The following is a 68,406-nucleotide window of genomic DNA, read 5'->3' on the forward strand; positions in this document are numbered from 1 at the left end:
TTTGTTACAGTACATATACTCGAAAGTAAGAAACTGTTTTCCTATTTTATAATTTAATATAGTTTTGACATCATTTGTTTCTATCTTTGGTAGTCTGTAAATCAGGCGGCCAAGCATTTGGGGTCAGAACTACCTTTCAAATTCTCTTTATATTTGAACGCTATTAAGTTACAGTATGGTACCTCTATAATATGATTTGCAGAGAAGAGAAGCCATGTAAATTATATTCTTAATTGTTAATATACCTGGTGTTGGCATTAGAAAGCACTCTAAATTTCGTAAACTCTCCCTGTTGACTTTGCTATCACCCTCAGTCTTTGCGGGAGCTAGTTCCTGAATATCAGCTTCTGAATCAGGACCTTTAAAAAAAGTTATCAATTTGAGCTGTAAACAAGGAATATAAATAAGTAAATGATAATCTCCATTCCTTCAGTTATATGCAATAAAAGCCTGTAGTACTCTGTGATAATAAGTGTGATGGAAAGATGTACTTGATATCTTTGTTTTTCTGTAGTACGAAACATTTTTCAAACGACAGTATGAAGATAAAGCACATGACGTCTACATTTCCTTTATATTACCATAGTGTACTAAGAGTAGAGAGCACCAGCTTGATCTAGGAAACCTGAGGTCTACATCATTGATAGTCTCATAATTTCAATTAAAATGCAGCTTACTGCAGGATTAACTGAAGACATTTGTGGGCCTATGACAAATCTTACAGCAGTGACATCAATCCCTTATAGCAATAACCCGGAACTTACTATGTTTAAATAAGTATGTATATTTAGGTGCAAAAGCCTTACATGTAAGTTTCCATAAATGACTCCCATTCAGACGAAAGTAGCAAAAGGAACAGCAACTTATCAGTGATAAACAGCAAAATTTCTGTCTTGGAATGAGACTGAAGGAAGCAGGATGTAAAGAAATAAACAGACTGTGTTGTCAGTCATATTGCGTAAATCTCTTAATGGTGAATTGTTAAAATAATCTGTTCTATGAATTTTGCAAGTATTTCACTACCAGTGTTTGATGAAAGCACTATAGAGTTAGAAGAAATAATTTCTATTTCACAATAGTTTTAAGGTATTTTTGCATTTTCTAATGTTAAAAATATTTAAACTTCTTTTAAAATTACTTAAAATTGCATTCCTATAATTACCTAATACGCCAGTATTCTAAATTATCCAGCTTTTACCTAACTTACCGTAACAAAAATATCTATCAGGGGAAATAGTGCCCATCATTCCTGTAGCTCATTTCAGGAGTCTCTATGCTGCTCCACTGAACTGCATCTATTTGTTGGCCAGTACTGAGCTACCTTACCATACAGAGACATTTGAGAATTTAGCATTTCATACAAAACCATTCACTATTTCATACACCAACATAGATGGTAGAAAGAAAACAAACCTTGGACTGAAGTATAAATTATGTGTCAGTGAGTCAAGTGTTTACATAGCCTCAGTTTTCTCATTTGTAAAATGAGGCTCCCATCCCAATGCAAATAGGCTTTATTTCAGGTGTTATAGGATATGCTGACTTGGCACTCTTCACATGCTCTTAAAATTTGCTGACACTTTTGATGCAATGACTGAAATGACCCTGAACCACATTCTAAGAACAAATTAAACAAGTAAACTAATGTACATTTTTGTAGTTGAAACTATACAGTTTCCTATGATTTAGACAGGCTGTCTTTTCAAGCACACAAAATAAATCTTGCAGAAAAGACAAAAGTCATTATAGTGAAAGAGTGCAAGAAGCTGGAAACTATACTCTGTTCACATTTTCAGCCCATGTGCACGAAATGTTTGAGATGCCTTTCAATGTTTTCTATCCACAGTTCTGGTATGTCACAATACAGGAGGCACACTGATGCCCCTGCCCCCCACAGGCATTCTTCCTCCCTTTCCCTGTACCTTGAACCTCAGGTGCTCCTTCATCTTCATTGTTTTGATCAGGTGCAATATCCTGATTCTCAGTTGTTGGCTTCTCTTCTTGAGGTTGTTCATTACTGGGTTGTTGGGCCTAGGGGTATGCAAAGGAAAAGTTTTCCTGTCAATGCATGACAAAGATATAAATACACAGAATATTCTGATATATATGTATATATATATATATATACGTATATATATATACACGTATATACATGCCAGGGGTGTCAAAAATATGTACACAAGTGGACACTTTGGTCAACATTGCTCGAGCAATAGTTTGCCATAATCAGAAGTGTCTGGACACTGATGGTAACCACTTTGCGCACCTCTTGCTATTGTAGAAGTCAGACATGACTTGTAGTCATCTTTTGCTACTAGTATATATTGAGTATTACAATTTTAATACAGTTTTCCTTTCTTAAAATGTGTATACAGTTTTTGGCACCATATATATATACATATATATAATCATAAATAAGTATAAAGGTATGTAGAAAACATGAGTCTACATACTCATTCTTAATGAATTCACTCTTCCAAGAGGGTGGCTACCCCAAGTGGAGCTTCCCACAAAGACCTCAGAAGCTATTTTAAACTCCGCTGCAATGGATATGCACAGTCTGTTGTTAATAAACATGTAAACGAAGTCATGGTGTGTATTTCCACTGGCAACAACACAATGTAATCCTCTTGGATCAATGTTTTCTCCTCTTTATCAACATGGAAACATTTTTCACCTTACATAGTCATTCTACAGAATTTTCAGAAGAATAAATATGTGGTAATAGAAAGCATGAAATATTAAAGAACTCACAACCACAGGTCCAACTGGATTGAAAGACTCTTGATCATCTAGTAGTACTTCCCATATGGATCTTGATCTTACATGCTCACTCATACTTCACACTGAAAGAAGAAAACTGTGATGTTGAAAATTTAGTTAAGAGGATAGCTATACCACTTCCATGGTTATGTTTTCTTTATTTCTTTTTAACTTTGGAAATACTTTCAAAGTAAGTCCCAAGGTAAGTGTAACTGTACATGCTTTCCTGTCACAACAAATACAAGGGTTTGCAAAACCATTTATATCATTGCCAAGTTGACAGTGTCATCACGGTAAGCACATGACAAAAGACCTTGTTACATTCCAGAACCGGATTCCCCATCGTGAAGACCTTGAAGAAAACCCTGCTCGACCCTTGATCCTCCCGCGACCACTGCTTTGGGCCCACGGCCACCGACAAGGCCCATTTTCCCGCTTCAATAAAGTTGGGCTGGAACACACAGGAAGGCTCAAGTCTGGCCAGGCCGCCTGTGCGGTTTTCTGACCACAAGGCCCAGGCGACGGGCTGCCACCCAGCCCCACGGGCCCGCTTCTCCCGCGGCACCCGCCTGGTACACGGCACGTCTCGGGGACCCAGTGGCAGTCCTACCGCGGGCCCATTTCTAGGCCCTGCCTCACAGCCCGCCCAGCCCCGGCCCGGGCCCCACGGAGGGCTCCGCATTCGGGCTCCCGGGGCTGGTCCAGGGGCCGCCAGCCCCCCCCACACTGAAATCACGGCCCTGCACTGCCCGTCCTCATCTCACCCCTCCCCTCCTCGGCCCACCAGCCACTACCCCCTCGGCCCGCTCCCACCGGGACCACAGGGGCCATGGCGGCCACGACGCGTGCGAGGGGAGAGACGACGACCTCGAGGACCTTCCCCCTCGGAGCCACAGGAAGCAGCCCTGTCTCCACGGAAGCCCGTGGCTGTCCCCCCACTCCCTCGTCCTTCCACACCTGGGAGCACTCATCTAGGGACCTACCCGTTCAGTCCCAAGCGGCCACAGAGAATCTAGAAGGAAGGAACACGACGGCCTCCGGAAACCCTCTATTGGCAGGAAATGGACAGAAATGCGCATGCGCAGCAACTGACACCCTGTTCAAAGTGAGTGTGCAGCAATGAGCATGCGCACTTACTTGGTGCCTAAGTTGCTGAGGTTTTCACGCCAAGGAAACAGAGCTTTGAAACCACTGGGCGTACCATAGACTTAAAAAGGCGTTTTTTGTCTATTCTTTTCTCTCCCCCCACCAGCAATATTTCTCATGCTTCCAAAAAAGTTGTGGACAAACTGGCCCAGTTTGTCCCTTAGAGGAGAATGTGTCTCAAAAATATAGGCATGACCAGATGGTAAGAGGGAAGAGGGGAGGTAGATGAGGATAAGTGGGATCAAATATATGGTGATGGAAGGCGAACTGACTCTGGATGGTGAACACAGAATGGGATTTATAGATGATGTAATACAGAATTGTACACCTGAAATCTATGTAATTTTACTAACAATTGTCACCCAATAAACTATAATTTAAAAAATATATAGGCATGAAAGAAATAGATATTAAGGTTTTTGATACCCATTTTTACACATGCATTGATTAATCACTTCCTTCTCTGCTTCAGGCATTTGTTTCATGCGTACAAGGAATTTGCTCACTTCCCTAGAGTAAATAGGTTCATCCAACTTTTCTTTACTTTTCTGCTGCCTTACAGCACATTTAAATCCCTGGACTGGTAACTAACTTCTCAGAATTACCAGTGGTCATTCATTCAGTTCAGAAAAACACTTAGATAATGGTCCTTGGATTTAGGCTCAGTCCAGTGTCACATGGTGTACAGCAGTGGTGACCAGTCTCATCATACAGTGTACTTCCCAAATACCTTCCTAAAAACTTGATAAGCAAAAATGACTTATTGCTTAACTGTCAGGTAGAACACTACCTTGATAGAGACTTAGGACAGTTTTGGAAGTGTCAGGGCAGGAGATATATTTATTCAGATTTTGAAACATGGTGTAAAGCAAGTCTTTCAATGTTGGGGGAGAGAGTGATTAGGATTCAGTAAGAACTGTGATATAATGGTTTAGGGTTTGTGGACATTGCAAGGTAAAGTTTTTAAGACAAATTGTTCAAAGGGGGTTGTGGTTGAAAAATGTCATTTGGCATTTCTTAATGAAGAGTTGATGTATTGTTTAGGTAGTTGCTGTAATGAAGAATGAAACTATTTTTTAAAATTTATTGGGGTGAACAACTGTTAGTAAAATTACATAGATTTTAGGTGTAAAATTCTCCATTACACCATCTATAGATCCCATTGTGTGTTCACCACCCAGAGTCAGTTCTCCTGCCATCACCATATATATTATCCTCCTTACCCTCATCTCCCTCCCCTCACCCCCCTTACCTTCTGGTAACCACTAAACTATTGTCTGTGACTATGAGTTTTTGTTTCTCATTTGTTTGTCTTGTTGTTTTCGGTTTATACACCACAAATCAGTGAAATCATATGGTTCTCTGCTTTTTCTGTCTGACTTATTTCACTTAGCATTATACTCTCAAGATCCATCCATGTTGTCACAAATGTTCCTATATCATCTTTTCTTACTGCCGAATAGTATTCCATTGTGTATATATACCACCACTTTTTTATCCATTCATCTATCGAAGGACATTTTGGTTGTTTCCATGTCTTGGCCACCGTAAACAAAGCTGCAATGAACGTTGGAGCACACGTGTCTTTATGGATTAATGTTTTCAGATTTTTTTGGGTAGATACCCAGGAGAGGGATTGCTGGGTCATATGGTAATTCTATTTGTAATTTTTTGAGGAACCTCCACACTGCCTTCCATAGCTGCTGTACCAGTCTGCATTCCCACCAACAGTGTATGAGGGTTCCTTTTTCTCCACAGCCTCTCCAACACTTGTTACTATTTGTCTTGTTGATGATAGGCAATCTTTTTTTTAATTAAATTTATTGGGGTGACAATTGTTAGTAAATTTACATAGATTTCAGGTGTACAATTCTGTATTACATCATCTATAAATCCCATTGTTTGTTCACCACCCAGAGTCAGTTCTCCTTCCATCATCATATATTTGATCCCTCTTACCCTCATCACCCTCCCCCACCCCCTTACCCTCTGGTAACCACTAAATTATTGTCTGTGTCTATGAGTTTTTCTTTCTCATTTGTTTGTCTTGTTCTTTTGTTGTTTTTGGTTTATATACCACATATCAGTGAAATCATAGGGTTCTCTGCTTTTTCTGTCTGACTTATTTCACTTAGCATTATACTCTCAAGATCCATGCATGTTGTCACAAATGCTCCTATATCATCTTTCCTTAACGCCAAATTGTATTCCATTGTGTATATATACCACAACTTCTTTATCCATGCATCTATCGAAGGACATTTTGGTTGTTTCCATGTCTTGGTCACCGTAAACAAAGCTGCAAGGAACATTGGAGTACACGTGACTTTATAGAGAAATGTTTTCAGATTTTTTGGGTAGATACCCAGGAGAGCGATTGCTGGGTCATACGGTAATTCTATTCGTAATTTCTTGAGAAAAAGGAACCCTCATACACTGTTGGTGGGAATGCAGACTGGTGCAGCCGCTGTGGAAGGCAGTGTGGAGGTTCCGCAAAAAATTACGAATAGAATTACCATATGACCCAGCAATCCCTCTTCTGGGTATCTTCCCCCAAAATGTGAAAACACTTATCCATAAAGATATTTGTATTCCAATGTTCAGTGCAGCATTATTTATGTTGACCAAGAAACAACCAAAGTGTCCTTCCACAGATGATTGGATAAGAAGATGTGGTATATATACACCATAGTATACTATTCTGCCATAAGAAAAGATGAAATAGTTCCATTTGTGACAACGTGGATGGATGTTGATATCATTATGCTAAGTGAAATAAGGCAGAAAAAGTTGAGAACCATATGACTTCCCTCATATGTGATATATAAAACTGAAGGAACATAGGAACAAGACAAGCAAATATGGAAACAAAAATTCATAGACACAGACAATAGTTTATGGGTTACCAGAGGGTAAGGGGGAAGGGGAAAATGGTAGAAGAGGTTAAAAGGGGTCAAATATACGGTGATGGAAGGAGAACTGACTCTAGGTGGTGAACACATAATGCAATGTATGGATGATGAATTATAGAATTGTACACTTGAAACCTATGTAGTTTTGTTGACTATTGTCATCCCTATAAATTTTAATAAAGAAAGAAAACCTTTGGTCATCCAGACAATGGAACATTACTCGGTGCTTAAATAAGTGAGGTTTCAAGCCATGAAAGACATGGATAAAACTCAAATGATCTGAAAAGGCTATACATTCTATGATTCCAACTGGAAAATATTCCGGCAAAGGCAATACTATGCAGAAAAGAAAAGAATCAATAGTTAGCAGGGATTAGGAATGAGGGAGGGAAGAATAAGCAGAGCACAGAAATTTTTAGAACAATGAAACTACTCTGTATGATACTACCATGATGGATACACGTCATTATACACTTGCCAAAACCCATAGAATGCACAATACCAAGAATGAGCCTAATATGTCACTGTACTTACACTGAGTATAACATATGTACTCCTTTGATGTAGGATGTTGATAATGTGGGAGGATAGGCATGTGTAGAAGCAGGGGGTGTGTTGGAAATCCCTGTACTTTCCACTCAATTTCGCTATGAAACTAAAACTTCTCTAAAATATAATGTCTATTTTTTAAACGCTCACATGTCAAGGAGTTTTAACTTTTGATGTAGTTGGTGGTTCCAATAATTTTGGCAGGAATGTTTTAGGAAATTCATAATAGAAGCACTATAAGGAACAGACAAGACAGGTGGAGGTCTCCTTTTCAGTAATGAATAGTATAAACTGTTGCATTTGTCATTGTTAAAATGTGTATCCTGAGAATTCTTTAAATAGCTTATGATGAAGTATCCATGCCCCTTTCTGAGACACTGGGATATTACCTAATCCTCTCTCTAAGCAAAATTACTCATGCTGGTATATTTAGTATGTTAAATAAAAATAAATTTACTAAGTAAGGAACTTACATTCAGAAGCCATGAATAAGTTAGTTTCCTGGCACAAATAAACATTGTCAACTATGACCATTAAACATCAGACGAGTGTTAATAAATAAGTTGCAAATTTTAAAAATTTTCTCGTTATATTTTGATTTATAATTCACTGTGATCCACTATTGTTCACGTTGTGTGTTACTGAGTCTTTTAGCCAAGATATTCAGTATTCAGATGAACTGAAATAAGAGTCTCTTCCATCCTAACACCACTATCTTAACTTTGCCACGACAATTCTCATTCCCCTTTCCTGAAAGTGTATTATGGAGTACATCATGTATGACCATTTTTCACTATGATTCAATTTGAGTGATAGCACCAAGTGAAATGTGATCTCAGGAGTGGATTTATTTTGAGATGGCAGAGGAATGTGGGCATGACCAGAGCCTATGGGAACAGAGAATTGATTTTCCAGTGTTGGAGAAACTGTTGTGGAACAGGCAATTTAGATGGATTATAGAGACTATGGAGAAGTCTCCACCTGCTTATGTGGAAGCATATTTGGCAACTGGTCACCAAACAGAAATTTATCTCACCCCATTTTAACTATGGTTATATTAATAGTTGATATGAGCCTGTAAGTGTGAGATTATTGTGCAAGGGAAAATATATATTGGAAACTGGTAGTAATGCTGTATGACAAAATTTAAAATACATGACTTCGTGAAAACTGAAAGGCATTTCTCAATATGTCTTATCTATTTTAAAATGTGAGGCAATTATACAATGTGAAGTGCATAAAAATAAAATTATATGCAAGAAAAGACAATAATTAGTTGGGTGTGTGGGAATAGTTACTGAACATGAACTGAAGTGTCCAATTTTAACTTTAATTGAGGCAACTGAGAAACAGCAGAAAACAGTAAGTTGGACTGGGAATATTTCCCAGTTTGAGCAATCTAAATGTTAAGGTCAAATTACTAAGAGATAAAATGATATCCAAATGAGACAATCCTCTTACTATGAGAACAGATTAAAAACCAGAATTCAGGAGACCTTGACCAGTCCTTCTATCAACCAATTCTCACATCCAGGATATCAGTGGACCTATTTTTGCATTACCATGAGTCCTAGGAAGGCACAAGAGCTCTGGTGACATCCTGATATGAACTCAAAGTTGAGAACAGGTGCCCAAAAGGCCAAGTAGGATAAAATTCCCTAAAGAATGCATGGGGGAGAAGCAGAAAGGAGAACAGCGAGGGATGATGACATTGCAAATTATTAAAACAACTAAGAACTGCAGAAATGTACCTTGTCTTTTCATGGTTACTGAGTCCAATAACCATGCCTGCAAATAGCAAAGTGCTGACCTCTGGATGAGAACATGGCAATACCTGATGACATGTCTATTTGAATGGGTACATATGACATTTCAAGGTGGGTTATGACATTTGGGTACATGTGTTCACCATCTGCAGTTGAGTGAGAGACATATGAAGCTGTGGAGATCCTAGTGAGAATCTGACAGTACGGGACTAGCATTTTTTCACAGGACACAACAATGCCATCCCCTTACCCTACATTGCCACTCTGCCCTCTCCCAGAGCTTTCCCTAAAGGGGTCATACACACAAGTATGCAGAATATAATTAACTGCGTCACTTTATGGTACCCCTTAGTGTAGAGTCTTCTCGTTGAGTTGGGTAAAACACAGGCATGGGTTCAAGAATGAAGTCGGATCTATTTGACTCTAATTATGCATCTTACAACCAATTGACTCCTAATGTTCAAAGATGGCAGAACCTAAAATCTACAGTGAGAAGATTGGAAGAGAGAGTAATATGGTAGCTCCCAGCCTTCACAGGTAGGCACCACCTCAGCTTACTGCTTAGTATCGTAAAAGAGAGAAGAGCATAGACATGAAATACATACATGGGTGTCACCTCACAGTGCACAGTGGTACAGCTCACAGTGCTCTGAAAACTGGCCCATAACAACAGTCTTTCTTCTAAGAAAAGAGTGAGGAAAGGCTTTTGGAGAAGGAGGCTTTCCCTGGAGAGAGGTGTAATAGAAAGAAACATACCCCTAGTAACCAAGAACCATGGATATAAACTGATTTGATCATAGAAAAAGTAGCTCATGTGTAAAATTTTATTTTTCTGTTAAAATCTCAAATGCACCATTTATTTTTTTAATTAAAGTTTATTGGGATGCAATTGAAAAATGGACAGAGGACCTGAAGAGACATTTCTCCAAAGAGGATATACAAATGGCAAATAGACATATGAAAAAATGCTCAACATCACTAATCATCAGAGAAATGCAAATGAAAACCACAATGAGATATCACCTCACCCCAGTCAGAATGGCTTTCATCAACAAAACAAATAGTAACAAGTGTTGGAGAGGCTGTGGAGAAAAAGGAACTCTCATACACTGTTGGTGGGAATGCAGACTGGTGCAGCCGCTATGGAAGGCAGTGTGGAGGTTCCTCAAGAAATTACGAATAGAATTACCATATGACCCAGCCATCGCTCTCCTGGGTATCTACCCCAAAAATATAAAAGCATTTCTCTATAGAGACACGTGTACGCCAATGTTCATTGCAGCTTTGTTTACGGTGGCCAAGACATGGAAACAACCAAAATGTCCTTCGATAGATGAATGGATAAAGAAGTTGTGGTACATATACACAATGGAATACTATTCGGCGTTAAGGCAAGATGATATAGGAGCATTTGTGACAACATGGATGGATCTCGAGAGAATAATGCTAAGTGAAATAAGTCAGACAGAAAAAGCAGAGAACCCTATGATTTCACTGATATGTGGTATATAAACCAAAAACAACAAGACAAACAAATGAGAAACAAAAACTCATAGACACAGACAATAATTTAGTGGTTACCAGAGGGTAAGGGGGTGGGGGGTGGGTGATGAGGGTAAAGGGGATCAAATATATGGTGATGGAAGGAGAACTGACTCTGGGTGGTGAACACACAATGGGATTTATAGACGATGTAATACAGAACTGTACACCTGAAATCTATGTAAATTTACTAACAATTGTCACCCCAATAAAATTAATTAAAAAAAAAGTTTATTGGGATGACAATTGTTAGTAAAGTTACACAGATTTCAGGTGTACAATTCTGTAATACATTATCTATAAATCCGATTGTGTGTTCACCACCCAGAATCAGTTCTCCTTCCATCACCGTATATTTGATCCCCCTTACCCTCGTCTCCCACCAACCACCCCCTTAACCTCTGATAACCACTAAACTATTGTCTGTGTCTATGAGTTTTTGTTTTTCATTTATCTTGTTCTTTTGTTGTTTTTGGTTTATATACTACATATAAGTGAAATCGTATGGTTCTTTGCTTTTTCTGTCTGACTTATTTCGCTTAGCATCATAGTCTCAAGATCCATCCATGTTGTCACAAATGTTCCTATATCTTCTTTTCTTCCCGCCGAATAGTATTCCATTGCATAGATATACCACAACTTCTTTATCTATTCATCTATAGAAGGACATTTTGGTTGTTTCCATGTCTTGGCCACTGTAAATAAAGTTGCAATGAACAATGGAGCACACGTGTCTTTATGGATAACTGTTTTCAGATTTTTTTGGTAGATACCCAGGAGAGGGATTGCTGGGTAATATGGTAATTCTATTCGTAATTTTTTGAGGAACCTCCACACTGCCTTCCATAATGGCTGCACCAGTCTGCATTCCGACAAACAGTGGATGAGGGTTCCTTTTTCTCCACAGCCTCTTCAACACTTGTTACTATAGGTCATGGTGACAATAGCCCTTCTAAATTGTGTGAGGTGATATCTCATTGTGGTTTTTATTTGCATTTCTCTGATGACTAGTGATGTTGAGCATTTTTTCACATGTCTATTTACCATTTGTATGTCCTCTTTGGAGAAATGTCTCTAAAGGTCCTCTGCCCATTTTTCAATAGGGTTGTTTGTGGGTTTCTTTTTTTGTTTTGTTTTGTTTTTTGAGTTGCATGAGTTCCTTTTATATTTTGGATATTAGCCCCTTATCGGAGGTACTATTTGTAAAAATCTTCACCCATTCAGTTCGTTGCCTTTTTACTTGGTTGATGGTTTCTTTTGCTGTGCAGAAGCTTTTAAGTTTGATTTAGTCCCATTCATTTATTTTAGCTTTTACTTCCTTTCCCTTTGGTGTCAAATTCATAAAACGGTCTTTGAACCCAAGGTCCATAAGTTTAGTACTTATGTTTTCTTCTATGCAGTTTATTGTTTAAGATCTTATGCTTAAGTCTTTGATCCATTTTGAATTAATTTAGGTACATGGTGACAGATAGCAGTCCAGCTTCATTCTTTTGCACATGGCTTTCCAATTCTCCCAGCACCATTTATTAAAGAGGCTATCTTTTATCCATTTTACGTTTTTTCCTTCTTTCTCAGAAATTGTCTCTCCATATTTATGTGGTTTTATTTCCGGGTTGTCAATTCTATTCCATTGGTCTACATATGTGTTTTCTGCCAATACCATGCTGTTTTGATTATTGTTGCCCTGTAGTATAAGCTAAAGTCGGGGAGTGTGATATCTTCAGCATTGTTCTTTTTTCTTAAGATTGCTTTGGTTATTCAGAATCTTTTGTGGTTCCAAACAAATCCGATGATTTTTTTGTTTTATTTCTTTATAAAATGCCATAGGGATTTTGATGGGGATTGCACTAAATCTATATATTGCTTTGGGTAATATGGCCATTTTAACTATGTTGATTCTTCCAATCCATGAGCATGGAATGTCTTTCCATATCTTTGTCTTCTTCAATTTCTTTTAAAAATGTCTTATAGTTCTCAGCATATAGGTCTTTAACATTTTTGGTTAAGTTTATTCCTAGGTATTTTTTTTTCTTTTTTTGCTGCAATGGCAAAAGGAATTGTTTTTTTTATTTCTTTTTCTGAGATTTCATTATTAGTATATAGGAATGCAATGGACTTTTGCACATTGATTTTGTATCCGGCCACATTATTGGATTCGTTGATTGTTTCTAATAGCTTTTTGGTGGAGTCTTTAGGGTTTTCTATATATAGCATCATGTCATTTGCAAAGAGTGACAATTTAAATTCTTCATTCCCAATTTGGATGCCTTTTATTTATTTCTTTTGCCTGATTGCTCTGGCGAGGACTTCCAACACTATGTTGAAAAGCAGAGGTGATAGGGGACAGGCCTGTCATGTTCCTGAACCTAGAGCAAAGGGCTTCAGTTATTCACCATTAATTATGAGATTAGCTGAGGGCTTGTCATATATGGCCTTTATTATGTTAAGGTATTTTCTTTCTATACCTATTTTATTAAGTGTTTTAATCATAAATGAGTGTTGTATCTTGTCAAATGCTTTCTCTGCATCAATTGATATAATCATATGATTTTTGTGCTTTATTTTGTTTATGTGATGTAACACATTGATGGATTTGCGAATGTTGAACCATCCTTGTGCCTCTGGATTGAAACACACTTGGTCGTGATGAATAATCTTTTTAATGTATTATTGCATTCAATTTGCTAGAATTTTGTTTAGGATTTTTGCATCTGTATTCGTCAGAGATATTGGTCTGTAGTTTTATTTTTGTGTGTTGTCCATACCAGGTTTTGGTATCAGGGTAATGTTGACCTCTCAAAATGACTTAGGTTGTACTGTCTCTTCTTCAGTTTTTTGGAAGAGTTTGAGAAGGATTGGTATTAGATCCTCTTTGAAGGTTTGATAGAATTCACTACTGAAGCCATCTGGTCCCGGACTTTTGCGTTTTGGAAGGTTTTGAATGACTGATTCAATTTTGTTACTGGTGATCTGTCTGTTTAGATTTTCCAGTTCTTCATGGTTCAGCCTAGGAAGGTTATATGTTTCTAAGAACTTGTCCATTTCTTCTAGTTTATTGAATTTGGTGGCATATGGTTTTTTGTAGTATTCTTGGATGATCTTTTGTATTTCTCTGGTGTCCATGATAACTTCCCCTTTTTCATTTCTGATTTTATTTATTAGTGTTTTCTCTCTTTTTGTCTTAGTGAGCCTAGCCAAGGGATTGTCAATTTTGTTAATCTTTTCAAAGAAACAACTCTTTGTCACATTAATTTTTTCTATTCTCTTTCTTTTCTCTGTTTCATTTAGTTCCACTCTGATATTTGTTATTTCCTTTCTTCGGGTGACCTTGGGTTTCATTTGTTCTTTTTTTTCTAGTTCTTTAAGGTGTAATGTGAGATTATTTATTTGGGATTTTTCTGGTTTCTTGGGATAGGCCTGTAATGATATAAATTTTTCTCTTAAAACTGCTTTCGCTGCATCCCCAAAATTTTGGTAGGATGTATTTTAATTGTCATTTGTTTCTATGTATCTTTTGATCTCTCCTCTAATTTCTTCTTTGACCCAGTCTTTTTTTAAAAGTATGTTGTTTAATCTCCGTCTATTTGTGTTTTTTCCTGCTTTCTTTTTGCAGTTGATATGCAGTTTCAAAGAATTGTGATTAGAGAATGTGCTTGGTATGATTTCAATATTTTTAAATTTGTGAAGGTTAGTTGTATGTCCCAATATATGGTCTATCCTTCAGAATATCCCATGTACACTAGAAAAAAATGTATAGTCTGATGCTTTAGGATGAAGTGCTCTATATATGTCAATTATGTCCATTTCATCTAATGTGTCATTTATGGCTGCTGTTTCAAATTTTATTTTATTTTGGGATGACCTATCCAAAGTTATCAATGACGTATTTAGGTCCCCTAGTATATTTGTGTTTTGGTCAATTTCTCCCTTTAGTTCTGTTAGTAGTTGCTTGGTATATTTTGGTGCTCCCTGATTGGGGGCATAAATATTGATGACTGTTATGTCTTCTTGTTGTATAGTCTCTTTTACTATTATGAAATGTCCATCTTTGACTCTTGTTATCCTTTTCACCCTAAAATCTGTTTCATCTGATATCAGTATGAATACACCTGTTTTTCTCTGGATACCATTTGCTTGGAGTGTCAATTTCCACCCTTTCACTTTGAGTCTATTCTTGTACTTGTAGATGAGATATGTCTCTTGGAGACAGCATATGGTTGGGTTTAGCTTTTTGATCCAATCTGCTACTCTGTGCCTTTTTATTAGTGAATTCAGTCCATTTACATTTAGGGTGATTATTAATATGTGAGGATTCCTATCATTCTATCTTTAGTTTTCTGGTAAGATTGTGTCTCCATTGTTTTTTTTCCTTTTTTGTTGTTGTCTGTAATTTCTTTGTGGTAGTATTTTATGATGTTTCCCTGTGTTTCTTCTTTTTTACAATATGTATTTCAATTCTGGATGTTTTTTTTGAGTGGTTACCATGAAGTTCATGTAAAAGAAAGTTTGATATTTTGAGTATTCTATTTTCTTCAGCATGCTTACTTTTTCCATTCCCATATCCAGTTCAGGCATTTACTCTCCCCCTTTTTATGATTTGATTGCCACAAATTGTCCCTGTTGATGGTGGTTGAGTAGCTTTCTTTAGTATTTCTTGTAGTGCAGGTCCTGTATTAGAAAATTTCCTCAGCTTCTGTATGTCTGGAAATGTCTTTGTTCCTCCTTCATATTTAAAGGATATCTTTGCTCATTATATTATTCTTGGCTCATAATTTCTGTCTTTCAATATTTTGAACATTTGGTTCCACTCCCTCCTGGCTTGTAGAGTTTCTGCTGAAAAATGTGATGATAATATAATGGGCTTTCCTTTGTAGGTTACAATCTTCTTTTCCCTGGCTGCCTTCAGGATTCTCTCCTTGTCATTGATTTTAGACAACTTCAATACAATGTGCCTTGGAGAAGGTCTGTTGGGGTTGTGGTAATTAGGTGTTCTATTTGCTTCTTGGATTCGAGAATCCAGTTCTTTCCACAAGTTTGTGAAGTTCTCATTGACTATTTGTTTGAATATACTCTCTGTTCCCTTCTCTCTTCTTTCCTTCTGGTGTGCCCATTATTCTTATTTTGCTCTTTCTTATGGATTCAGAAAGTTCTTGTAGACTTTTTTCATTTCTTTTAAGTCTCAAGTCTCTTTCTTCTTCCATCTGTGTAATTTCCAGGTTTGTATCTTCGATATCACTGAGTCTTTCTTCCATTTTGTGAACTCTACTATCTAAGATGGCTATTTCATTCTTAATTTCTTCTATTGAGCGCTTAATGTCCACAAATTCTATTTGGTTCTTTTTTAAAATTTCAATCTCTGTGGTAAAAAGCTCATGTTGTTCTTTGATTGTGTTCTGAGTTCATTAAACTGCCTTTCTGTGTTTTCTTGCATTTCGTTGAGTTTTTTCAGAACATCAATCTTGAATTCTCTGTTGTTTAAATCACATGTTTCCATATCTGTAAGTTCGTTTTCTGGAGACTTTTCACTTTCTTTCTGAGCTGTCTTGTTGCCTTGGTTATTCATGGCAATTACTGATTTATTATTTCTCTTCCTAGACATCTACAGGAGTGGCTTCTGCAACAGATTGATAGGAAGAGTTCTTTCTTTTGTTTTCCAGTACGTGTTGATTGAATGTTTTATTTTCTCTCTGACTGCAGCCCTTTTTTCTCTTTCACACTGTAGTTATGTGTTTTCTCTGCACTATTCCTGCTTCTCACACAATGTGGGGATTTCCTGGAAGCCGGACTTCTCCTATGTTAACAGTTCGCCTGAGTCATAGGGCACCACATCCCTGTGGGATGCAAAGAACTTTTGAAGTTCCAAAGGTTTTCCTGCACAACATTTAGAGCCCGCGTCTTTCAGCAGTTCTGTTTACTCCTTCAGGGATCCACCCACTCATGTGGGGACAGGGATGCAGTGAGTTGTTAGATGTGGCCCAGAGAAATGGTGGTGACCACTACCACAGCCATTCCTGCTTCCACAGCTCCCTCCCCTTTGCGAGAACTAGTTAGGCTGTGAATCTGTGTTTGTTTCCCACAATTCTGTGAACTACAAATATCTGTTTTTTAGATCTGACAGTGCTACTGTTCCGCTTCTAGCACTGGGCAGGTGGGGGCAGTGTGAGCTCTGGGAGGGTTGGGAGGAGGCCTCTAATCTCAGTGCCTAAGGCTTCCATTCTCTGAGGCAGTGATGGCTTACACCATCGTTTTCAGCCTTTTTCCCTCAGTCTTTGCTCCGAGGTCTCTGTCATGAGTGTTGGGTACAGCCGTGTTATATGCTGTCCCCTCACCCCTGTAGGCCATAAATGGAGCCCTAGCAGTCCGAGTTTTTCCCTCTTCTGTAGCTGCAGTAGTTCCGGGATGCAGTGAGCTCAGAGCACTGAGCTAGGTCTGCATAGCGCCCCCATGGCTTCATCTCCGCACTTCTCCCTTCCCTCCTCCCCTGCCCTACCAATTTGCCCACCTTCAGGTGAATTCAGTAGTCAGCCTCTTCGTTTTGCCTGTCTGCTGTGCAGGGAGGCCTTTGTGGAGTTATAGTTTTTTAATTTTATTTTATTTTTTTATTTTAATTTATTAATTTATTAGTTTTTTTAATTTGTTGTAAATTCCAGAGGAGATTTCCAGAAGCTCCCCTCACGCTGCCATTTTGATGACGTCCTCCTGTTTTTCTAGTTTCTCAAAACAGAATATCATTGACTTAAGTTGTGTCTCACAAATTTTCACTTCTATTTAGTTCAAAATATTTTTTAAATTCTTTTGTGATTTCTTCTGAATCCAATCCATTGTGTATTTAAAATATGTTGTTTAATTTCTAAATAGGTAGGTATTTCTTGATATGTTATTATCATAGATAGCTCATTTAATAAGGATCTGATTGGAGAATACATGCTGAATAATTTCAGTCTTTTGATAATTACTGAGACATGTCTTATGACTGAGAAATCAGTCTATCTTGGTAGATGGTCCATGTACACTTACATAGAATGTGGATTCTGAAGCTGGTAAGTATTAGGTTTCATAAATATCAATTAGAGCAAGTTGGTCGGTAGCATTAACTTAATATCCTTAAGGATTTTTGTGCCTGTTTATGTAAATTTCTGGCAGAAAGATGTTAAAAGCCAACAATTATGGTTGTTGACTTGTCTATTTATTCCTGTATTGTTGTCAATAATTCCTTCATGTATTTTGAGGCTCTGGTATTAGCTGATTTCAGATTTGGATTCTTACGTATTTTTGATGAACTATTACAGGGTTTCTTTTTGAAAGAAAAATATTCTTGAGTTGTGTTGATAGTTTCACCACTCTGTGTGTATATACTAAAAACCACCGCGTGGTACACTGTAAAGGGTGAGCTTTTTTGTACTTGAATTATATCATAATAAAATTGTTTTTTAAAAGGAAGGAAAAAGAATGTCCAAAGGCACCCAAAATGTTCATCATATATTCATATATATATATATATATATATATATATATATATATATACACATATATATATATACACACACATATATATGGTGATAAAAACTACAGTGAATTTTTAAATAAAAATTTATCACAGTAAAAGACACGTTGCCATTAAGCCCCCTCAAAATACTCCCCCTCGCTTCAAACACACTTATCCCATCATTTTTGCCATTTTCTGAAGCAGTTCTGGAAGCCCTCTTTTGTGAGTGTCTTTAGTTGTGCTCTCGTTGCTGCCTCGATGTCCTTAATGAATTCAAGATATTTACCTTCCATGGTCATTTTGACTTTGGGCAAGAGCCAGAAGTAACATGGTGCCAGATATGGTGAGTAAGGTGGATGAGGACACACCATAATGTTTTTATTTGACATAAATTACCATACCAGAAGGGATGTGTGACATAGAGCCTTTCCATTGTGATCACAAAATAAGGTGAATACTGCTTCCGTGTGTCATCCAACAGAAAGTCTGGGATCTTCAATACAGGAAGCAGCCTGTCGAACCTTAGTAACAGTGTGTGATAAGTTTCAACTTCTTTGGTGCAGTCAGTTCAGTGTGAGCTATGGTTAAGAGGAGTTGTGTTTTAAAGTGTGTCATAAATCATGCTCCATCATGACAATGCTCCATGTCACACATCACTTCTGGTATAAGGCAATTTCTGTTGAATAAAAACATTACAGTGTGTTCTCATCCACCTTATTCCCCGGATCTGGCACTGTGCAACTTCTGGCTCTTCCCCAAAATCAAAATGATTCATCGAGGCAGCCATGACAACATAACTAAAGACACTCACGAAAGACGACTTCCAGAACTGCTTCAGAAAGTCACAAGAATGATGAGATAAGTGTGTTTGAAGCAAGGGCGAGTATTTTGAGGGGGATTATGTCAATTTGTCTTTTAGTGTAATAATTTTTTAAATTCTACATTAACAATATTTCTCCTTCACACCATATATATGAAGATTATAGATTGATCATTAAATTGTTTCAAAAAACAAATAAACATAAAGGGTTTTAGTAGGAAATGGACACCAAAACGACCTCTTTACCAGAGTAGCAAAATCACAAACAAAAATATCAAAACTAAGCTATCCCTCAGGCGTGACCTTCATAATTGGTTCTAGCTTTCAGACTTACATAGATCCTGCTTGCTTTGCAATCCTGGTTCTCCATCTCTCTTATTGATTATATGTGCAACCTGATATCTTTGAACAGGATTTATTTTTGGCTGAGCAATACTGAGCCTTTTTCTGTTGTGCATAACCAAACAACCTGAATCACACTGAGGTTGGCAGATGTAGGTGATATTTATAGTCAGAAAGAGAAAAGAAACATATTTTATTTTATATTAAAACCACTTTATAGATGTATGGGTCATATACAAAAATCTGCACATATTTAACAAACAAAAATTGATCAAAAGAAATCTCTAAGAAAGACAAAGTACATAAAGGAATAGAGTGCCCAAAGTCACAAACTGTAGAGCAGTTAAGAGGAAGAGGAGTCAAAAAATGAGTCAAAAAAATAAGATCCACACAAGAGGGAGAAAACCAGAGGATGGCAGTTAATGGAGTCAAGAAGATTTCAAGGAAGAGGAAGTAGGCAGCATGTTCAATGATACAAAGCAGTTAAATAAGGGCTGGGGAATGACACTTAATTTTGCCAGCTATTGGAGAACAAGAAAAAAATAAGTTTAGAGAACACAAAGGGATGCAGGACTTGTGGGAGGGAAAGGTGAGTATGTGGAGACAACCCATTTAAAGAGTCTATTGTCTATTGATGTCATCAAAATGGCGGCGAGAGTTGAACCTCTGTAAAGCTCCTCTGGAATTTACAACAAGTTGAACAATAACTCCACAAAGGACTCCCTGCACAGCAAACAAGCAAGATGAAGAGGCGCACTACTGAATCCACCTAAACGTGGGAGAATCACGCGAGCGAAGGAGGAGGGAAGGGAGAAGTGAGGAGATGGAGCTGTGCGGGTGCAGGACGGAGACCTAGCTCTGTGCTCCGAGCACCTTGCACCCTGGAACTACTGCAGCTGTGGGAGAGGGAAGAACTCGGACTGCTAGGGCTCCGCTAATGGCCCACAGCTGAGGGGGAAGCATATAACATGGCTGAACCCAAGACTCACGGCAGAGACCTCGGAGAAAAGACTGACGGAAGAAGGCTGAAAATGGTGGTTTAAGAACTCACGGCCGAGCAGAGAATGGAAGCTTTAGTCACTGAGACTAGCCACCCCCTTCCCTACCCTCTCAGAGCTCGCCCCACCCCCACCTGACCGGTGCTAAAAGTGGAACAGTAGCAGTGACAGAGCAAAAGAACAGAATATTTGCTGTTCTGAGAACTGGGGACCACAGACACAGATTCGCAACCCAACAAGTTCCGGCAAAGGGGAGGGAACTGTGGAAGCTGGACCAGATGTGGTGATGGTCACCGACATTGCTCTGGGACATCTCCCAGAATTAACCCCGCTCCTGGCCACACCTATCTGGGTGGATCCCTGCAGGAGTAAACAGAACTGCTGAAACATATGGGCTCTGAATCTGGAGCAAGAAGACCTTTGGAACTTCAAAAGCTTTCTGCATACCCACACAGACACTGCTCCCTGTGACCCAGGTAAACTATTAACAGAGGAGAAATCCATCTCCCAGGGAATCCCCCAAACGTGTGTGAAGCTGGAATAGTGCAGAGAAAACATAGCACTACTGTGTGAGAGAGGAAAAAAAAGGCTGCAGTCAGAGAGAAAATCAAATATTCTACCAACAAGTACTGGAAAACAAAAGAAAGACCTCTTCCTATCAACCTGTTGCAGAAGTCACTCCTGTAGACGTCTAGGAAGAGAAATAATAAATCAGTAATTGCCATGAATAACCAAGGCAACAAGACAGCTCAGAAAGAAAGTGAAAAGTCTCCAGGAAATGAACTTATAGATATGGAAATATGTGACTTAAATGACAGAGAATTCGAGATTGCAGTTCTGAAAAAATTCAACGAGATGCAGGAAAACACAGAAAGGCAATTTAATGAATTCAGAAACGCAATCAAAGAACAACACGAACATTTTACAAAACAGATTGAAATTTTAAAGAAGAACCAAATGGTATTTCTGGAGATTAAGAACTCAGTAGAAGAAGTGAAGAATGTAATAACCAGCTTAGGTAGTAGAGTTGACCAGATGGAGGAAAGATTCAGTGACATCGAAGATAGAAACCTGGAAATGACACGGATGGAAGAAGAAAGAGACTTGAGACTTAAAAGAAATGAAAGAACTCTACAAGAACTTTCTGACTCTATCAGAAAGACCAATTTAAGAATAATGGGCATACCAGAAGTAGAAGAAAGAGAGAAAGGAACAGAGAATATATTCAAACAAATTGTTGATGAGAACTTCCTAAACTTGTGGACAAAACTGGATACTCGAATCCAAGAAGCAAATAGAACACCCTATTACCTCAATCTCAACAGGCCTTCTCCAAGGCACATTGTATTGAAGCTGTGTAAAATCAACGAAAAAGAAAGAATCCTCAAAGCAGCCAGGAAAAAGAAGATTGTAACCTACAAAGGAAAGCCCATCAGATTTTTCAGCAGAAACTCTACAAGCCAGGAGGGAATAAAACCAAATATTCAAACTATTGAAAGACAGAAATTATGAGCAAAGAATAATATATCCAGCAAAGATATCCTTTATACATGAGGAGGAATAAAGACCTTTGCAGACATATAGAAGCTGAGGGAATTTTCTAATACAAGACCTGCACTACAAGAAACACTACAAGAGGCTATTTGACCACCATCAACAGGGATAATTTGTGGCAACATAAAAAGGGGAAGAGTAAAGGTCTGAACCACAATATGAGAATGGAGAAAGTAAGCGTGCTGAAGAAAATGGAATACTCTAAATATCAAATTTTCTTTTACATAAACTTAAGGGTAACCACTCAAAAAAAATCCAGAATTGAAATATGTACTGTAATGAAAGAAGAAACAGAGGCAAACATCATAGAATACCACCACCAGAAGTAATATACAAAAACAAAAAGGCAAAGAAATGATGGAGACACAGCCTTACCAGAAAACTAAAGATAGAATGACAGGAAATCCTCACATATAAATAATCACCCTAAATGTAAATGGACTGAACTCACCAATAAAAAGGCACAGAGTAGCAGATTGGATCAGAAAACTAAACCCAACCATATGCTGTCTCCAAGAGACACATCTCAGCCATAAGGACAAGCATAGACTCAAAGTGAAAGGGTGGAAATTGACACTCCAAGCAAATGGTACCCAGAGAAAGTCAGATGTAGTCATAATGATATCAGATGAAACAGACTTCAGGGTGAAAAAGGTGACAAGAGACAAAGATGGACATTTCATAATGGTAAAGGGGACAATACATCAAGAAGACATAACAGTCATCAATATTTATGCCCCCAATCAGGGAGCACCGAAATATACTAAGCAACTACTAACTGAACTAAAGGGAGAAATTGACCAAAACACAATTATACTAGGGGACTTAAATACATCATTGACAGCTATGGATAGATCATCCAAACAGAAAATAAATAACGAAATAGCAGCCCTAAATGACACATTAGGTGAAAAGGACATAATTGACATATATAGAGCACTTCATCCTAAAACATCAGACTATATATTCTTTTCGAGTGTACATGGAACATTCTCAAGGATAGACCATATATTGGGACATAAAATCAGCCTCAGCAAATGTAAGAAGATTGAAATCATACCAAGCATATTCTCTTATCACAAGGATTTCAAATTGGATATCAACTGCAAAAAGAAAGCAGAAAAAAACACAAATACATGGAGATTAAACAACATACTTTTAAAGAATGACCGGGTCAAAGAAGAAAATAGAGGAGAGATCAAAAGGTACATGGAAACAAATGGCAATGAAAATACATGCTACCAAAATTTTGGGGATGCAGCGAAAGTAGTATTAAGAGGAAAATTTATATCATTACAGGCCTATCTCAGGAAACAAGAAAAATAAATAACCTTATTGTACACTGTAAATAATTAGAAAAAGAAGAACAAGTGAAACCCAAGGTCAGCAGAAGACAGGAAATAACAAAAATCAGAGCAGAACTCAATGAAACAGAGAACAAAAAAGAAATAGAAAAAATTAATGAGACAAAGAGCTGGTTCTTTGAAAAAATTAGCAAAATTGACAAACCCTTGTCTAGACTCACTAAGATAAAAAGAGAGAAGACACTAATTAACAAAATCCAAAATGAAAGAGGGGAAGTTATCACGGAAAGCACAGAAATACAAAGGATCATCCAAGAATACTATGAAGGACTATATACCACCAAATTCAATAACCTAGAAGAAAGGGAGATGTTCTTAGAAACATAAAGCCTTCCAAGGCTGAACCATGAAGAACTGGAAAATCTAAACACACTGAGCACCAGTAACGAAATTGAATCAGTCATACAAAACCTTCCCAAAAGAAAAAGTCTGCGACCAGATGACTTCACTAGTGTATTCTACAAAACCGTCAACGAGGATCTAACAGCAATCCTGCTCAAATTCTTCCAAAATATTGAAGAAGAGACAGTACTCCCTAACTCATTTCATGATTCCAACATATCCCTGATACCAAAACCTGGTATGGACAACACAAAAAAAGAGAACTACATACCAATATCTCTGATGAATACAATGCAAAAATTCTAACCAAAATACTACCAAATCGAATAAAACAACGCATCAAAAAGATTATTCATTACGACCAAGTGTGGTTCATTCCAGAGGCACAAGGATGGTTCAACATCCGCAAATCCATTAATGTGATACATCATATAAACAAAATAAGGGACAAAAATCATATGATTATATCAATTGATGTAGAGAAAGTATTTGACGAGATACAACATCCATTTATCATTAAAGCACTTAATAAAATAGGTATAGAAGGAAAATACCTTAACATAATAAAAGCCATCTATGACAAGCCCTCAGCTAATCTCATAATTAATGGTGAAAAACTGAAGCCCTTTGCTCTACGTTCAGGAACGTGACAGGGCTGTCCCCTATCACCTCTGCTTTTCAACATAGTGTTGGAATTCCTTGCCAGAGCAATCAGGCAAGGGAAAGAAATAAAAGTCATCCAAATTGGGAATGAAGAAGTTAAATTATCACTCTTTGCAGATGACATGATGCTATATATAGAAAACCCTGAAGACTCCACCAAAAAGCTATTAGAAACAATCAACGAATACAGTAAAGTTGCTGGCTACAAAATCAATGTACAAATCCATTGCATTCCTATATACTAACAATAAAATCTCAGAAAAAGAATAAAAAAAAAAACAATTCCTTTTGCAATTGCTGCAAAAAGAATAAAATACCAAAGAATAAACTTAACCAAGGATGTGAAGGACCTTCATGCTGAAAACTATAAGACATTTTTGAAAGAAATTGAAGAAGACACAAATAAACGAAAAGGCATTCCGTGCTCATAGATTGGAAGAATCAACATAGTTAAAATAGCCATATTGCCCGAAGCAATATACAGATTTAATGCAATCCCCATCAAAATCCCAATGGCATTTTTTAAAGAAGTAAAACAAAAAAAATCATCAGATTTGTTTGGAACCACGAAGACCCCAAATAGCCAAAGCAATATTAAGAAAAAAGAACAATGCTGGAGGTATCACATTCCCTGACTTTAGCTTGTACTACAGGGCTACAATAATAAAACCAGCATGGTATTGGCAGAAAAAGAGACACATAGACCATTGGAATAGAATTGAGAACCCAGAAATAAAACCACACAAATATGGACAGATAATTTTTGACAAAGAAGCTATAAACATACAATGGAGGAAAAACAGCCTATTCAATAAATAGTGCTGGGAGAATTGGATTGCCACGTGCAAAAGAATGAAACTGTACTGCTATCTGTCACCATGTACGAAAATTAATTCAAAATGGATCAAAGACTTAAGCTTAAGACGTGACATAATAAACTGCATAGAAGAAAACATACGTACTAAACTTATGGACCTTGGGTTCAAAGAGCATTTTATGAATTTGACTCCCAAGGCAATGGAAGTAAAAGTTAAAATAAACAAATGGGCCTATGTGAAACTTAAAACTTCTGCACAGCAAAAGAAACCATCCACAAAATAAAGAGGCAACCAAGTGAATGGGAGAAGATTTTTGCAAACATTGCTTCCGATAAGGGGCTAATATCCAAAATATACAAGGAACTCATGAAGCTCAACAACAGAAAAACAAACAATCCATTGAAAAATGGGCAGAGGACCTGAAGAGACATTTCTCCAAAGAGGATATACAAAAGGCAAATAGACAAATGAAAAAATGCTCAACATCACTAATCATCAGAGAAATGCAAATAAAAAACACAATGAGATATCACCTCACCCCAGTCAGAATGGCTATGATCAACAAAGCGAATAGTAACAAGTGTTGGAGAATCTGTGGAGAAAAAGGAACTCTCATACACTGTTAGTGGGAATGCAGACTGGTGCAGCCATTATGGAAGGCAGTGTGGAGGTTCCTCAAAAAATTACAAATAGAATTACTGTATGATCCAGCAATCCCTCTCCTGGGTATGTATCAAAAAAAATCTGAAAACATTTATGCATAAAGATACGTGTGCTCCAATATTAATTTCAGCTTTGTTTACGGTGGCCAAGACATGGAAACAACCAAAATGTCCTTCGATAGATGAATGGATAAAGAAGTTGTGGTATATATACACAATGGAATACTATTCGGCAGTAAGAAAAGACGATATAGGTACATTTGAGATAGCATGGATGGATCTAGAGAGTGTAATAGTAAGTGAAATAAGTCAGACAGAAAAAAGCAGAGCACTATGTGATTTCACTGATATGTGGTATATAAACCAAAAACAACAAAAGAACAAGACAAACAAACGAGAAAAAAAAAACTCATAGACACAGACAATAGTTTAGTGGTTACCAGAGGGTAAGGAGGGGTGGGGGGAGGGAGATGAGGGTAAGGGGCATCAAATATATGGTGATGAAAGGAGAACTGACTCTGGGTGGTGAACACACAATAGGATTTATAGATGATGTAATACAGAATTGTACACCTGAAATCTATGTAATTTTAGTAACAATTGTCACCCCAATAAATTTAAAAAAATAGTTTAACATGAAAGTTTTGCTGTGAAGTTCAGGAGATATATGGGAGAATAATTGTAAGGGAAGTGTCATCAAAAGAAGACATTTTTTTAAAGTTGAGGATAGGGGACCATGACTGTATGCTAATTGGAATCAACACTAGTGCAGGAGAATATGAAGATTCAAGAGAAAAATGGTTATCCGTAAGGGTTAAATCAGTAAAAGGGTAAGAGTAATTAAGAGATCAACTGGAGATGGTGGCTTTGTTAAAATGATGACACACCAGCAGCCCCCCTTTATATTCTTATTACAGATATCCTCATACCTACATCCCTGTATATGGCCATATTCAAAAAGAGATATTATCAAACCAGTAACGGTCAAAGGATAGAGGGAAAGAAGTTTGAAGTCCATAATATCCACACTGACTACTGGCACTTAATCTAGACTGACAAATTTACGTTTTGGGAGATGTATTGGTTAGGGATTATTGCAAACCACTAGTAGTTCTGTGTCATGTGAGTAAATGTCTGCATGTGTTTGTATGTTCAGAGAGGAGAGAATGCATGGATTGATCCCATTGTTAAGAAAAAAATTTCAACAATGAAGAAAATTAATGAAGGGGACTTTCTCATTTTCATGTTGGGGGGAGGAAAGGGCAGTCAGAGACTGAGAAGAAAAGCTAGGAACAGGGATCAACACAGAATGGAATCTCCCTGGAAGGCCTTCACTTTCTTTTGGGGGGGGGAGAGAGTAGAAGAAGATGGGCAATTTTCCCTGGACTCTAGAAAGAGTGATATTGAGCCACCATTTCCTAGTAGTACCATATCACAAGTCTAGCTTACCTTTCATCTGTAATTAAATTCTGCTCTTCTCATAGAGTCTAAGAGGGTGTTTAGGGGGATTTAAGGAGCAGAGCTCTAAGCAAAGCATTGCCTTCCTTGCATTACTGTTCCTTCAGGTCCTACTCCAAGGGACTCTCCTCCTGGACATTCAGAGAGTGGCCAGCACCCAAGCAGATCTGGGATCTCCTGAGAGGGGTGTGAGACATAGAGAAGTGTCCGGCAGGTGGATTCTGGCAGTGGGTATGAGGCAAACTCTCTTTACAAACATAGACCGAATGTCTCAAAAAGACCCTGAGATCAAGAGAGTGGGCAAGACTTTGCGTTCTGTCCACTGTGGGATGTTTAACTGATGGGGAGATGAGATTGCTTCGATTATTTTGGATGGAGAGGTTCCGGAATATGAGACATGGTGGGCAGTTGGGACCCAGGAAGAGAGTGAGGCTGCACAAATGGACGTCCAGAAACATCTTACAATACAGGGAGAGAAGAGAAGAATAGATGGGGACACAATCCCAACTTTTGTGCTGCCCTTACTCACTAAACAATGGTGTCCTGGGAAGTCCCACGTCCTGACTGGTACCTTGCTTGTCTGGCCTCTGAAATTGGGAGCAAATGCAAAGGAGGTAGTTCGCTACTTAGAATACGGGGTAGGGAAGAACTATCTTCTTAGTTCTGTGGTTTGTTTGTTTTTTTCTACAAAATCAGAAGACTGGAAGAGACATCCCTCCTCTGAGTCTCGCCAAGCCCCTGGTAGAACAGGGGTAGGTCAGGAAGTGAGAGCCCCATCAACTGTTCTCATGGTCTGGGTAGAGATCTCTCAGGCCTAAGAGGAGAGGAATGAGTTGTCTGTATTGAGTGACTCCCCTACTGGGGATCATGGAACTGTACTGGGAGCAGTACTTCTGAAATCTGGCTGGAACAGAGGTTTGTGTCAGGAAATTGAGGCTAGTAGAAACCTCTATAACGTGATAGAGGCTACGGGGTGGGAACAGGGGAAGTGGGTTGGGTAGCGGTAATCCTGGATTCCATCGAATGGTTTGGAGGTAAAACAAATTGTTGGTAAGAAGGTGGCTAGGGCACAAGGAACCTAGGTCTCCCAACCACGTAAGTGGATTTGGAGACTTAGAAATTCTAGGTTCGTATTGGGCTGCTCTACAATTTCTATCCTCCTCCACCAGGCATCGGGTACAGGGCAAGATGGAACTAAATAGAATGTGCTTTTTAAATCCCTGAACAGTGTCTGTGTACCTCAGAGGAAGACAGAGCAGACATGCCTCTGCCTTTCTGTTTGTCTCATTCATTGTCCCTAGACATCACAGGACATAGAGACCTTGGTTACCATGGGAACTGAAGCTAAGTGATGCATTAGACCGTGGGAGAAAAGCAGAGGTGGTTCTACTATAAAGGCCCTTGGGAGAATACATTTGAGCAAAGCACTCACATTGAAAGAACTCAGCATTTCCACAGGTACGTTGATCCCTGTGATTATTATTACACTCAGAACACAAAGGTGCATGCATATACACAGATGGGTGCATGGGTGTGTACACAGACACACACACACACACGTTTCATTCTCTGTATCGTGCTGCTTGGCCCATGAGATTCTTGTGAGTCAGGCTGTGCATGACCACTTCAACATGTATCATCGCCCTCTCATCTTTCCACTTTTCCTCATCCCTCTCTCACGCCTACCTGCATTGTCTTTCAGTTTCTCCTCCCTCTTCATTTCCCTATCCTTCACTTCTCTCCCTCCTTAGTTTTTTATTCTGCCCCTCCATTGTTCTGCCCTCTTTTTCCTTCTGCTTTCTCTTTATACTTTGTTCTTGCTCTCATCCTCCCTTCCCTGCCCCTATCCAGTTACTAAATGGCGTGAATTAATTCATTCAATTACGATCGGCCTGTTATGTATGGCCCATGTATGTCGAGTTTTCATCCTCGTAGATCAGTACAATTACAAAATTAATCTCAGACATCACTGTTTTGTTGCAAATTATGATACGTGATGTGAGATTAAATGACAAGGAGCTATGAGTTTGAACAATACAGGGACAAATTTCCATGTTGGGCTCAGTGAAGGAAATGTTATTGGCATTTGGTTTCCTGCCATCCAGCATCTTCTTCTTTTCTCTTTGGGTAACTGCTTTCCTTTTTACTTTGGGGGCAACCACCCTCTTCCATTTTTGCAGCATGATGGGACTATCACCCATGGTGTCCTGCCATCCAGTAACCAAGTTGTGAACATGAAGTTTAACCACATGCCCACACTTTGGGATCTAACAGATAACAACAGAGAGAAGTGCTGTTTTGTCTTGTCAGTGGACACTTGGTCCTGCTACCAAGTTTCCCAGAGGCATCTTTTTCATGGCCTTCATGCATTCTCTTTCTCATTCGTTCTGCTTTCCTCTCTTCCTCTTCCCTCACTCCTGGCTAAATCCTTTTGTTGCAGGTGTAATCCCACAAGGACAAAAAGGATGGGTGAGGAGACAATACGAATAAAGTATTAGAAGATGGAAAGCAGACAGGTGAGTGACCTAAGAGCACTTAATCTTTTTTTTCTTATTAAATTTATTGGGGTGACAATTGTTAGTAAATTTACATAGATTTCAGGTGTACAATTCTGTATTACATCGTCTATAAATCCCATTGTGTGTTCACCACCCAGAGTCAGTTCTGCTTCCATCACCATATATTTGATCCCCTTTACCCTCATCACCTACCCCCCACCCCCTTACCCTCTGGTAACCACTAAATTATTGTCTGTGTCTATGAGTTTTTCTATCTCATTTGTTTGTCTTGTTCTTTTTGGTTTATATACCACATATCAGTGAAATCATAGGGTTCTCTGCTTTATCTGTCTGACTTATTTCACTTAGCATGATACTCTCAAGATCCATCCATGTTGTCACAAATGCTCCTATATCATCTTTCCTTAACGCGGAATAGTATACCATTGTGTATATATACCACACTTCTTTATCCATTCATCTATTGAAGGACATTTTGGTTGTTTCCATGTCTTGGCCACCATAAACAAACTTGTAATGAACATTGGAGTACACGTGTCTCTATAGAGGAATGCTTTCAGATTTTTTGGGTAGATACCCAGGAGAGCGATTGCTGGGTCATATGGTAATTCTATTCCTAATTTCTTGAGAAAGCTCCACACTGCCTTCCATAACGGCTGCACCAGTCTGCATTCCCACCAACAGTGTATGAGGGTTCCTTTTTCTCCACAGCCTCTCCAACACTTGTTACTATTTGTCTTATTGATGAAAGCCATTCTGACTGGGGTGAGGTGATATCTCATTGTGGTTTTCATTTGCATTTCTCTGATGATTAGCGATGTTGAGCATTTTTTCATATGTCTATTTGCCATTTGGATATCCTCTGTGGAGAAATGTCTCTTCAGGTCCTCTGTCCATTTTTCAATTGGGTTGTTTGTTTTTTTGTTGTTGAGTTTCATGAGTTCCTTGTATATTTTGGATATTAGCCCCTTATCAGAGGAACTGTTTGCAAAAATCTTCTCCCATTCAGTTGGTTGCCTCATTATTTTGTCAATAGTTTCTTTTGCTGTGCAGAAGCTTTTCAGTTTCATATAATCCTATTCGTTTATTTTAGTTTTTACTTGCATTGCCTTTGGAGTCAAATTCATAAAATGCTCTTTGAACCCAAGGTCCATAAGTTTAGTACCTATGTTTTCTTCAATGCAGTTTATTGTGTCAGGTCTTATGCTTAAGTCTTTGATCCATTTTGAATTAATTTTGGTACATGGTGACAGATAGCAATCCAGTTTCATTCTTTTGCACGTAGCTATCCAATTCTGCCAGCACCATTTATTGAACAGGCTGTAAGAGCACTTAATCTTAATCCAGCAGTGCAGAAAGTTCAGAAGCAGACATCTTTAACACCCCACACCAGACCCTCAAACTGTCTGTGAGCTTGGCAGTGGTATGCACCCCTGCAAGCTACGGTTAATGCTGGGGTTGTAAATTGCATGATTGCTCCAAAGTAGAGTTAAGAAACATTTAGCCACCCAGAAGCCCTCTCACCTCCCAGTAGCTGGGCAAACTGCTTTCTCCAAACCCTTGGGGCTGTGAAGAGAAACTTACTCTCTGCAGGGGATGAGGCAGCAGATTTATGGACTTTGGAACCTCAGGCATCCGAACCCCCTATAGGGATTTAAGTGTAAAATCTACGTGAAAGCTCAATCCCTAGCCTCATTCCCAACTTGGTGGGCAAACTGCTTGCATTTTGCCTTTTCCCATAGATGCAAGAGACTCTTCCCTGGGTGGTCTACCATCACAAGTGGAGAGGTTAATAATCTTAGCAGGCAAAGGACTCCTAAGTTTTCAACATTAGTCAGTTCAAAACATTTTCCAATTTCAATGTGATTTCTTCTTAGAGCCATGGATTATTTAGGAGGTATGTCTTCATTTACAAACATATGAGGGATTTCCTAACGCTCTTTGTTATTAATTGATAGCTTATATATACAAATACACAAAGGACAGTGCTTATGTACACTCCTGGGAGTCTATTCATTTATAATACTTTATGTAACTTTTCAGTGGGATACAACACAAAAATGGAATTGCACGACACAAAAATGTACCGCTCAGGAACTTATTACATTACAAGCATCTGACGAAGTACAATACAGGTCCAGTGATTGGGCATTGCCCGCAACACAAAAGCACCCTCATTCCCTTTCTGGATCACACCAACTGCCACCTCAGAAAATCTAACGAGTGTTTTGACTTTTTAATTAAATTTTTTGGGGTGAAATTGGTTATTAAAATTATATAGGTTTCAAGTGTACATTTCTAGAATACATCATCTATATATTGCATTGTGTATTCCCCACCCAGAGTCAGTTCTTTTTCTATCACCATATATTTGATCCCCCTTACCCTCATCTCCCATCCCCTGTCCCACTTACCCTCTGGTAACCACTAAACTATTGTCTGTGTCTATGAGTTTTTGTTTCTCATTTGTTTGCCTTGTTCTTTTGTTGTTTTTGGTTTATATACCACATATCAGTGAAATCATAGAGTTCTCTGCTTTTTCTGTCTGACTTATTTCGCTTAAAATTATAATCTCAAGATCCATCCATGTTGTCACAAATGTTCCTATACCATCTTTCCTTAACGCCGAATAGTATTCCATTGTGTATATATACCACAACTTCTTTATCCATGCATCTATCGAAGGACATTTTGGTTGTTTCCATGTCTTGGCCACCGTAAACAAAGCTGCAATGAACATTGGAGCACACGTGTCTTTATGTATAAATGATTCCAAATTCTTTGGGTAGATACCCAGGTGAGGGATTCCTGGGTCATATGGTAATTCTATTTGTAATTTTTGAGGAACCTCCACACTCCTTTCCATAGCGGCTGCACCAGTCTGCATTCCCACCAACAGTGTATGAGGGTTCCTTTTTCTCCTCAGTCTCTCCAACACTTGTTGCTATTTGTCTTGTTGATGATTGACATTCTTACTGGGGTGAGGTGATATCTCATTGTGGTTTTTATTTGCATTTCTCTGATAATTAGTGATGTTGAACATTTTTTCATATGTCTATTTGCCATTTGTATGTCTTCTTTGGAGAAATGTCTCTTCAACTCCTCTGCCCATTTTTCAATCGTGATGTCTGTTTTTTTGTGGTTGAGATTCATGAGTTTCTTATACATTTTGGATATTAGCCCCTTATCGGAGGCACTCTTTGCAAAAATCTTCTCCCATTCAGTCGGTTGCCTCTTTATTTTGCCGATGCTTTCTTTCGCTGTGCAGAAGCTTTTAAGTGTCATATAGTCCCATTCGTTTATTTTACATTTTAGTTCCATTGCCTTTGGAATGAAATTCATAAAATGCTCTTTGAACACAAGGTCCACAAGTTTAGTGCTTATGTTTACTTCTATGCAGTTCATTGAGGCAGGTCTTATGCTTAAGTCTTTGATCCTTTTGAATTAATTTTCACACATGGTGACTGACAGCAGTCCAGTTTCATTCTTTTGAACGTGGCTATCCAATTCTGCCAGCACCATTTAATGAAGAGGCTGTCTTTCTTCCATTGTATGTTTTTAGTTTCTTTGTCAAAAATTATCTCTCCATATTTATGTGGCTTTATTTCTGGATTCCAAATTCTATTCCATTGGTCTATGTGTCTCTTTTTATGCCTATACCATGCTGTTTTGATTAGTGAAGCCCTGTAGTACAAGCTAAACTCAGGGAGTGTGATACCTCCAGTATTGTTCTTTTTTCTTAAGATTGCTTTGGCTATTCGGGGTCTTTTGTGGTTTCAATTAATCGGATGAATTTTTGTTCTATTTCTTTAAAAAATGCCATTGGGATTTTGATGGGGATTGCATTCAATCTGTATATTGCTTTGGGTAATATGGCCATTTTAACCATGTTGATTCTTCCAATACATGAGCACGGAATGCCCTTTCGTTTATTTGTGTCTTCTTCAATTACTTTCAAAAATGTCTTATAGTTTTCAGCATGAAGGTCCTTCACATCCTTGGTTAAGTTTATTCCTAGGTATTTTATTATTTTTGCTGCAATAGGAAAAGGAATTGTTTTTTGTATTTCTTTTTCTGAGATTTCATTGTTAGTATGTAGGAATGCAATGGACTTTTGTACGTTGATTTTGTAGCCAGCAACTTTACTGTATGCGTTGATTGTTTCTAACAGCTTTTAGGTGGAATCTTTAGGTTTTTCTATATATAGCATCATGTCATCTGCAAAGAGTGACAATTTAACTTCTTCATTCCCAATTTGGATGCCTATTATTTCTTTCTCTTGCCTGATTGCTCTGGCAAGGACTTCCAACACTATGTTGAAAAGCAGAGGTGAAAGGGAAAGCCCTGTCGTGTTCCTGAACATAGAACAAAGGGCTTCAGTTTTTCACCATTAATTATGAGATTAGGTGAGGGCTTGTCATACATGGCCTTTATTATGTTAAGGTATTTTCCTTCTATACCTATTTTATTAAGTGTTTTAATCATAAATGGATGTTGTACCTTGTCAAATAATTTTTCTGCATGAATTGATATAATCATATGATTTTTGTCCCTTATTTTGTTTGTGTGATGTATCACATTGATGGATTTGCTGATGTTGAACCATCATTTTGCCCTGGGATGAACCCCACTTGGTCGTGATGAATAATCTTTTTAATGCATTGTTGTATTCGATTTGCTAGAATTTAGTTTAGGATTTTTGCATCTGTATTCATCAGAGTTATTGGCCTACAGTTTTCTTTTTTTGTGTTGTCCCTACCAGGTTTTGGTATCAGGGTAATGCTGGCCACATAAAATGATTTAGGGAGTACTGTCTCTTCTTCAATTTTTTTGGAAGAGTTTGAGCAGGATTGGTATTAGATCCTCTTTGAAGGTTTGGTAGAATTCACTAGTGAAGCCATCTGGTCCCTGACTTTTGCTTTTGGGAAAGTTTTGGATGACTGATTCAATTTCGTTACTGGTGATCAGTCTGTTTAGACTTTCCAGTTCTTCATGGTTCAGCCTTGGAAGGCTATATGACTCTAAGAACTTCTCCATTTTTTCTAGGTTATTCAATTTGGTGGCATACAGTCCTTCGTAGTATTCTTGCATGAAGATTTGTATTTCTATGGTGTCCGTGATAACTTCCCCTTTTTCATTTGTGATTTTGTCAATTAGTGTCTTCTCTCTTTTTATCCTAATGAGTCTAGACAAGGGTTTGTCATTTTGTTAATCTTTTCAAAGAACCAGCTCTTTGTCACATTAATTTTTTCTATTGTCTTTTTGTTCTCTATTTCATTTAGTTCTGCTCTGATTTTTGTTACTTCCTCTTCTGCTGACCTTGGGTTCCACTTGTTCTTCTGTTTCTAGTTCTTTACAGTGTACCATGAGGTTATTTATTTGAGATTTTTGTTGTTTCCTGAGATAGGCCTGTAATGATATAAGTTTCCCTCTTAATACTGCTTTCGCTGCATCCCCAAAATTTTGGTAGCATGTATTTTCATTGTCATTTGTTTCCATGTATCTTTTGATCTCTCCTCTAATTTCTTCTTTGACCAGTCTTTCTTTAAAAGTATGTTGTTTAATCTTCATGTATTTGTGTTTTTTCCTGCTTTCTTTTTGCAGTTGATATCCAATTTGAAATCCTTGTGATAAGAGAATATGCTTGGTATGATTTCAATCTTCTTACATTTCCTGAGGCTGATTTTATATCCCAATATATGGTCTATCCTTGAGAATGTTCCATGTACACTCAAAAAGAATGTATAGTCTGATGTTTTAGGATGAAGTGCTCTATATATGTCAATTATGTCCTTTTCATCTAATGTGTCATTTAGGGCTGCTATTTTGTTATTTATTTTCTGTTTGGATGATCTATCCATAGCTGTCAATGATTTGTTTAAGTCCCCTAGTATAATTGTGTTTTGGTCAATTTCTCCCTTTAGTTCAGTTAGTAGTTGCTTAGTATATTTCGGTGCTCCCTGATTGGGGGCATAAATATTGATGACTGTTATGTCTTCTTGATGTATCGTCCCCTTTACCATTATGAAATGTCCATCTTTGTCTCTTGTCACCTTTTTCACCCTGAAGTCTGTTTCATCTGATATCATTATGGCTACACCTGACTTTCTCAGGGTACCATTTGCTTGGAGTGTCAATTTCCACCCTTTCACTTTGAGTCTAAGCTTGTCCTTGTAGCAGAGATTTGTCTCTTGGAGACAGCATATGGTTGGGTTTAGTTTTCTGATCCAATCTGCTACTCTGTGCCTTTTTATTGGTGAGTTCAGTCCATTTACATTTAGGGTGATTATTGATATGTGAGGATTTCCTGTCATTCTAGCTTTAGTTTTCTGGGAATGCTGTGTCTCCATTGTTTCATTGCATTTTTGTTGTTGTTATTTATTTATGTGTGGAGGTATTCTATGATGTTTCCTCTGTTTCTTCTTTTATTCCAATATATATTTCAGTTTTGGATTTGTTTTGAGTAGTTACCCTTAAGTTTATGTAAAAGAAACTTTGATGTTTAGAGTATTCCAGTTTCTTCAGCATGCTTACTGTCTCCATTCCCATAATCCGGTTCGGGCCTTTACTCTCCCCCTTTTTATGTTGCCACAAATTGTCCCTGTTGATAGTGGTCGAATAGCCTCCTTTAGTATTTCTTTAGTGCAGGTCGTGTATTAGAAAATTCCCTCAGTTTCTATATGTCTGCAAAGGTCTTTATTCTTCCTTCATATCTAAAGGATATCTTTGCTGGATACATTATTCTTGGCTCATAATTTCTCTCTTTCGATAGTTTGAATATTTGGTTCCTCTCCCTCCTGGCTAGTAGAGTTTCTGCTGAAAAATCTGATGATAATTTAATGGGCTTTCCTCTGTAGGTTACCGTCTTCTTTTCCCTGGCTGCCTTGAGGATTCTTTCTTTGTCGTTGATTTTAGACAGCTTAAATACAATGTGCCTTGGAGAAGCCCTGTTGGGATTGAGGTAATTAGGTGTACTATTTGTTTCTTGGATTCGACGATCCAATTATGTCCACAAGTTTAGGAAGTTCTCATCAACAATTTGTTTGAATATATTCTCTGTTCCCTTCTCTCTTTCTTCTCCTCCTGGTATGCCCATTATTCTTATATTGAGCTTTCTGATAGAGTCAGAAAGTTCTTGTAGAGTTCTTTCATTTCTTTTAGTCTCAAGTCTCTTTCTTCTTCCATCTGTGTAATTTCCAGGTTTCTATCTTCGATGTCACTGATTCTTTCCTCCATCTGGTCAACTCTACTACCTAAGACGTTTATTTCATTCTTCATTTCTTCTATTGAGTTCTTAATCTCCAGAAATTCCATTTGATTCTTCTTCAATATTTCAATCTCTTTCGTAAAATGCTCATGTTGTTCTTTGATTGTGTTTCTGAATTCATTAAATTGCCTTTCTGTGTTTTTTTGCATCTTGTTGAGATTTTTCAGAACTGCAATCTTGAATGCTGTGTCATTTAAGTCACATATTTCCATATCTTTAAGTGCTTTTTCTGGAGACTTTTCAATTTATTTCTGAGCTGTCATGTTGCCTTGGTTATTCATGGCAATTACTGATTTATTATGTCTCTTCCTAGACGTCTACAGGGGTGGCTTCTGCAACAGGTTGATAGGAAGAGGTCTTTCTTTTGTTTTCCAGTACTTGTTGGTAGAATGTTTTATTTTTTCTCTGACTGCAGATTTTTGCCCCCTGTATCACACAGTAGTGCTATGTTTTCTCTGCACTTTCCAGCTTTTCACAGAATGGGGGGATTCCCTGGGAAATGGGCTCCTTCTCTGTTAATAGTTCGCCTGGGTCATAGGGCTCCACGTCCCTGTGCGGATGCGGAGAGCTTTTGAAGTTCCAAAGTTCTTTCTGCACCAGATTCAGAACCCATATGTTTCAGCAGTTCAGTTTACTCCTGCAGGGATCTTCCCAGATGGGTGGGGCCAGGGGCGGGGTGAGTTGTGAGAGGTGGCCAAGTGCAATGGCAGCGAACACGACCACACCGGGTCCCGCTTAAACAACTCCCTCCCTTTTGCCAGAACTAGTTTGGCTGTGAATCTGTGTCTGTGGTCCACAGTTCTCAGAACAGCAAATATTCTGTTCTTCTGATCTGACACTGCTACTGTTCTGCTTCTAGCACCAGGCAGGTGGAGGCGGGGCAAGCTCTGGAGGGTAAGGTGGGGGTGGCAAGTCTCAGTGCCTAAGGCTTCTGTTCTCTGCTCGGCAGTGAGGGCTTAAACCACCATTATCAGCCTTCTTTCCTCAGTCTTTTCTCCGAGGTCTCTGCCTTGAGCGTTGGGTTCATCGTGTTATATGCTGCACCCTCAGCCCTGTGGGCCATAATCAGAGCCCTAGCAGTCCGAGTTCTTCCCTCTCCCGCAGCTGCGGTAGTTCCAGGATGCAGAGAGCTTGGAGCACTGAGCCAGGTCTACGTCCTGCGCCCAAGGGGGCTCATCTCTGCACTTCTCTCTTCCCTCCTCCCCAACTCGCGTGATTCTCTCACCTTTAGTTGAATTCAGTAGTGGGCCTGTTCATCTTGCCTGTCCTCTGTGCAGGGAATCCTTTTTGGAGTTATTGTTTTACGATTAGTTGTAAATTCCAGGGGAGCTTTACAGAGGCCCACATCATGCCGCCATTTTTCAATTAATACATTTTTTAGAGCAGTTTTATGCTTACAGTAAAATTGATTGAAAAATACAGAGAGTTCCCACATACTCGTTCACCTCGCCACCTGTACCCCACTCTTGGTTTACCCTATCATTCACGTCTTGTATTATTTGGTCCATCTGTTACAATTGATGAATCAATATTGATACATGCCTATTGACTAAAGTCCATAGTTTTGCATTTGGGTCCACTCTTTGCATTGTACTTTTGAAAAATGTATGACATGTGTCCATCATTATTGCAACATAGAGAACACATTCACTGTCCTCAAACTCCCTTTTGCTCCACCTCGACTTCCTTCCTTCAGTGCCCACAAATGCTGGTAACCATTGATCTTTCAACTGTCTCCATAGTTTTGCCTTTTCCAAAATCACACTGTTGGAATTAAACACTACGTAACCTTTTCATATTGTCTCTTTTCATGTATCAACGTACTTTGAGGTTTTCAAATGTCTCTTGTGGCTTGATAGCTCATTTCTCTTTAGTGTTGAAAATATTGCATTCTATGCGTGTACCATGGTTTACCCATTCACGTACTGCAGATCATTTTTTTTGTTTGTTTCAGGTTTATTGAGGTACAACTGACAAACAGAAGTATACATTTAGGTTCTACAATGTGATGTTTTGATATATGTATTCATGGTGAAATGACTACCATGATCAAGATAATTAACATATCCATCACCTCACATAGTTACTCTTCTATGTGTGTGTATGTGTGTGTGTGTGTGTGTGTGTGAGAGAGAGAGAGAGAGAGAGAAAGAGAGGGAGAGAGAGAGAGAGAGAGAGACAGAGAGAGAGAGAGAGAGACAGAGAGAGAGACAGGGAGAGAGAGAGAGAGACAGAAAGAGAGAGAGAGAGAGAGGTGAGTACAGTTGAGGTCTACTCTTTCAGCAAATTTTAGGTACGCAATACGTTATTATTAACTGTAGTCAGCATGCTGAACAATTGCTTCCAAGTTTTGGCAATTATAAGTTTTTGTGCAGACAAAAGCTTTCAATTCATTTAGGTAAATGATTTAGGCAAGGAGCATGCATGATTGCTGGATCGTATGGTAAGAATATGAAACATTCACTTTTTTGTCTGAAAATGGTTTTATTTCACGTTCATCTTAAAGGATATTTTTCCTGGTTATAGAGCTCTCAGTTGGTTATTATATTCTTTCACCACTTTGAAGATACCATTCTACAGACTTCTGCCTTCCTTGTTTACATCGAAAGTCAGCTGTCAGACTCGTCATCCTGTTTTCAAGACTATGGCTCGATTTTTCCCCAGTTGCTTTGATGATGTTCTCTTTGTTTGCTCTTCAGAGGTTCAGCTATAGAAGTTTAAGAGAGATTTACTTCAGAATTATCCTGCTTGGGATTCTCAGTGTTTCTTGAGTGTAAGGCGAGGAGTTATTCAGCAGCTTTGGAAACACCCAGGCCCCTCTCTGTTCCAATATCACCTAGGCACTTTTCTCTTTGTCATCTCTTCATGGAACTCCAACTAAAATACGTTAGGCCTCTGCATCCAATATATTCCTCCCTAACCCATTCTGCATTTTTCATCCTTTTGTCCCTGTACATTTTATTCTAGATATTTTTACCTGACCCATCGTCTAGTACACTCATTCTCTCTTCACCTTCGGTTCTTGCTTTCAGATACTTTGTTTTTTATGTGTAAAACATCTGTCCCATTTCTTTCTTGGTTTTGTTGAGGCATAATTTATATTTTATACCCATTGAAGTGTCCAGTTTGATGAGTTCTGACACGTTGAAACATCTGTGTAACCACCACCAATATCGAGGGAGAGAACATTTCCAGTGTCCCACAAAACTCCCTCTGTGCCTTTGCGGTCATTCTCCTCAGTCACCTCCAGCCGTGGGCAACCACCAACCTTCCTTCTCTCATTTTAGTTTTGACTTCTCAAGAATTCTATGTTAAATGAATCAGGCAGTATGAAGTAATCTGTTTCTGGCCTTCCTTCCAGTGCTTTTGATAATCCCATGCATTGTGAATGCCGGTAGTTTGTTCCTTTTGATTTTTGTATGGATATGTGACAATTGGATAATCCATTCACCAATCGATGGACATTTGGGATGTTTTCAGTTTGGGGACATTATGAATAAAGCTGCTACCATCATTCATGTTCAAGTTTGGTGTGGACATTTGGTTTATTTCTTGGGTTAAATCATGTATGCTTATTATCCATGTTGGACTATGTTTGTATGTGATTTGAAGTAATGTGAAAGTGGCATTTCTTTTCATCTGCGCATTCAACGCTTGTCCAATATTTGTAGAAAGCATGTTTCCCCCCATTGGATTCCATTAACACCACTGTCAATCGCTGGATTACAAGGTAGTTGTATGCTTAACCCAATAAGAAACTGCCAAGCTTTTATGGAAAGTACCCAGTTTTTGCACCAACACCTATGAAAGAACTGTACTGGCTCCATCTCACCAGCTCTTGCCATTGTCTGCCATTTGAAAGCCGTCTGTGGGCATTCTAGCAATTATGGTGTGCTGTCTCATTTCAGTTTTAATTTGTATTTGCCTATTGACTCATGAGTTTGAGCAACTTTATATGTGTTTACTGGCCTTTCGTGTATCTTCTTCAGGAAAATGTCTGTTCAAATATTTTGCCCACTTTCAAAACACGTTATGGGTTCCCATTACTGAGGTGTAGGAAATTTTTTATATATTCACATGTGCAAGTAAGTTCTTAGTCATATATGTGTTATCCCTCTCTGAGACTGGATTTTATTTTCTTAACAGGATTTTCCAAGCAGCGAACGTTTAAATTTGCTTTTAAATATTTTTGTAAAGTCAGTTTATCAATTTTCTTTGATCATTGATGCTTTGTGTGTTCTAAGAATTCCGCCTAACATAACAAAGGCTTTTCTCTTGTCACCATGAACAAGTTTTCTAATTTTGTCCTTTACATGTATGCTTATTATTCATGGTAGACTACATTTGTATGTGATTTGAAGTAATGCGAAAGTTGCATTTCTTTTCATCTGCATATTCAACGCTTGTCCAATATTTGTAGAAAGCACGTTTCCCCCCCATGGGATTCCATTAGCACCGCTGTCAAACACCAATCGCCCCTACATGTGTATGTCTATCTCTGGACTTCCTATTTGTTTTCCATATATTTATATGTCTATACTTATACTACTACCACACTGTCTTGATGACTGCAGCTTTATAGTAACTTACGAAGTTGGGCATGGTGAGAATTTCAAACATGTATTTCTCGTTCTGAATTTTGCTGGCTATCCAATGTTTTGTATGACAGTAAAAGTTGTAGAATCACCTTGTTGCTTTCTAGTCTTTTGAATTTCCGTGAATCAAAAGATCAATAGGGGAAGAATTTACATCTTGGCAATATTGAGTCTTAACATGCGTACATGTCATCTATCTCTCCATTCATTTATATCGTGTGAATGTGGATTCTACTGCTATTGGGTGGAATGTACTATCATTAGGTCAAATTAGTTGATGCTGTTGTTAATGTCTTCTTCATCTTCATTGACCTTCCATCTATTTGCTACATCAAAATCTCAGAGATAATTTTTGAAATTTCCAACCACTAAAAAGATTTATGTGCCCTATCTCTTTTAAGTTATGTCAGTTTCACTTTATGTAATTTAAAGCTCTTTGATCCAGTGCACTGAGGATTGTTATGCTTTCTTGATTAAGTGTCACTTTCATTATCACTAACTGTCCCTGTTTATCACTAATAATGCTCCTGGTCCTGAAAGTACCTTATCCATTTTTATACCTTTTCTTTTTTCCTACAATTCATTTTCACATGGTGTATCTTTTTCAGCCCTTTCGCACTGAACCTGTCTCTGTGTCTACATTAAAGTGAGTTTCCATTCAACAGCATATTGTAGTATCTTGCAGCTATCCTGCCTAGAAATCGCTGCCTTTTGTTTGAGAGTTTAGAATGTTTACATATAGTTTAAGTATTAAACATGATTGGCTTTAAATCCACCGCCTTATTTTGTGTAGATTGCTTCCTTGCATCCTTCCTTCCCTCTTGACTTCCTACTTTCCTTCATTTCTCTCCTCATTCTTTCACCTAATTCCTCTGTCATCCTGTGTATTACTGAGCTAATTTTCAGTATTCCATTTTCAATCTGTGAATTGGATTTTACCTGTTTCTTTTGTTTTATATTTCAATTGTCCCTGTAAGATTACACTGTACATATTTCATTTAGATATTTCACTTACAAATAATTTCACTGCATGTGCAAAACAAAAACCTTAGAAGTATGCCTTTATTTCTCCATTCCCATCCTTTAGCTTCTGTTTTCATGTATTTTATATATATATATATATATATATATGTATATATACATATATACACATGTATACACACACACACACACACACACACACACACACACACACGAGGTCTGACAATTAAGTTCGTGAACTTGTTGCAACGATATTGCTAACCTTTTTGATATCTAAAGGAGGAAGACGTTTTGATGACATTCAGGACATCAAGGGTAATACGACCAGAGCTCTGATGGCCATTCTAGAAAAGAAGTTCCAAAACTGCTTTGAAGGGTGGACTAGGCACTGGCCTCAGTGCATAGCTTCCCAAGGAGAGTATTTTAAAAGTGACTATAGTGATGTTCAGCAATGAGGTATGTAGCACGTTTTCTAGGATGTCTTCACAAATTTAATGTCTGACCTCATATATGATATCCCCATGATGCATTTTTATTGGTTTTGAAAACATTCAGTTACCATTTAAGGACAGTCATTGTTAAATTCCCCACACACACACACATATTTACCATGTCTATAGCTGCTCATTCCTTTGTGTTTATCCCGGTTTATATTTGTCATGGTTTTACTTCATCATTCAATGGTTTTCCATAGTTCAGGCCACTGGTGTAGAATTCCAATAGTTATTTTTGTTTGATTGGAAAAAACTATTTCACCATTATTTCTTTAACTTTATATTTAAGTTAACATTCAGTGACATAGATTTCTTTTGGACATCCAGTTGCAGGAATTTTAACATATATATATATATATATATATATATATATATATATATATATATATATATATATATATACATATATATTTATATCAGTATTCAAAACATTTCCATACTCCCATGAAGTCCTTTTGTAATCACACTCACTGCACACCTAAACATGGCACCACTGATCTGCTCACAGTCAGGATTGTTTTATCTTTACAAGAAGGTCGTATAAATGGAACCCTTTAAAATGCAACCTTCTGAGATGGGCTTCTATCAATAAACATAATGATAGGGTGTTTCATCCAAGTAGTTGATTGTATCAATAGTTCATTCCTTTCTACCACTGAATAGTATTCAACTGTGTAGAAATAAAACACTTTGTTGAAGGGTAAGTGGATTGTTTCAAGTTTGGGGTAATTATGAACAGAGCTCCTCTAAGCATCGTGTACAGGTTTTTGTGTGAACTCAAGTAAAATCTCCTCTAGGGGAAATCCTTCGGGGTGAGCCTGCTGGCTCATATGTCTAAGGGTATGTTTAATTTCATAGGAAGCAACAAAACTGTTTTCCAGAGAGGCTGTGCCACTTTATATTTCCTCCAGCAACATGTGATAAATCCAGGTGCTTCCCATCCTAAACATCATTTGTTATTGTCAGATGCGTTATTTGTCTGCTTGGTTTTTTTTCTTTCTTTCTTTCTTTCTTTCTTTCTTTCTTTCTTTCTTTCTTTCTTTCTTTCTTTCTTTCTTTCTTTCTTTCTTTCTTTCTTTCTCTCTCTCTCTCTCTCTCTCTCTCTCTCTCTCTCTCTCTCTCTCTCTCTCTCTCTCTCTCCTCTCTCACATTTAACAATTTTAATACAGTAATACTGGTATCTCACCTTAATTTTTATTTATATTTGGTTCTCTTTATACATGTATACTTATATCTGTATCTACATATATAGATATATTCTATATATAGATATAGATATATTCTATATTCTATATCTCTATATAGATATATCCTATATCTATATCTAATCTATATCTATATCTATATCGAATCTATAACTAATCTATATCTATATCTGTATCTGTATCTGTATCTATATCTATATCTATATCTATATCTATATCTATATCTATATCTATATCTATATCTATATCTATATCTATATCTATATCTATATATCTAATCACCTTTGTGTTGAAGTATCTGTTGAAATATTTTGTCCATTCATTTCTTTATGTTGAGTTTCAACAGTTTTTACATATTCTGGTTACAAGTGCTTCGTTGGATATGTAATTTGCAAATACATTCTCCCAGTTTGGGATTTGTAGTTTCACATCGTTAACAGTATCATTCACAGAGGACAAAGGGTTTTTTGGTGTCATGCCTAAAACATCTTTGCCAAACTCCCGGTCAAAGTTTTTCTGTTGTTTCCTTCTAAACGTTTTATAGTTTTCTGTTCTTGAGTTACATCTAAGATTTATTTTTAGCGGTTTTAGTATGAGGTGTGAGGTCCCTTTACTTTTAGATGGACATCTGGTTGTTTCCACACATTTGTTGACAAGACAGTCCTCTCTTCATTGCAGTGCTTTGGTGCCTCATCCGAAAAGAATGGGTCATGTTTTGTGTGACTAGTTCTGGGTTCTCTCCTCTGGTCTATTTATGTGTTTGTCTATCCCTTCACCATTGTCGAGCTGACTTTTGTTTACTGTAGCTTTATAAGTTTTAAATGAGGTGATGTGATTCCTCCGACTTTGTTCTTTTCACAATTGATTTGGCTCTTCTGGTTTCTTTTACTTTTCATAAAAGCTTTAGAATCCACTTGTCTACCTACAAAACATCCTGCTGGGAGACTTATTGGAATTGCATTAAATCCATAGATAAATTTCAGGAGTATTGGCATTGTCACTATGTCAAGTATTCCAACCCATGGCCATTTAGTGTGTTCCTCCATTTATTTGAGTCTTCTTTTATTTCTTTCTTCGGTGTTTTGCTGTTTTCAGCATACAAATACAGTGCATCATTTGTTAGATTCAGAACTAAAACTTGCCCTTCTTTTTGAGTAGTAAGTAGTAGTATTCTCTTAAATTTCATTTCCCAATTCTTTGTTAGTATATAGAAATAGAAATGGAATAATATACAAATATATATACATATATATGCACATATATATGACATATGAATACATACACACACACGTGCGCGCACACATACACCTCTGTGTGACTTCAAGGGAGTCAATCAGGTTGTCCGTGAATACGAACAATTTTAACATAATCTACTGATTCATGCCACAATGTGGAAGAATTTCCTGAGCATTCAAGCAGAGAAAAAAGAGGGCAGGCAGCAAAGATTACATAGTGCATGTCTATGTTTTACAACAGGCTCTAGGAGAGAGAATTCTAATCTACAGCGATATAGAAAAAAGATCAGTGACTGCATAAGCCTGGATGTCGATGGTAGTCATTCACTGGGAAGGGCTGCAAGGGAATTTTATTAGGTGTTGAAAATGTTCTCTTTCTTGATTTGGGTGGCACTTACATGGATTGTAGCATTTGTCAAAGTCCGTGGAACTGTACACTTAAAAATGGTCACATTTTCTTACTTGTAAATTAAAGCTGGTAAAGAGAAACCCTGACCGGTGTGAGGTGATATCTCATTGTGGATTTTATTTGCCTTTCCCTGATGATCAGTGATGTTGAGCATCTTCCCATGTGCCTGTTGACCAATTTGATGTCTTCTTTGGAAAACTGTCTATTTAGTTCTTCTGCCCATTTTTAATCACATTGTTTATTTATTATTATTTTTTCTATTCAGTTGTGTATGTTTTTTTGTGTGTTTTATCCTACATATTTTGGATATCGATCCCTTATCAGGTGTATGGTTTGCAAAAATGTTCTCCCGTTCCATGGGCTGTCTTTTCGTTGTGTTAATTGTTTGTTTTGATCTGCAGAGCTTTTGAGTTTGATGTACGTAGTCCCATTTGTTGATTTTTGCTTTTTGTGTTGCGCTTTTGGCATCGTGTCCAAAAAAGGTCATTGCCAGGACCAATATCAACGAGCTTCTTTCCCACATTTTCTTCTAGGAGTTGGGTGGTATCACCTTTTCTGTTTACGTCTCTGATCCATGTTGAGTTCATTTTTGTGAGTGGTGTGAGATAGGCAGCCAATTTCATTTTTCTGCATCTTTTTCTCCAACCACTGCAGGAAACAATATGGAGGTCCCTCAAAAAATTAAAAATAGATCTATCTTATGACGCAGCTATTCCACTGCTGGATATATACCCTCAGGAATGAAAACAGGAGTTTGACTAGAGATATGCACTTCAATGCTTATCACAGCATTATTCACAGCAACCAAGATATGGAAACCACCCAAATGCCCATCAACGGATGAAAGGATAAAAATGGTGTGGTATATATACAGAATGGGATATTATTCAGCCAAAAGGACGATATCCTGCCATTTGTGGCAACATGGGTGAACCTCAAGCACATTATGCTAAACTAGACAAGTCAGAGAAAGACAAGTACTATATGATATCAATTACATGGGGAATCTGAAAATCTCAACCCTGTAAAAAAGAAACAAACAGTAGGAGCTGGAAGAAAGATTGTCACACGGCAGCCGTGCGACAATATCTGGCCCAGCTCATGAATTCGAGCGGTTCTCTTAAAGATCTGATGGGCAAGTATCTTCAGATGCTGGGAAAAGCCATTCCGTTATCTGGGGCAGAACAACTAGAAGCTTTGAAAGCTTTTGAGGAAACAATGGTAAATGAGAATGTCAGCCTCATGATCTCTGGACAGTTGCTGGCTGATTTCTGCTGCACACATCTCCCTAACCTGCCTGATAGCACAGCCAAAGAAATCTATCATTTTACCTTGGGAAAGATCCAGCCTCGAGTCATTTCATTTCAGGAGCAGATTGCTTCCGTAAGACAGCATCTTGCATCCATATACGTGAAAGAAGAAGGTTGGTGAAATACAGCCCAAGTGTTGGTGGGAGTTCCTTTGGAAACAGGACAAAAACAGTACAAGGTAGATTATAAACTGGAGACTTATCTGAAGATTGCTAGGCTATATCTAGAGGATGATGATCCAGTCCAGGCAGAGGCTTACATAAATTGAACATCATTGCTTCAGAATGAACCAACCAATGAACAGTTACAGATACATTATAAGGTATGCTGTGCACGTGTTCTTGATTATAGAAGAAAATTCATCGAAGCTGCACAAAAGTACAATGAGCTGTCTCACAAGACAATAGTGCACGAAAGAGAAAGACTAGAGGCCTTAAAACATGCTTTGCACTGTACCACCTTAGCATCAGCAGGACAGCAGCGTTCTCAAATGCTAGCTACTCTTTGTAACTTGCTGCTTACGGGATCCTAGAGAAAATGTACCTGGATAGGATCAGCAGAGAAAATCAACTGCAAGAATTTGCTGCCATGCTGATGCCTCACCAAAAAGCAACCACAGCGGATGGTTCTAGCATCTTGGACAGAGCTGTTATTGAACACGATTTGTTGTCTGCAAGTAAGTTATATAATAATATTACCCTTGAAGAACTTGGAGGTCTTTTAGAGATCCCTGCAGCTAAGGCAGAAAAGATAGCATCGCAAATGATAGCAGAAGGACGTAAGACTAGATTTATTTATTTTCACTTTTTAATTTTTTTGATCAGATTGACGGAATAGTTCATTTTGAAACACGAGAAGCCCTGCCAACATGGGACAAACAGATCCAATTGGTTTGTTTCCAAGTGAATAACCTTTTGGAGAAAATTAGTCAGACAGCACCAGAATGGACAGCACAAGACGTGAAAGCGCAGATGGCTCAGTGAATCCTTCTAGAACTTCTGTGCACACACTATCTTTCCCCACGTTGTACAGATTAATCTCACTATCTCCAAAGCCTTTGCATCATAATCTTGCATATTTCAATCCCTTTTATGCTGTATTCTATTTAAAGAAGACATTATTAAAGCGGGAAGTACAGGCATTTAACAATATGTAGTTCCCATATATTCAGGGTCTCTGTGTATCAAGCTAACTCAGATGTTTTGAAAGCTTTTCTTTAAACGGAGTAAGGGAAATATCTGTGACTAAAAAGTTTGGGATTTGTGATAGCTTTGTAGTCATGTACAACATAAGTGCTTTGTGCCTCTCCAAATGTAGTTATTCTAATAAATAGAGAAGTGAGAGAAAAAAAACACGCCAAAAGATCAACAAACAAAAACAGTAAAATGGGGGTTACCAGGGGATGAAGGTGGGGGGCTGGACAGGGGATAAGGTTGATGGTGTTTAAGGGTACAAACTTGTAATGAGTACTAAAGAAGCCATAGAGATCTAATGTATAGTATAGCGAATGTAGACAACAACATCATACTATAAGTATGCAATGTGATAAATATTGTTTCAATGGCAACAATGTTACAATATATGACATATGAAAGTACCATGCTGTACACCTTAGATTTACACAGTGTTACCTGTCTAACGTATTCAATATAGAAAACAAAATAAACCTTGACTATTAGTTTCATTTGGAGGAACTGAGTTTGCTAATAAGCAATACCCAAAAGGTAGACCTCTTGTAATGAAAACGTTCAGGGCTTTATCATTCATTGAAGGATTTTACTTATGAGCACCAAGCTGGGGGTTCTAGCCAGCCTCTCCTGCCCTCCCCACCCCACCCCCAAGCAGATGAACAAAACGTGTTTCAGGACAAGAATTCGAAACTACAGCTGAGGTTGGACTCCATCTCCTGGGGAATGTCCTTCTACATTGATTCTTGCTCTTGCCCTTGCCTTGCTCCTGCTGCATCCCAACCTTGTGCCTTCTGCCCTTTTTCCATATGGAGGGAAGGAAGCAAGACGGGGATATTTGCGAGGGTGACCTGGTCCTAGGGCTCCTCCCTTTGTCCCCATTCCAATTGCCGGGACCCCACATTTGCCTAGTTATTTTCAGAATCAGGCTAAAGCACAATCTGAAGCTGCTGTCATCCCATCAGGCACATGAATCTGTGGCTCACGCCTGTCTCACATTCCTGGCTAAAAGCAATGGGTAACTCGTAGTAGAGTTACGTCTTCCCACTTCTTCCCTCTCTGCCTTCGGCACATTCACTTTTGCCTAGACTTTGTCTCTGACAGCTCCTCCTTCAAGGCTGCCTGAAGTGTCAACATGCTCTAATCCCGAATGTTTCCCAAAGCCCTAGTACGAATTAAGACTTCCGTGGACAGTGTAGGGGAGTTCTTTGCTCTACATCCTCATCAAGTCCTAGCACCCACAGGGTTTTCAATTTTCTTGTATGTGGCCATTGAGTGTGTACACCTCACTTCGTTTCTCAGCCTTTGTAACCTGTGGATATGTCAACTATTTCAAAGAAAATTACCTACATTTGCTGAACCACATAGTAGGGCAGGTGGCCTGGCAAGGGACGGTTGTGTCGCCTTCGGGTGTGAGAGTCCATCTCTGACGTGGATGCCGAAGTGACGGCATCTGCAGAATACTGTGAGGGTGTGTGAGGACAGTGCAAAGTCGTATTTGAAGTTTTCAATGTCCTGCAGATTTGTATCATTTCTACCTTGCTAGTTTCAAAATCAAAGGCACTTGTAAGATGGAGTCATGCAGGATTGAAACCCGGGGCACTTGAGAACTTGACATTGGACAAGTCATCTCCTCTGCCGGGTCCTCCATCTCCTCTCTGGAAAAAGGTGACAAGGGTTGGAATGGGGGTCCTTGTGTTGCTAGGTTTCTGACACCGTCCACATCTCCACTGCTCGGTGCTGTAAGGCGGGCACTGTGACCCGACTGTGCAGGTGGGGAAATGGAGGCTCTGAGAGGTGAACTGACTGGCCCGAGGTCACGGGGCTCAGGGAGGAGGGAGGGACGTCGATCCCAGATGCATTCCAGGTGCCCTGCCCTCTCAGACACACATGGAGGGTGTGGGCAGCACGTGCACGTCCTGTTTGCACACTGCTTTACCTATTTCCTACCTGCTTTCGTGCACAGACCACACCAGCTGCTCACAGCTGGGAGCTAGGCCAGGCAGGGCTGGGGACAGGCTCCTACCCCCATTACTCAGGTGAGGAAACTGAGGCCCAGAGAGATGATGCAATTAAGAATGCAGATCTCAGAGCTGGGGCACCCTCAGAGTACACCTAGTCCAGTCCTGTGCCTGAGAGATGGGAACTCTAAGGGCCAGAGAGAGGAAAGGCGGGGCCAAGGTCATTTGTGGAGGCGGTGGCAGAGCTGGGTCAGAGACCTCAGGCAGGTAGCTTCCCTTCCCTGAGTCTGAGCTGTTGCGTGTTCCATGAGGAACAGTAACCCCTGCAGAGTATCAGTGAGGTTGGAAGGAGATAGTGCACGAAAGTGCTGGGCCCCCGGCCAGGGCCTGGTTGTGATGGTGACAAAGATACAAGGAGGAGGGGGATGGGCAAACAGGAAATCTCCAAACCCCATGTCTCAGGGGGATGGGAGGGCGCTGGCAGGCCCCTTAAAGCCCAGGATGAACCTCAGGGGTGGGAAGCGATGAGGGGTGGGGTTCTGGGAGCGGTAAGGGCAGCCCGGGTGGGTGTCATCAGAGAGTGGTGGGAAGTGGGGGTGTTGCCCCCAGGACCCTGTGAGCCCCTCGAAGGCGGTAGCAGCAGACTGCAGTGGGCAGAGCACACATTTGAACTCAGAGCGTTCTGGGTTCAAGGCCCAGTGCCGCCACTTCCTAGCTGTGTGCCTTAGGGCGAGTGTCTTCCCTCTCAGAGCCTCACTTTCCTCATCCCTGGAAGGGACCTGATCATCCCCTCCCCTCAGGGCCGTCTGGTAAATAAAACCTAGGCCCATACAAGAAATGGTAGGTGAATATTCAGAAAACTTAATGCATAGTAGTAATAACTGGAAACAAGTGAATCGAGGAACGCTCGTCCATCAACATGAGTGAGAGGAGTCAGAAGGTGCAGGCGCAGGTGGGGAGAGAGCTGTGGGGGCTGCCCAGGTGTGTGCACACCTCAACCAAGGGCCCTGGCGCTCAGCAGGGTGTCAGAAAACACTTGCTGAGGTGTACCGTGGGCCTGTGTGGTGGGGGAGCCCGTGGAAGGCCCGAAGCAGCGGCGGGAGGAAGGCCTGCCTTGGCGTCATGGTTGCACTGTGAGTGAGGAGGTAGGCCACCTCCCAGGTGGCCAGCCCGACCCTCCTGGGGGACCCACAGTCTGTCTGCATTCCCTAGGGCCCTCCTGCCTCCTCTCTGCTCTCTTCCTCTCTGACCACCCTGCTCTCAGCACTGCCCCCTGCATGGTCAGGGGAGTGGGATCCTGGGGAGGCCCTCCCTGGGGAAGGGGTGTGGACAGGGGAGAGTGCTGTAAACCCGCAGGCCTGGGGACTTGGTGACCTCCCCAGCACCCTACCTCTGACAGCTGCTTTCTCCTCCTTTCCAGGTGAGCTGCCATATCTCAGGCATGCTCTGCACACAGTGCTCAAACTCACACCTGTGGCTTATGGTGAGAGCCTCACATCCATCCATGAAAAGGCATGTTTTCCTTACCGTGTGCACAACAGGGTCCTGGCAGGTTGCCAGGGTGAGGGTACCAGAAACGTCACGTATCATTCATCATACCAGGGCTTGTGTCCCAGGCATCATTCATCCGTCCCCTGCACGCGCGCGCGCGCGCGCACGCACGCACACACACACACACACACACATATCTCGGGCCACATGCCTGGAAACTTAGAGGGAAGGGGACTCCATTTCTGTCAGAATCTCAGAATGTCCTTGTGGCCAGGCAGGGACCCAGCAGGCAGGGAGGCAGAGATGATGATAGCACCAGGCAACAGGGCAGAGGACCCACCTGAAGCCTGTCTTTAGGGGAGGGGTGCAGACAGAGCCAGTTTCCTGGGGGTGAGACCTACGCACTGCCACAGGACCCTGCACTCAGAAGGGCTCCACATGTGTGGCTCAATGCTCTACTGTTGTTCTCTTGGAATTCTTAGTGATTTTTGAGCAAGGGGACCCGCGTTTTCATTTTCCACTGGGCCCGGCAAATTATGCGGATGGGTCTACGTCAGGATCCAGGTCTGGCCGAGAGAGGAGAACCTCTTCTCAGGGAAAAGAGGCAATGGGGACAATGGCCCTTAACTACTCTTAATCTGGGGCCTTGTCCTCCCAAGGTGTGAATATCACTGGGGGACCCAAGGAAGCTCCGGACACTGTCCCTGCCTGCTACTGAGCCTTTTCCAGGGGCCCTAAGTGTCTCCGCCCTCACTGTCATCCACTGGAGGAATTGCAGAACTAGCTGCCACCCCCACACCCCAACCCCGCAAGGATCACCCAGCCCTTGAAGACACCAGGACTGGCCTTGGCCTCACTGGGACAGCCCTGCTTCCAAAGAAGGGCTCCAGAGCCCCAAACAGGCCTCAGGTCACAGCCACAGGCAATGGGCTTTCGAGGTCTGCATGCAGCTGTGTTTTCCTTAAATCTACTCTCAGAAATAACCATCTTCCTTCTACCTGCTGGAGGGGAGAGAAGGTCACCGCGAGGCCTACCTCATTGTCCTTAAGGCCCTGTCTGAGGGATGAGGTCCTGAAATCGTGTGGCTGACGAGGGAAGGGTTCCAGGACGGTGCCTCCAAAGATGGGGACGGGGAGGTGGGCCCTGGTGGGTGTCTGTGGACCCTGTCCCTTGGTGGGAGGGACAGTGGCACCAACGCACAGCCTCCACCGCATCCCGTCCCCTGCTTCCTCCCTCCCCACCCCACCCCGTTGGGGTCTAACTGGGGCTACACCGTGTAGGAAACCACACAACTACATGGACCGGAGCTTCTCGAAACCCATGATCTCCACACTCACAGGCACCTCTGCATCTCCCAGTGCCCTGACCACCTCCTAGGCAGAGGCGAGCCCCCCACCCCCCCACCACCGATCCCAGACAGCGGACCACGGGCCACTCAGAGCAACACGTGCACCGGTAATGGAGGAAACATCCCAATTCATTTTGCAACTTTAATGTAACACTGATACCAAAAACATGACAGCACGACAACAGCACACAATGAAAGCAGGAGGCCAAAGAGAGCTTAGTCTTGCATGCCATCTTCCATAGGCAAGCAGAGGCTGCCTAGAGTGCTATGTGAACATGGAGTCTGAGGAGGCACTCCGGCTGGGTGAGTGATCGCTGCAGTTCATCAGCATTGTCTGTCAACACAGGACACAAAAGCACAGGCAGAAATAGAAATATGTGTGAAACAGTGAGGGATATAAAGAACAAAACAAGGGTCTGCCGCACACTCATCGTCCCCTGACTTCCCACAGCCCCTCCTCAGCCCACCCTTCAGTCTCACTTATCACCTGAAAATCCTACTGGATCCAGGAGAAGAAGTTGGCACTCGTTCTGGCAGCATTTCTGGTGCGGATGGTGGAGCTGGTGCTAGGGCCATCTAGGATGGTGGTGCTGGCCCCACCATCGGTGCCACTGCTGACGCCAGCTCTCCAAGTGGCCCTCCTGTTGGCACGGTTGCTATTCAGAATGTACTGATGGTATCTGGCCCAGAAAGCAAAAGGGATCCTGGCCCAGGCGTCGCCAAAATCTCCATCTTCATCCCAGGACAGGAGCTCCACCTGTATGTCGTCCCAGCTCCACCGTCCAATCAGAGCTTCATCCCCGATGTTCATCTGGGCCCTCATCTGGGCCCTGGCATGTTCCTCAGCCATATCCACATCCATTGTCTTGAAAGCATCATCCACAGCCTCCAAGAAATGAGCCTTCCATTCCTGGGGGTCTCGGTTCTGATTCTGTGATGGAATAACAGCAACCATCCTGACAGCTACCCCACGTCCACTGAGCACCTGCTTCCCGCTGTTCACCCTCCTCTGTGCTGTGCATAATCACAGTTAAAATAAAGACCACTGGAGTCGGGCCCCTCTTACTCTGGGCCAGACCTGACGTTTCGCCCCATCCCTCACACGTACGTACTACGTTGTGAACTCGGGTGAGTTACCTAGGAACCTTTCTGAGCCTCAGTGTCCTCACTGGACAGACAGACAAACAGCCTAAGGAGCCTGTGACCGAGAAACAGACAAGGTATGGGAAAGGCCAGCCCCTGGGCCTGGCCCCCAGCAGGGGCTCTCCGTTACCTGGGCAATGAATCTCAGCACCCTCATCTTGCTGGTCTCGTGGCGGGCCCGCAGGCCCCAGAGGAATTCATACTCAGGTGGGCTGCTATTGGGGATCTTCTTGTATTCCAGGTACCTCAGTGGACAGGAAAAGAAAACTTTTGCCTCCAGCCAGGCAGACGCTAATGTTGTTGCGCTAATGGCTCTCAGGTGGCCCCTTCCCAGCCCAGATTCTGCAGGTCAGAATCCGTACCCAACTCCCATGGTTTCCACCTCCAATACTGAGACCTTCAAAGCCCTGGGCCGTGGGTCAGGCCCAGCAGCCACGGGGAGGTGCGCGGGTGGGGGGTAGGTGGGTGGGGGTGGGGGCACGTGTAGGGGGCTTGTTCATAGGAAGGCCGCAAGTTTTGTGCCCCTTGTCACAATGACCCCGGATTCCTGTTGGGTGTGTTGTAAACAGAGGAGCCATTTCTTCAGGCCCCCTGCTCTGAGCACACCCCACCACAGGGTCTCGTCCGTGGTCAGGCTGAGCCCTGGGACAACCCACCATAGAAAAACGACTGTGTAGGGAAGAGACAGTCCAAAGAGCAGCAGCGTGCTCCGTGTACACTCCTGACCGTGTGTGTGCTCACAGGTGCTAGTGCACCTGTGTGAGTGCGCACATGTTCTCCGAGGACCAAGGACAGGCTGCGCCCTGGCCAGAAAGTCAGGAGGGCTGGGCTTCAGGCCCAAATGGGCCCCTTAGCAGCCGGGGCCACGCTCAGACTTCCACTCTCTGAGCCCCAGGTTCCTGAGATGTAAAACAGGGGGAATTCTCCTACAGCCTGCAGGGCAGGTGCTGAACGATGTGATGGTCATAGCACACCCCGCACTGTGTTCTCAGTCCACGTGCGCCCCTTCCCCCACAAGACTGCCCTGGAATTCTAATGCCATCCACACTCACCCCACAGCCCCCATCCCGCTATTGTTAAGATACAGGACAGGGAACGGCTTCTTCAGCCAGACCCAGCACACGAGGAAGGCACGTGTGTGAGACAAAGTTACCTCGGTCAATACTTACTTCTGCTTCACAAAGTCATCTGTAATGAGCTTCCTCAGATCGCCAAGGAATGGGTGCCTCATCCTGAGGGCAAGGAAAGGAGTCCGTAACTAGAGGCGGTGGCAGTGCCCGGATGTGGGCAGGAGCACTCCCTAACGGGATTGAGAGCATCCCAGCCTGAGGGACAGCCCCATGAGGCCTGGGCATGGAGCAGAGGTGAGACAGCCACTTGTCAGTGATGGCCTACATGTGGGTTTCATGGAGCCCCAAATTCTGATGGTTTCTTTTAGATCTCCTCTGGGGATAGAGAAGAGACATGCAGCAGACAGAGGGCTGAGAATTCAGGACCATTTCACCATGCGCCCTGGTGAGACCCTCTGCGCTCTGCCTGGTCCAGGACGCCAACTCCCCTGCACCAGACCACCAGGCTGTGGCTATCCCGGGGCCTCTTGTGCCCAAGGACAATGCTGAGGGGCAGTGAGGGCCCAATCATACCCAGGGCGCAGTCCCATCTTGCGTAATGCCTCCCAGAGGACAGCTGTGAGGGGAGATGAGGAACAAGAATTTAGAACACGTAGGTGAGACTGGGGGCAAGCGCCCCCCCGCGCCCCCTCCCCCCCCCCCCGCTGCAGGTCCACCCACTCACCCTCACTGGCACGGTTGCCATTCATGAAGATGACTCCCAGAATCACCAAGAGGAGACTCAGTCTGGGAGTGTCCTTGGTCCTAAAAGTGTAGAAAGAGGGATCCTGTCCCGCAGCCATTTGCCTAAGAGACTATTGCCGGCTCACCCAACTAGCCTCTTTCAGATTGCTCCCCTACTGGGCATGGCTTCCAACTCTGCGCATGGCTTGCTGCCTGATCCGGGCAATTCATTCCTCCGCTTGAGACTATATCACTTCATCCATCAAATGTGGATGCTAACACGCCCTCCCAGGCTTCTGCCCAGGAAGGGGTTAGGCGGGGAGCAAACACTTGCCAAAGGTGTGTCCGGAGACACATCCACACCTTCCCTTCCCTTTTGCCCATGGGAGCTACACTAGACAGGAAGCTCCCCCAGAACCAACCACTCGGTCCGGGCCAGGCGCTTAGCAGGAAGAGGAAAGCAGCAAGAAGCCTGCTTTATTGGAAGGAGGGGAAGGGGGGGGGGTGAAACACTGACCATAGCAAGGCCTTGCCCAGGCTACTACCCCTTTCATCTGGTAATCATTTGGCACCACGAACTGTGGGTGGGCATCGTGCTAGGCCCTCCAGCCCTGTTTTCCCATCTCTGTGAGAGGAGGGGAAGGCACCGCCTAGGAAGGCCACGACTCCCCTGCCCTTTCGCACTTTCCCAGGAGGCGAGCTGAAGAGTCCCGAGTGCAGACAAGGATGTACAGGTGCTCTTCCTTATCGATCTCCTTCAGGTGGATTCCGAACTTCTACACGGGGAGGAAACAGAGTGCGAGCTCAAAAATCTGTGCTCGGTGTCCTGCAAGCAGTCACTCCGTTATTCCCCGTCACAACATTTCCTAGGCAGGGAGCTCAAAGTCGTGGGGGAGGACAGGAAAAGAGAGGCTGCAGAGGAACTGGACTGTGGGAGCTCTGGCACTAGCTGAGGCAATGGGACCCACTTCAGGAGACAACAGACGCTCAGAGAGCATGAGGGAGAGGAACCCGGGGAGTTCAGTGTGCAGTGGAAGCTTCCAGGTGGAGAAGCTAAGGCAAGGCTTCCGGAGGAGGCCGTACCGACACTGGGCCTCCACGGCTTCCCTGCTGCCGCTTTTGTTCCAGAGTTTTCCCCATCCCTGCGCCCACCCACCTTTTCCAGGGTGTATGTTGCTCGTTCAATGATCTCAGGGAAATGTTCGTCGTATTCTCGGATGACATCCTTCAGCATGTCTACAGGCGGGGGGGAGGTGAAGAGAGAACCTGGGCTGAGCAGGGGCCACAGAGCTGCAGCCCCTCGGTCAGCCCTGCTGAGGGGAGCACAGTCAGGACCTGGTACTGTGCCCATGGCACCATCAGCCAAGGCCTGATGGGTGGGGGCATGTGATGGGGGGGCCCCCTGGGGAGGGTTGGGGGAGGAGTGAGAGAGCTCAGGGAGGGGGCACAGTTGTCCACCTGAGCGCTTGATGGGGATCTTCTTGTAGTCCTTAATCATCAGATATTTCACCAACTTATTTGCCTGGAGAAGGAGGAGCACATGGGGAGGTAAAGGCATGGGTGAGCCCACAAAGAGGTGACCCACAAGGGAGGAGGAGAGAGAGGGGTTAAGGGCGGACTTCTTACCCTCTCTTGCAGAAGGGTCACGTTGCGGGGTGGCAAGCACAGAATGTGTCTTGAGGGCACCTGGGACCTCAGGGCCATCGGGGGCCGAGGGGCCATCTGAGCCCGCACCGTCAATGTGGGCTGCGATGCTCTCCAGGTTGGTGGAACCGCAGGAGGCTCTCTCTCCTCCTCGCTGCTCTCATACTCATCATCCAGGTGCTTGGACTGTAGCATTGGGGAGAAGAGAGACCAGGGCTACCAAGCTTACTGGGCCAAAGCCCCTGGCAACATCTTCACCAGAGCTGGTACTTGGAAATAAGAGTAGTGGGAACAGTGGATGACACGTGCAGAGTGCTTACTAAGTGCCAGGCACTGAGCCAACCTCTTCGCCCTCCAGGCCTGAGGGTAGGGACTAGGTAGAGTAACAACATGCTAGCACACTTGTGTTAGAGAAACTTGGACAAGCTGAGAGAAGAAGAGGGAAGGGGAGAGGAAAGGGAAGGGAGAGGAGGGGAGGAGACAGGAGGGGTGAAGAGGAGAGGAGAGGGTAGAGAAAGGAGAAGAGCAAGGGGGTTTGGAGAGGGCAGGGAGGTCTCACCTTCTTTGTCCTCTTGCCTCCCATCCTGGCCCAGGGCTCAGCACTGTTCTGAGCAGCGGCAGCTGCACTCTCAGGCTCAGGGGCACTGGTGGCCATGTTGGCCTTGGCAGCAGCTGCTGCTGCAACATTCTGAGGCTCCACCCACCGAGTCTTAGCAAGAGCCTTCCCAGACTTGGTCGTCTTGGGCCGGGTGGCTGCCCCGTCCCCGGCATATGCTGCAGCCTGGGGCATCCCGGAGGCAGCGCTGGGGCCCTCTGCAGCGGCCTCTTGGGCGGGGGCGGGTCTCTTGGGGCGTGGGAAAGCCATGCCACTGACACCTGCCGGCTGGGCGAAATCAAAGACATCGTTCTGACCCAGGAAGGCTGTCTTGGGCCGGGTGGCATCCACCTCACTGGCACATGGAGCCTGAGAGGAAGCGCAGGCAGTACTAGGACCCTCAGTAGCAGCCTCCTGGGCCTGGGAGGATGGCTGGGACTGTAAGGAGGTTGCTGGAGCCCCAGAGGCGGCCATCTCACTGCTGACTGGCATCTGGGAGCTGCGCAGAGAAGCAAGGGTTGTGTCAGGAGTGCCTCCTTGAGCCTCAGCCACGTATGTCCTGGGCTGGGTATCTTCTCGTGAGGCCTGGTCTGTGGCCAGCAGGTGGTTAGCGACCACCTCATTGTAGGCGGCTCGCGCAACAGCGGCAGCAGCCCGAGCGGCACGGTTGGAGGCGGCTGCCCGGGCTACGTTGGCAGCACGGTCGGCCTCCTCATTGGCAAGTGTTTCCGGATCCAACTGAAATGCCTCCATCAGAGTCCGGGCCAGCATAGGGTTTTCCAGTTCCCAGGGCTCATTCTGCAAGGCCGGAGAGAAGAGTAAAGGTAAGGCAGACAACTCTGCACACTAGCATCATGGTTCCCTGTGCTGTCCAGCCTCTTCTAGGCAGCCAGCCAGCCTCCACTATCTCTCAGAGCCTCCCCAACTCCCTTTCTCTCAGCAGGAGAGAGGTTTGGTTTGGGGAGCCTGGGCAGTCCGTCCCATCAACCCTCCCCTTCATCCACACCCCTCTGCAACCACCACCCGCCCCAGCCCCACCGCCATTTAGCAGGGCCAGCAGGTGGCCAAGAAGGGGGCCTCACCGACAAAATGCGAAGGCCTGGACCCAAGCTCCCAAAGGCTCTGAGGAGACGAATGTCAAAGCTGGTGAGGGTGCCATAGCCTCCGAAAGCACCAAATTCTTCATAGTCGTTTCCTTCAACCATCTCTTCCTCCCCGACTTCATCGCTACCCTCATCCATGTCTTCAGCGTTGTAGCTTTCCGATTCCATGCGGAAGCTTCCCTCAGCCATGCTCGGTCCTGAGGAGAAGAGAGCTCAGCCTGAGAGGGAGGGTGAGGCCTCTTCAGGGGGAGGGGCGGGATCCAGTGGAGGCGGGATCTCTCAGCAGGTGGGGTGGGGGGCATCATCCATAACTAGGCAGTAGGGTTTGGGGGGCGGCGGGAGGTCTGTTGGGGGTACATTGTATCACAGGCAGAGCCCAAGGAGAGGGACAGAAGAGGTCGGAGGACACCCCGCACTGGAAGGGGGGTTGTGGTGGGGCAGGCTCCCCAACCCGGCATCTCGATTTGCATAGAGAGGTGCACTGGCAGGTTTGGGTCCGAAGAGCCCCAAAGGGGATGGAGGCATCGAGAGAGGGAGAAACAAAGGCCCTGAATTTAAGGGCTGGAGCAGGGGGCCAGGATGAAGGGAGAGCAGATGAGATGTGAGGGCTCAGACACACAGGGACGGCGGAAAGCTCTGGGAAACTGAATCCCAGGGACCCTTTGGTTAGGTCCGGGCGGGTGTGTGTGGGTGTGTGGGTGTGTGTGTGGGGGGGCGATTCAGGGGATTCCGGTGAGGTTGGATCACACTGGCACGATAAGGGTGGATGGGGTGGGGGCCTCGGACTAGGCGAGGCTCCAACTGGAGCGCTGGAGGTCTCAAAACCCAGGATTGCAACTCCAGGACGGGGGCAAAGCGGTCAGCTGGGTGGGAGTGATCTAGGAGTGGTTGGGTGGGGATGGGGGCTGGGTCTAAGGCCGCTCAGCCCGGAGCACACGGGCGTGCTAAATCGGTTCGGATCGTGGGCTCTGGTGTCAGCAAGGCTTGGATCCGGAAGCCTGGGTCTGGTGGCAGGGGTGGATGGGGCTCCTATCTAGACCGCGGGTCTAATGGGGTTCGGTTTCTGAGTGCTTGGGCTTTGTTCAGTTCCTGGGGTTGTGGTGGCCGCGTACGGGGTTCCACTCGCCCTCTCCCGGTCCTGTCTGGGGCTGGGTCCTTACCTTCCCTGGGGCTCCAATGGCGTCGGTCCTCAGCACCAGTAACCCCGCAGCCGCGCCCTCGCCTACTGCTGCCAGCACAGCAGCTCAGACCACCCCGCCCCTTTTCTCCGCGTACCCCCCCTCCCCGCGGCTGGGCAGCCTGCGCGTGCGCGGACCCCTCCAGCCCGCCGGCGTTCCCAACAAAAGCCAGTTCCACCAGGTCCCCAGTGCGCATGCGATTCCGTGGGTAGGTGGGCGGGATGGGGGGGGCGTTTTCTCCTTCCCGCCAGGTTCCCCTCCCCCCTCCCCACCGCAGGCGCCTGCACTCAACACTCTGTGGTGCAGTTCAACCCACCCAATCATCTACCCTCAGCGCCCCCACCTTTGCAGCCCTGGCCTCCCCCTTCCCCTTAAGCTCCTCCAGTGTGTTCTGGCATCCACTATGCCCAGCTTCCCCAGCATGACCCCTAGGTCACAAATACAGAGGTCTCTAGCTGAGTCTCTACCTGCAACAAACGAAAGGCAAATGGCCGAGGATGCCAGTTCCCTTTGTGTTCCCCTCCACTATACATTTCTGTGGCCGCCAGGCACACTGGGAACATCTGCTTCCTCAACCATTCTTTATGCAGCTTGTACATCACAGCCAGATCTGCCCTGGGAGGTGGATGTCAGCACCCCCATTTTACAGATCAGGAACCTGAGGCACAGACACATTGCATGAACTAACTACGCAAGGCCACCGAGTCAGTAAACAGAAAATGCAGAATTGGGGCCTGGTTCTTTCTGACTCCAAAACCCATGTTCCACTAGTGCGGGCTGGGGAAAGAGGCACCCTCCCCTCTTCAGTTTGAGTGAGAGCTCATCTGCTGTACACATCTGTCCCAAACAAGCGAGTCTTGTGTTCTCTGAGACCTAAGCTCATGCTCTGCACCAGGGAGGATGCAGATAGAGGCCCCCAGCCCCACTCTTTGCCCGCTCTACGTGGGTCCATCCAGGTGTGGGAATTGCTCCTTGGGGTCCACTCCCCGACTGTCAGGCCTCTTCGCAGAGAGTGGCACAAACACGCTGTCCCTGAGGCCTTTCCGGTGCCCACTGCAGTGGCCAGGACAATCAGGCACTTGTGTGTCTGAGCCATGGCAAGTCCTGATTCAGAGTAAATGTTTGTCCTGGTGCCTTCCGGGGCTGGGGCCTGGGGCAGCTGTGGTCTTGCGAGAAGAAGCTGGGCCGGGCTTCGGAATTCCAGGGATGGAGTGCTGGGCCAGTCTGTCGCTAGCTGTGTGAGCCCGCTCAGGTCAATGGACATCTCTGAGTCTGGTTTCTCGACATGCAAAATGGCAAGTGCACGGAGCACTTACTGGGGTCCTACCCAAGGACACATGTGTCGCTGTGCTTCCAGAATGACTGGAGAGTCTGCTTTGGAGGCAGAAAGTGCTACGTTCTCATCTTTTACATAAACCATACTGGACTTTTATATTTGCTTGTATTCAAGCAAGAATCTGGGAGAACTGGGTAACCCGAGCTCTCACCTTGTTAGTTTCTCTTCTCTCTGAATAGAGTTTACAGGTTGTAGCATAAGGAGACTGAAAATGAACAGAGACCAATGGATAATCTGAGTGAAGGAGACAGAGTTGATAATTCCAGGAGGCCAATGTAACTAGAATTTGCTGGGAATGATGGAGAGGAGAGAGCTGCACAGAGAGGTTTCTCACCTGAGTGCAGTGTATAAAAAGGCGGGAGTGTTGGTTGTTGACTTCCATTACCTGGACTGAGTAGTTATGTGGATAATGGTGCCATTTACTGAAGTTGTTAAGATGGGAGTTTTAAAAACAAGAGGGATGAGGGGGGTGTGAGTATGTGGGAGGTTTGGGCATACCAAGTAACTGGTTCTAGATACTCTCAATGAAGACCCCTGGAGACATCCAAGTAGAGATATCATATAGGAGAGGGAGTATATAGATATGGATCCCAAAGGTGAAATTCAAACTGGGGATATAGATTTTGTAGTTATTAGCATATTAGCATAATATGGTTATATAACCTATAGCATATAAAGAGGCTTATATGAAAGCAAATATAATAAAAGACGGCAACATGAGAAAAAATTGTAACTATGTGTGGTGATAGATATTAACTAGACTTATTGTAGTGATCATTTGCAACATATACAAACATTGAATCATTATGTTGTACACCTAAAACTAATATAAGGTTATATATCAAGTATATCTCAATAAAAAATAAATAAAAATTTAAAAAAATTGAAAGAAAAACAAATATAAAAGTCCACTATGGTTTTTGTAAGAGCACAGTTCAATTTGAGATGGGACCATAGCAGTTTCTATTAGAATATAGTGGTTTGCCAAGGCTTTTGATGTTAGAGTCTGCTCACCTGCCACAGAAACGTGTTACACAGGACTGGCTGAAGAGAAACAAGCAGCTGAAAGGGGAGGATGCTATGCAACAGTCAAGGAAAGCATCCAGTCAGGCAGAATTGATATTGGTCACTGGAGAATGAAAGGTGTGATTGTAGCAATAACTTCTATTTATAGCAATAACTCATACACAGGAGTCCTGGAGAGGCTGATATAAAAGCAAATATAAAAGTCCAGTATGGTTTATGTAAAAGATGAGAACGTAGCACTTTCTGCCTCCAAAGCAGACTCTCCAGTCATTCTGGAAGCACAGCGACACATGTGTCCTTGGGTAGGACCCCAGTAAGTGCTCCGTGCACTTGCCATTTTGCATGTCGAGAAACCAGACTCAGAGATGTCCATTGACCTGAGCGGGCTCACACAGCTAGCGACAGACTGGCCCAGCACTCCATCCCTGGAATTCCGAAGCCCGGCCCAGCTTCTTCTCGCAAGACCACAGCTGCCCCAGGCCCCAGCCCCGGAAGGCACCAGGACAAACATTTACTCTGAATCAGGACTTGCCATGGCTCAGACACACAAGTGCCTGATTGTCCTGGCCACTGCAGTGGGCACCGGAAAGGCCTCAGGGACAGCGTGTTTGTGCCACTCTCTGCGAAGAGGCCTGACAGTCGGGGAGTGGACCCCAAGGAGCAATTCCCACACCTGGATGGACCCACGTAGAGCGGGCAAAGAGTGGGGCTGGGGGCCTCTATCTGCATCCTCCCTGGTGCAGAGCATGAGCTTAGGTCTCAGAGAACACAAGACACGCTTGTTTGGGACAGATGTGTACAGCAGATGAGCTCTCACTCAAACTGAAGAGGGGAGGGTGCCTCTTTCCCCAGCCCGCACTAGTGGAACATGGGTTTTGGAGTCAGAAAGAACCAGGCCCCAATTCTGCATTTTCTGTTTACTGACTCGGTGGCCTTGCGTAGTTAGTTCATGCAATGTGTCTGTGCCTCAGGTTCCTGATCTGTAAAATGGGGGTGCTGACATCCACCTCCCAGGGCAGATCTGGCTGTGATGTACAAGCTGCATAAAGAATGGTTGAGGAAGCAGATGTTCCCAGTGTGCCTGGCGGCCACAGAAATGTATAGTGGAGGGGAACACAAAGGGAACTGGCATCCTCGGCCATTTGCCTTTCGTTTGTTGCAGGTAGAGACTCAGCTAGAGACCTCTGTATTTGTGACCTAGGGGTCATGCTGGGGAAGCTGGGCATAGTGGATGCCAGAACACACTGGAGGAGCTTAAGGGGAAGGGGGAGGCCAGGGCTGCAAAGGTGGGGGCGCTGAGGGTAGATGATTGGGTGGGTTGAACTGCACCACAGAGTGTTGAGTGCAGGCGCCTGCGGTGGGGAGGGGGGAGGGGAACCTGGCGGGAAGGAGAAAACGCCCCCCCCATCCCGCCCACCTACCCACGGAATCGCATGCGCACTGGGGACCTGGTGGAACTGGCTTTTGTTGGGAACGCCGGCGGGCTGGAGGGGTCCGCGCACGCGCAGGCTGCCCAGCCGCGGGGAGGGGGGGTACGCGGAGAAAAGGGGCGGGGTGGTCTGAGCTGCTGTGCTGGCAGCAGTAGGCGAGGGCGCGGCTGCGGGGTTACTGGTGCTGAGGACCGACGCCATTGGAGCCCCAGGGAAGGTAAGGACCCAGCCCCAGACAGGACCGGGAGAGGGCGAGTGGAACCCCGTACGCGGCCACCACAACCCCAGGAACTGAACAAAGCCCAAGCACTCAGAAACCGAACCCCATTAGACCCGCGGTCTAGATAGGAGCCCCATCCACCCCTGCCACCAGACCCAGGCTTCTGGATCCAAGCCTTGCTGACACCAGAGCCCACGATCCGAACCGATTTAGCACGCCCGTGTGCTCCGGGCTGAGCGGCCTTAGACCCAGCCCCCATCCCCACCCAACCACTCCTAGATCACTCCCACCCAGCTGACCGCTTTGCCCCCGTCCTGGAGTTGCAATCCTGGGTTTTGAGACCTCCAGCGCTCCAGTTGGAGCCTCGCCTAGTCCGAGGCCCCCACCCCATCCACCCTTATCGTGCCAGTGTGATCCAACCTCACCGGAATCCCCTGAATCGCCCCCCCACACACACACCCACACACCCACACACACCCGCCCGGACCTAACCAAAGGGTCCCTGGGATTCAGTTTCCCAGAGCTTTCCGCCGTCCCTGTGTGTCTGAGCCCTCACATCTCATCTGCTCTCCCTTCATCCTGGCCCCCTGCTCCAGCCCTTAAATTCAGGGCCTTTGTTTCTCCCTCTCTCGATGCCTCCATCCCCTTTGGGGCTCTTCGGACCCAAACCTGCCAGTGCACCTCTCTATGCAAATCGAGATGCCGGGTTGGGGAGCCTGCCCCACCACAACCCCCCTTCCAGTGCGGGGTGTCCTCCGACCTCTTCTGTCCCTCTCCTTGGGCTCTGCCTGTGATACAATGTACCCCCAACAGACCTCCCGCCGCCCCCCAAACCCTACTGCCTAGTTATGGATGATGCCCCCCACCCCACCTGCTGAGAGATCCCGCCTCCACTGGATCCCGCCCCTCCCCCTGAAGAGGCCTCACCCTCCCTCTCAGGCTGAGCTCTCTTCTCCTCAGGACCGAGCATGGCTGAGGGAAGCTTCCGCATGGAATCGGAAAGCTACAACGCTGAAGACATGGATGAGGGTAGCGATGAAGTCGGGGAGGAAGAGATGGTTGAAGGAAACGACTATGAAGAATTTGGTGCTTTCGGAGGCTATGGCACCCTCACCAGCTTTGACATTCGTCTCCTCAGAGCCTTTGGGAGCTTGGGTCCAGGCCTTCGCATTTTGTCGGTGAGGCCCCCTTCTTGGCCACCTGCTGGCCCTGCTAAATGGCGGTGGGGCTGGGGCGGGTGGTGGTTGCAGAGGGGTGTGGATGAAGGGGAGGGTTGATGGGACGGACTGCCCAGGCTCCCCAAACCAAACCTCTCTCCTGCTGAGAGAAAGGGAGTTGGGGAGGCTCTGAGAGATAGTGGAGGCTGGCTGGCTGCCTAGAAGAGGCTGGACAGCACAGGGAACCATGATGCTAGTGTGCAGAGTTGTCTGCCTTACCTTTACTCTTCTCTCCGGCCTTGCAGAATGAGCCCTGGGAACTGGAAAACCCTATGCTGGCCCGGACTCTGATGGAGGCATTTCAGTTGGATCCGGAAACACTTGCCAATGAGGAGGCCGACCGTGCTGCCAACGTAGCCCGGGCAGCCGCCTCCAACCGTGCCGCTCGGGCTGCTGCCGCTGTTGCGCGAGCCGCCTACAATGAGGTGGTCGCTAACCACCTGCTGGCCACAGACCAGGCCTCACGAGAAGATACCCAGCCCAGGACATACGTGGCTGAGGCTCAAGGAGGCACTCCTGACACAACCCTTGCTTCTCTGCGCAGCTCCCAGATGCCAGTCAGCAGTGAGATGGCCGCCTCTGGGGCTCCAGCAACCTCCTTACAGTCCCAGCCATCCTCCCAGGCCCAGGAGGCTGCTACTGAGGGTCCTAGTACTGCCTGCGCTTCCTCTCAGGCTCCATGTGCCAGTGAGGTGGATGCCACCCGGCCCAAGACAGCCTTCCTGGGTCAGAACGATGTCTTTGATTTCGCCCAGCCGGCAGGTGTCAGTGGCATGGCTTTCCCACGCCCCAAGAGACCCGCCCCCGCCCAAGAGGCCGCTGCAGAGGGCCCCAGCGCTGCCTCCGGGATGCCCCAGGCTGCAGCATATGCCGGGGACGGGGCAGCCACCCGGCCCAAGACGACCAAGTCTGGGAAGGCTCTTGCTAAGACTCGGTGGGTGGAGCCTCAGAATGTTGCAGCAGCAGCTGCTGCCAAGGCCAACATGGCCACCAGTGCCCCTGAGCCTGAGAGTGCAGCTGCCGCTGCTCAGAACAGTGCTGAGCCCTGGGCCAGGATGGGAGGCAAGAGGACAAAGAAGGTGAGACCTCCCTGCCCTCTCCAAACCCCCTTGCTCTTCTCCTTTCTCTACCCTCTCCTCTCCTCTTCACCCCTCCTGTCTCCTCCCCTCCTCTCCCTTCCCTTTCCTCTCCCCTTCCCTCTTCTTCTCTCAGCTTGTCCAAGTTTCTCTAACACAAGTGTGCTAGCATGTTGTTACTCTACCTAGTCCCTACCCTCAGGCCTGGAGGGCGAAGAGGTTGGCTCAGTGCCTGGCACTTAGTAAGCACTCTGCACGTGTCATCCACTGTTCCCACTACTCTTATTTCCAAGTACCAGCTCTGGTGAAGATGTTGCCAGGGGCTTTGGCCCAGTAAGCTTGGTAGCCCTGGTCTCTCTTCTCCCCAATGCTACAGTCCAAGCACCTGGATGATGAGTATGAGAGCAGCGAGGAGGAGAGAGAGCCTCCTGCGGTTCCACCAACCTGGAGAGCATCGCAGCCCACATTGACGGTGCGGGCTCAGATGGCCCCTCGGCCCCCGATGGCCCTGAGGTCCCAGGTGCCCTCAAGACACATTCTGTGCTTGCCACCCCGCAACGTGACCCTTCTGCAAGAGAGGGTAAGAAGTCCGCCCTTAACCCCTCTCTCTCCTCCTCCCCTTGTGGGTCACCTCTTTGTGGGCTCACCCATGCCTTTACCTCCCCATGTGCTCCTCCTTCTCCAGGCAAATAAGTTGGTGAAATATCTGATGATTAAGGACTACAAGAAGATCCCCATCAAGCGCTCAGGTGGACAACTGTGCCCCCTCCCTGAGCTCTCTCACTCCTCCCCCAACCCTCCCCAGGGGGCCCCCCCATCACATGCCCCCACCCATCAGGCCTTGGCTGATGGTGCCATGGGCACAGTACCAGGTCCTGACTGTGCTCCCCTCAGCAGGGCTGACCGAGGGGCTGCAGCTCTGTGGCCCCTGCTCAGCCCAGGTTCTCTCTTCACCTCCCCCCCGCCTGTAGACATGCTGAAGGATGTCATCCGAGAATACGACGAACATTTCCCTGAGATCATTGAACGAGCAACATACACCCTGGAAAAGGTGGGTGGGCGCAGGGATGGGGAAAACTCTGGAACAAAAGCGGCAGCAGGGAAGCCGTGGAGGCCCAGTGTCGGTACGGCCTCCTCCGGAAGCCTTGCCTTAGCTTCTCCACCTGGAAGCTTCCACTGCACACTGAACTCCCCGGGTTCCTCTCCCTCATGCTCTCTGAGCGTCTGTTGTCTCCTGAAGTGGGTCCCATTGCCTCAGCTAGTGCCAGAGCTCCCACAGTCCAGTTCCTCTGCAGCCTCTCTTTTCCTGTCCTCCCCCACGACTTTGAGCTCCCTGCCTAGGAAATGTTGTGACGGGGAATAACGGAGTGACTGCTTGCAGGACACCGAGCACAGATTTTTGAGCTCGCACTCTGTTTCCTCCCCGTGTAGAAGTTCGGAATCCACCTGAAGGAGATC

General features: G+C 43.3%; 2 protein-coding genes and 1 pseudogene across 3 annotated transcripts in view; 2 read left to right on the forward strand and 1 right to left on the reverse strand.

Moving 5' to 3' along the window:
- The first annotated feature begins 28,620 nt into the window (after nt 1-28,620).
- Nucleotides 28,621-48,573, forward strand: LOC308495255 (COP9 signalosome complex subunit 4-like; annotated as a pseudogene). Its single transcript has 4 exons — nt 28,621-28,643; nt 29,626-29,701; nt 42,827-43,003; nt 46,545-48,573. The product of its transcript is annotated as a COP9 signalosome complex subunit 4-like (transcript).
- A 4,725-nt stretch (nt 48,574-53,298) lies between these two features.
- On the reverse strand, nt 53,299-60,738 carry LOC308494582 (melanoma-associated antigen D4). The gene is made up of 13 exons (XM_081042434.1): nt 60,626-60,738; nt 59,445-59,662; nt 58,327-59,160; nt 57,750-57,953; nt 57,582-57,645; nt 57,280-57,359; nt 56,808-56,899; nt 56,125-56,204; nt 55,974-56,016; nt 55,500-55,562; nt 54,461-54,575; nt 53,675-54,118; nt 53,299-53,521 (listed from the first exon to the last, which is right to left on the reverse strand). Exons 2-12 carry the CDS (start codon nt 59,652-59,654, stop codon nt 53,684-53,686), a joined length of 2,220 nt encoding a protein of 739 aa, XP_080898560.1. The 5' UTR covers nt 59,655-59,662; nt 60,626-60,738; the 3' UTR covers nt 53,299-53,521; nt 53,675-53,683.
- Nucleotides 60,739-64,539: 3,801 nt separating this feature from the next.
- LOC308495080 (melanoma-associated antigen D4-like) overlaps nt 64,540-68,406 on the forward strand; it is a gene marked incomplete at its 3' end in the record, with an annotated part of 6,501 nt that continues 2,634 nt past the window's right edge. Inside the window, exons 1-7 of the mRNA XM_081043036.1 lie at nt 64,540-64,652; nt 65,616-65,833; nt 66,118-66,951; nt 67,325-67,528; nt 67,634-67,697; nt 67,920-67,999; nt 68,380-68,404. Of these exons, the coding sequence (XP_080899162.1) occupies nt 65,624-65,833; nt 66,118-66,951; nt 67,325-67,528; nt 67,634-67,697; nt 67,920-67,999; nt 68,380-68,404 (1,417 nt within the window). The 5' untranslated portion in view covers nt 64,540-64,652; nt 65,616-65,623. The remainder of the gene's footprint in view (nt 64,653-65,615; nt 65,834-66,117; nt 66,952-67,324; nt 67,529-67,633; nt 67,698-67,919; nt 68,000-68,379; nt 68,405-68,406) is intronic.

The sequence above is a fragment of the Rhinolophus hipposideros genome (genome assembly GCF_964194185.1).
Source record: "Rhinolophus hipposideros genome assembly, chromosome: X".
In the NCBI taxonomy this organism is placed as follows: Eukaryota; Metazoa; Chordata; class Mammalia; order Chiroptera; family Rhinolophidae; genus Rhinolophus; species Rhinolophus hipposideros.

Bases quoted from the DNA above. Each gene is read 5' to 3' on its own strand.
- LOC308494582 (XM_081042434.1), bottom strand. From the start codon at position 59,654: ATGGCTGAGGGAAGCTTCCGCATGGAATCGGAAAGCTACAACGCTGAA. The intron at 57,646-57,749 runs GTAAGAAGTCCG...CTCCTTCTCCAG, and splicing joins TGACCCTTCTGCAAGAGAGG to GCAAATAAGTTGGTGAAATA. The intron at 56,017-56,124 runs GTGAGTGGGTGG...CTCCCCTCACAG, and splicing joins TGGCAACCGTGCCAGTGAGG to CTGTCCTCTGGGAGGCATTA.